At 41.3% G+C, this 72,089-nt stretch overlaps 2 pseudogenes; both read right to left on the bottom strand.

Moving 5' to 3' along the window:
- Positions 1 to 63,280: 63,280 nt before the first annotated feature.
- LOC112436743 (U6 spliceosomal RNA) lies at positions 63,281 to 63,381 on the bottom strand (annotated as a pseudogene).
- An 821-nt stretch (positions 63,382 to 64,202) lies between these two features.
- Positions 64,203 to 67,825, bottom strand: LOC100969046 (reticulon-4-interacting protein 1, mitochondrial-like; annotated as a pseudogene).
- Positions 67,826 to 72,089: the final 4,264 nt, after the last annotated feature.

Genomic DNA, 72,089 nt, shown 5'->3' with positions numbered 1-72,089 from the left:
TAGCCAGTTTGAAGACCCCCACAGAGGAATGGGATCAGCATGAGAATATAGCTTCTTCATCTCCCTGTCCCATGACTTCACCCTGCACTCGTTGACCAAATAATGATTTTGGCTCACTCCAAAACCCTAAAAAACCCTAGTTCCAAACTCCTCTGGGAGATGAATTTGAGGTTCTTTCTCACCTCCTTGTTCTGTGGCCCTGAGATTAAACCTCTTTCTCTGCTGGTGTCACAGTATATTGACTTGCCATGTGCATCAGGCAATGAACCTATTATGGTTACAATGGTATACAGAGGACTCTAGGAGGACTGCTAAGAGATGAGCCACCAAGATCTCAGGCTAAAACATTACAATTCAGGGCTGTAACATAGTTTTAGTGCACAGAGCTCCTAAAACCCTTGCATTTCCTGAGTGATAGAGGTGCTAGGAGCATTTTGTGTTCTAATATTTGGTCTCTGCCCCTGGTTCCTGACATAGAGTTCCTAAATCCATTTACATATCTTAGGTAATGGTAATATCTGTTGTTCTAATGAAGCAACTCTTGGTTGGCTCCTGAATAGCTTCAAGATGAGGGCTGGCCACCAGAAAAACCAAGCCATTATTAGAAGCTTGGAATTTTCAGTCCTACCCCTCATCCTCCAGGAAGGAGAGAGGGGCTAGACACTGAGTTAATAATTGATTGGGCCTATGTGATGAAGCTGTCAGAGGCATTTGAACCAGAGTGACTCCATCTTGAATAGGGAGTGGGTAAAATGAGACTGAGACTTACTGGGCTGCATTCCTAGGAGGTTAGACATTCTAAGTCACAGGATGAAATAGGAGGTCAAGATACAGGTTACAAAGACCTTGCTGATAAAATAGCATGTGGTAAAGACACCAGCCAAATCCCACCAAAACCAAGATGGTGACGAAGGTGACCTCTGATGGTCCTCACTGCTCACTATGTGCTAATTATAATGTATTAGCATGCTAAAAGGCACTCCTACCAGTGCCATGACAGTTTACAGATGCCATGGCAACACCAGGAATTTACCCTATATAGTTTAAAAATGGGAGGAACCCTCAGCTCCAGGAATTGTCCACCCCTTTCCCAGAAAACTCATTAATAATCCACCGCTTGTTTAGCATATAATCAAGAAATAACTGCAAGTATAATCAGTTGAGCAGCCCATGCTACTGTTCTGCCTATTCTTTTTTGTAGCGATTTTTTAATTCCTTTACTTTCTTAATAAACTTGCTTTCCCTTCACTCTATAGACTCACCCTGAATTCTTTCTTGCACAAGGTCCAAGAACCCTCTCTTTGGGTCTGAATGGAGGTCTCTTTCCGGTAACAAAGCCATCAAAAAAATTCCTAAAAGATGGGATACAGAGCGTTTCTGGGTTGGTGAGGGTGGTACACCCTAGATCCGCAGGGATAGAGCTCCTGTACTTGGGACCCTTTGGAACCTCCCACTTTGTGCTATTCATCTGGCTGTTCATCTGTATCCTTTATTGTATTCTCTGTAACAAACTAGTAAACATAAGTAAGTGTGTCCCTGAGTTCTGTGAAAAATTATACTAAATTATCAAACCAGAAGGAGGAGGTGTGGGAACTCCTGATCTATAGCCAATTGGTCAAAAGTATGAGTGACAACCTGGGACTTGTGACTGGCATCTGAAGTGGGGGGCAGTTTTGTGGGACTGAGCTCTTAACCTGTGAGGTTTGCATTAACTCCAGGTAGTACTGTCATAATTTACTTGTAGGACACCTAGTTGGTGTCAAGAGAGTTGGAGAATTGGTTGGCATGGGGGAAACCCTCACATACATGGTGTCAGAAGTGTTGAGACTGTAGAAGAAAGAGTTTTTCCTTTAAGGGATCAGTAAACTATGGCCTACCACCTGCTTTTGTAAATAAAGTTTTATTGGGAAACAGCCACACCCATTCATTTATATATTGTCCGTGGCTACTTTTGCACTACAACTGCAGAGCTGGGAAATTGTGACAGAGACATGGCACACAAAGCCTAAATATTCACTATTTGGCCCTTTACAAAAAAAGCATGCCAACCCCTATTATAATGAAACTGCAGCAGTAATAACTGGTGTACAGAGTGGGCTCTAACAATAGAAAAACAGCAAAGATGACCAAGTGTACTTGTTTCCTGTGTACCCAAGTTCGAAGCTCGTGCTACTCACTATATGACAGCCAATAAATCAAGAGACCAGGTGTTGGGGCAAGGAAAGTGACCATTTGGAGAGCTAGCAAACCAAGAAGATGGTGGACTAGAGTCCTAAAGAGCCATCTTAAGTTAATAGAATTTTAAGCTCTTTTTATGTTAGGGAAAGGGAAAAGAGGGAGAGGCTTGAGGTCAAGAGGTGACTGATGACCACAGACATCTGGGCAGCACTGGAAGTCCAAGGGGAGTTTGTGAAGCTTTTTTGTCCTTGGTCAGGTTACAATGCTCCTATAAATCTTTAACACAACATTGTGACTTGTGTATATACTCTTCTTATCTCCTTGGGGATTAATTTTGGAATGGGACTACTGTTGTACTTCTTTCAAGTTAAATAAGGAACTAAATTCTTCCCATAGTTAGCTTGGTCTATGTGCAGAGATAAGCAAAAGCAGTTAACCTAAAAGATATCACTGCAGGTGGGGAAGTGGAAGTGGTTAGGAGCAAAATGGAGACAGTCATGCTAGGTTTCCTTTCCACTGCTACACTAGGGCTTCCTTAACAAATTATCACAAACTAGATGGCTTAAAACAACAGAACTTGGGCCGGGCATGGTGGCTCATGCCTGTAATCCTAGCACTTCAGGAGGCCGAGGCAGGTGGATTGCCTGAGCTCAGGAGTTTGAGACTAGCCTGGGCAACACGGTGAAACCCTGTCTCTACAAAAATACAAAAAAAAATTAGCCCAGCATAGTGGCATGCACCTGTAATCCCAGCTACTTGGGAGGCTGAGGCAGGGGAATCACTTGAACCCGGGAAGCGGAGGTTGCAGTGAGCCAAGATCACACCTTTGCACTCCAGCCTCGGTGACAGAGTGAGACTCTGTCTCAAAAAAAAAAAAAAAAAAGAAAAGAAAAAGAAAAAAAAAAACCAGAACTTTATTCTCTCAAACTCTAAGAAGCCAGGAGTCCAAATTTAAGGTGTCAGCAGGGTTGGTTCTCTCCGGAGATTCTCAGGAAGAATCAATTCCATGCCTCTCTCCCAGCTTCTGGGGGCTGCCAGCGATGCTTGCAATTCCTTGGTTTGTAGATGCCCCAGTCCAACCTCCACCTTTTCTTCACGTGGTCTTCTTCCGTGTGTCTCTATGTGTCTTCTTCATTGCTCTCTCTTATAAGGACCCGCCATTGAATTATCTCTTATAAGGGCCCACCCTAAATCCAGGATGATCTCGTCTTGAGATTTATAACTTAATATATCTATGAGGACTCTTTCTTCAGATAAGAGTACATTCATAGGTATCGGGGTTAGGACTTAGACATATCTTTTGGGGAGAAGCAAATCAACTTATTGCAGCAAGAAAAAAATATATTAGCCATCTTGAGGACAAAGGAGGCAGCTTGAGGGGCTTGGAGATTGTGATGAAGGTTACCCGCTCAGTCTTCAATATAGCCCTTGGAGACAGTGATTATACAAATATTTCATTAACTTTGATGTACAGCTTTTATATTTTATGGAGTATACTAAATCCACAGAGAACACAAAATTTTATTTTATTTTTATGTATGTATGTATTTTTTTTTCGAGACAGAGTTTCACTCTTTTCACCCAGGCTGGAGTGCAATAGCACGATCTTGGCTCACTGCAACCTCTACCTCCCAGGTTCAAGTAATTCTCCTGCCTTGGCCTCCTGAGTAGCTGGGATTACAGGCGTGCACCACCACGCCTGGCTAATTTTTGTATTTTTTTAGAGACAGGGTTTCGCCATGTTGGCCAGGCTGATCTCAAACTCCTGATCTCAGGTGATCCACCCTCCTCGGCCTCCCAAAGTGCTGGGATTATAGGCATGAGCCACCACACCCAGCAGAGAACACTAAATTTTAATGTTATACTTCTGTTTTTCACTTTTTTCCTTATTAAATTTTGTGTCATTTACAGTTTTATATTTGACATGTAGAAAATTTAGGGGACTTACGCTGTTGTGGACCTAAAAGTAGCAAAACGAACAAAAGGCTGGAGGTAAAAAGAGGAAGAGAAGCTCAGGGCCAGGCAAATTGGTTCCTGCAAGCTCCATTGGTGACTAAGATGAGAGAAGCATCATACAGTGGGGCTGTGTGATAGCAGCACGAAGTGAATCTAGTGAAGACCTTTCAAGTCTACGCGAATCTCTTGTCAGAACAGTTTTTTTTTTTCATCTGTGACTTGAGAACAAGAAGGTGTTGCTGCACTCTGCATGGGTCATCTTGTCCTTTCTTTCATTCTCATTACCAGATTCTGGACTAATGCTGAACAGATGAAACCCAGGGGGAAGAGAATATAGCTCATATTTCTGCTAGGATTTCTGCTTTTCCCCTTCCCTTAAAATATATACCATTGTGCCTAGAATTCACAAGCAAGAGGGGGAAAGAAGCCACAGCCAAGTTGTCACTCTCTGGGAGAAATGTCTGAGTGGAAGTGACAGCTCCCTTGTAGGGGTTGTTCTTGATTGTCACTAAAGCCAAGCTGGGGAGAGAGAGTTGGGGAAATCAGAGCTCTTCTTCCAAGAATGGGAAATGACATTACCTTGAGGATGTGCCAATGGAGCCCCAGAGCATGAGAGAGGTCAGGCAGCCACAGTGGGTGCCAAATTAGGAATCCCTTGTGTTGATTTCTTTCTGCTTGAAATACCTATAGTAGGTTGCATTGTTCTGTGTGAACCTTGTCTGTTACCTCCAGGATCTGGGACAAATACTGTCTCCCTGATCTCTTGTAATTTTTAGATATTTTCTTTTTTTCTTTTCTTTTTTTCTTCCTTTTTTTTTGGAGATGGAATCTCACTCTTGTCACCCAGGCTGGAGTGCAATGGTGTGATCTCGGCTCACTGTAACCTCCACCTCCCAGGTTCAAGTGATTCTCCTGCCTTGGCCTCCCAAGTAGCTGGGATTACAGACACCCACCACCACGCCTGGCTAAATTTTTTGTATTTTTAGTACAGACGGGGGTTTCACCATGTTGGCCAGGCTGGTCTCAAACTCCTGACCTCAGGTGATCCACCTTTCTTGGCCTCCCAAAGTGCTGGGATTACAGGCATAAGCCACTGCACCCGGCCAATTTTTAGATATTTTCTAAGGATTCATACCCATAGCACACTGGTTTCTTTTTTTTTTTTTTAATTATACTTTAAGTTTTAGGGTACATATGCACATTGTGCAGGTTAGTTACATATGTATACATGTGCCATGCTGGTGCGCTGCACCCACTAACTCGTCATCTAGCATTAGGTATATCTCCCGATGCTATCTCTCCCCCCTCCCCCCACCCCACAACAGTCCCCAGAGTGTGATATTCCCCTTCCTGTGTCCATGTGATCTCATTGTTCAATTCCCACCTATGAGTGAGAATATGCGGTGTTTGGTTTTTTGTTCTTGCGATAGTTTACTGAGAATGATGATTTCCAATTTCATCCATGTCCCTACAAAGGACATGAACTCATCCTTTTTTATGGCTGCATAGTATTCGATGGTGTATATGTGCCACATTTTCTTAATCCAGTCTATCATTGTTGGACATTTGGGTTGGTTCCAAGTCTTTGCTATTGTGAATAATGCCGCAATAAACATACATGTGCATGTGTCTTTATAGCAGCATGATTTATAGTCCTTTGGGTATATACCCAGTAATGGGATGGCTGGGTCAAATGGTATTTCCAGTTCTAGATCCCTGAGGAATCGCCACACTGACTTCCACAAGGTTGAACTAGTTTACAGTCCCACCAACAGTGTAAAAGTGTTCCTATTTCTCCACATCCTCTCCAGCACCAGTTGTTTCCTGACTTTTTAATGATTGCCATTCTAACTGGTGTGAGATGGTATCTCATTGTGGTTTTGATTTGCATTTCTCTGATGGCCAGTGATGATGAGCATTTTTTCATGTGTTTTTTGGCTGCATAAATGTCTTCTTTTGAGAAGTGTCAGTTCATGTCCTTTGCCCACTTTTTGATGGAGTTGTTTGTTTTTTTCTTGTAAATTTGTTTGAGTTCATTGTAGATTCTGGATATTAGCCCTTTGTCAGATGAGTAGGTTTTGAAAATTTTCTCCCATTTTGTAGGTTGCCTGTTCACTCTGATGGTAGTTTCTTTTGCCGTGCAGAAGCTCTTTAGTTTAATTAGATCCCATCTCTCAATTTTGGCTTTTGTTGCCATTGCTTTTGGTGTTTTAGACATGAAGTCCTTGCCCATGCCTATGTCCTGAATGGTAATGCCTAGGTTTTCTTCTAGGGTTTTTATGGTTTTAGGTCTAATGTTTAAGTCTTTAATCCATCTTGAATTGATTTTTGTATAAGGTGTAAGGAAGGGATCCAGTTTCAGCTTTCTACATATGGCTAGCCAGTTTTCCCAGCACCATTTATTAAATAGGGAATCCTTTCCCCATTGCTTGTTTTTCTCAGGTTTGTCAAAGATCAGATAGTTGTAGATATGCAGCGTTATTTCTGAGGGCTCTGTTCTGTTCCATTGATCTATATCTCTGTTTTGGTACCAATACCATGCTGTTTTGGTTACTGTAGCCTTGTAGTATAGTTTGAAGTCAGGTAGCGTGATGCCTCCAGCTTTGTTCTTTTGGCTTAGGATTGACTTGGTGATGCGGGCTCTTTTTTGGTTCCATATGAACTTTAAAGTAGTTTTTTCCAATTCTGTGAAGAAAGTCATTGGTAGCTTGATGGGGATGGCATTGAATCTATAAATTACCTTGGGCAGTATGGCCATTTTCACGATATTGATTCTTCCTACCCATGAGCATGGAATGTTCTTCCATTTCTTTGTATCCTCTTTTATTTCCTTGAGCAGTGGTTTATAGTTCTCCTTGAAGAGGTCCTTCACATCCCTTGTAAGTTGGATTCCTAGGTATTTTATTCTCTTTGGAGCAATTATGAATGGGAGTTCACTCATGATTTGGCTCTCTGTTTGTCTGTTGTTGGTGTATAAGAATGCTTGTGATTTTTGTACATTGATTTTGTATCCTGAGACTTTGCTGAAGTTGCTTATCAGCTTAAGGAGATTTTGGGCTGAGACAGTGGGGTTTTCTAGATATACAATCATGTCATCTGCAAAAGGGACAATTTGACTTCCTCTTTTCCTAATTGAATACCCTTTATTTCCTTCTCCTGCCTAATTGCCCTGGCCAGAACTTCCAACACTATGTTGAATAGGAGTGGTGAGAGAGGGCATCCCTGTCTTGTGCTAGTTTTCAAAGGGAATGCTTCCAGTTTTTGCCCATCCAGTATGATATTGGCTGTGGGTTTGTCATAGATAGCTCTTATTATTTTGAAATACGACCCATCAATACCTAATTTATTGAGAGTTTTTAGCATGAAGCATTGTTGAATTTTGTCAAAGGCTTTTTCTGCATCTATTGAGATAATCATGTGGTTTTTGTCTTTGGTTCTGTTTATATGCTCGATTACATTTATTGATTTGCGTATATTGAACCAGCCTTGCATCCCAGGGATGAAGCCCACTTGATCATGGTGGATAAGCTTTTTGATGTGCTGCTGGATTCATTTTGCCAGTATTTTATTGAGGATTTTTGCATCAATGTTCATCAAGGATATTGGTCTAAAATTCTCTTTTTTTGTTGTGTCTCTGCCTGGCTTTGGTATCAGAATGATGCTGGCCTCATAAAATGAGTTAGGGAGGATTCCCTCTTCTTCTATTGATTGGAATAGTTTCAGAAATAGTGGTACCAGTTCCTCCTTGTACCTCTGGTAGGATTCGGCTGTGAATCCATCTGGTCCTGGACTCTTTTTGGTTGGTAAGCTATTGATTATTGCCACAATTTCAGCTCCTGTTATTGGTCTATTCAGAGATTCAACTTCTTCCTGGTTTAGTCTTGGGAGAGTGTATGTGTCCAGGAATTTATCCATTTCTTCTAGATTTTCTAGTTTATTTGCGTAGAGGTTTTTGTAGTATTCCCTGATGGTAGTTTGTATTTCTGTGGGATCGGTGGTGATATCCCCTTTATCATTTTTTTATTGCATCTATTTGATTCTTCTCTCTTTTTTTCTTTATTAGTCTTGCTAGTGGTCTATCAATTTTGTTGATCCTTTCAAAAAACCAGCTCCTGGATTCATTAATTTTTTGAAGGGTTTTTTGTGTCTCTATTTCCTTCAGTTCTGCTCTGATTTTAGTTATTTCTTGCCTTCTGCTAGCTTTTGAATGTGTTTGCTCTTGCTTTTCTAGTTCTTTTAATTGTGATGTTAGGGTGTCAATTTTGGATCTTTCCTGCTTTCTCTTGTGGGCATTTAGTGCTATAAATTTCCCTCTACACACTGCTTTGAATGCGTCCCAGAGATTCTGGTATGTTGTGCCTTTGTTCTCGTTGGTTTCAAAGAACATCTTTATTTCTGCCTTCATTTCGTTATGTACCCAGTAGTCATTCAGGAGCAGGTTGTTCAGTTTCCATGTAGTTGAGCGGTTTTGAGTGAGATTCTTAATGCTGAGTTCTAGTTTGATTGCACTGTGGTCTGAGAGATAGTTTGTTATAATTTCTGTTCTTTTACATTTGCTGAGGAGAGCTTTACTACCCAGTATGTGGTCAATTTTGGAATAGGTGTGGTGTGGTGCTGAAAAAAATGTATATTCTGTTGATTTGGGGTGGAGAGTTCTGTAGATGTCTATTAGGTCCGCTTGGTGCAGAGCTGAGTTCAATTCCTGGGTATCCTTGTTGACTTTCTGTCTCGTTGATCTGTCTAATGTTGACAGTGGGGTGTTAAAGTCTCCCATTATTAACGTGTGGGAGTCTAAGTCTCTTTGTAGGTTACTCAGGACTTGCTTTATGAATCTTGGTGCTCCTGTATTGGGTGCATATATATTTAGGATAGTTAGCTCTTCTTGTTGAATTGATCCCTTTACCATTATGTAATGGCCTTCTTTGTCTCTTTTGATCTTTGTTGGTTTAAAGTCTGTTTTATCAGAGACTAGGATTGCAACCCCTGCCTTTTTTTGTTTTCCATTTGCTTGGTAGATCTTCCTCCATCCTTTTATTTTGAGCCTATGTGTGTCTCTGCACGTGAGATGGGTTTCCTGAATACAGCACACTGATGGGTCTTGACTTTTTATCCAATTTGCCAGTCTGTGTCTTTTAATTGGAGCATTTAGTCCATTTACATTTAAAGTTAATATTGTTATGTGTGAATTTGATCCTGTCATTATGATGTTAGCTGGTTATTTTGCTCGTTAGTTGATGCAGTTTCTTCCTAGTCTCGATGGTCTTTACATTTTGGCATGATTTTGCAGTGGCTGGTACCGGTTGTTCCTTTCCATGTTTAGCACTTCCTTCAGGAGCTCTTGTAAGGCAGGCCTGGTGGTGACAAAATCTCTCAGCATTTGCTTGTCTGTAAAGGATTTTATTTCTCCTTCACTTATGAAGCTTAGTTTGGCTGGATATGAAATTCTGGGTTGAAAATTCTTTTCTTTAAGAATGTTGAATATTGGCCCCCACTCTCTTCTGGCTTGTAAGGTTTCTGCCAAGAGATCTGCTGTTAGTCTGATGGGCTTCCCTTTGAGGGTAACCCGACCTTTCTCTCTGGCTGCCCTTAACATTTTTTCCTTCATTTCAACTTTGGTGAATCTGACAATTATGTGTCTTGGAGTTGCTCTTCTCGAGGAGTATCTTTGTGGCGTTCTCTGTATTTCCTGAATCTGAATGTTGGCCTGCCTTGCTAGATTGGGGAAGTTCTCCTGGATAATATCCTGCAGAGTGTTTTCCAACTTGGTTGCATTCTCCCCATCACTTTCAGGTACACCAATCAGACGTCGATTTGGTCTTTTCACATAGTCCCATATTTCTTGGAGGCTTTGCTCGTTTCTTTTTATTCTTTTTTCTCTAAACTTCCCTTCTCGCTTCATTTCATTCATTTCATCTTCCATCGCTGATACCCTTTCTTCCAGTTGATCGCATCGGCTCCTGAGGCTTCTGCATTCTTCACGTAGTTCTCGAGCCTTGGTTTTCAGCTCCATCAGCTCCTTTAAGCACTTCTCTGTATTGGTTATTCTAGTTATACATTCTTCTAAATTTTTTTCCAAGTTTTCAACTTCTTTGCCTTTGGTTTGAATGTCCTCCCATAGCTCAGAGTAATTTGATCGTCTGAAGCCTTCTTCTCTCAGCTCGTCAAAGTCATTCTCCATCCAGCTTTGTTCTGTTGCTGGTGAGGAACTGCGTTCCTTTGGAGGAGGAGAGGCGCTCTGCTTTTTAGAGTTTTCAGTTTTTCTTTTCTGTTTTTTCCCCATCTTTATGGTTTTATCTACTTTTGGTCTTTGATGATGGTGATGTACAGATGGGTTTTTGGTGTGGATGTCCTTTCTGTTTGTTAGTTTTCCTTCTAACAGAGGGGACCCTCAGCTGCAGGTCTGTTGGAGTACCCTGCTGTGTGAGGTGTCAGTGTGCCCCTGCTGGGGTGTGCCTCCCAGTTAGGCTGCTCGGGGGTCAGGGGTCAGGGACCCACTTGAGGAGGCAGTCTGCCTGTTCTCAGATCTCCAGCTGCATGCTGGGAGAACCACTGCTCTCTTCAAAGCTGTCAGACAGGGACATTTAAGTCTGCAGAGGTTACTGCTGTCTTTTTGTTTGTCTGTGCCCTGCCCCCAGAGGTGGAGCCTACAGAGGCAGGCAGGCAGGCCTCCTTGAGCTGTGGTGGGCTCCACCCAGTTTGAGTTTCCTGGCTTTGTTTACCTAATCAAGCCTGGGCAATGGCGGGCGCCCCTCACCCAGCCTGGCTGCCGCCTTGCAGTTTGATCTCAGACTGCTGTGCTAGCGATCAGCGAGACTCCGTGGGCGTAGGACCGTCCGAGCCAGGTGCGGGATATAATCTCGTGGTGCGCCATTTTTTAAGCCCGTCGGAAAAGCACAGTATTCGGGTGGGAGTGACCCGATTTTCCAGGTGCCGTCCGTCACCCCTTTCTTTGACTCAGAAAGGGAACTCCCTGACCCCTTGTGCTTCCCAAGTGAGGCAATGCCTCGCCCTGCTTCGGCTCACGCACGGTGCGCGCACCCACTGACCTGAGCCCACTGTCTGGCTCTCCCTAGTGAGATGAACCCGGTACCTCAGATGGAAATGCAGAAATCACCCGTCTTCTGCGTCGCTCACGCTGGGAGCTGTAGACCGGAGCTGTTCCTATTCGGCCATCTTGGCTCCTCCGCACACTGGTTTCTTTATTCTTTCCTCATTCATGACAAAGTTTCCTGCATTCATTAAATATGATTTGCATTTCCTAGGCTTACCAAGCTTAAGTTAAAAAGAAGTTCAAACAATGATTTAAAGAAAAAAAGCCGGGGGCGTTGGCTCACTCCTGTAATCCCAGCACTTTGGGAGGCTGAGGCGGGCAGATCATGAGGTCAGGAGTTCGAGACCAGCCTGGCCAATATGGTGAAACCCTGTCTCTACTAAAAATACAAAAATTAGTTGGGCATGGTGGTGTGTGCCTGTAGTCCCAGCTACTCAGGAGGCTGAGGCAGGAAAATAGCTTGAATCCCAGAGGTGGAGGTTGCAGTGAGCTGCGATTGTGCCACTGCACTCCAGCCTGGGTGACAGAGTGAGATTCTGTCTCAACAACAACAAAAAAAAAAAAAAAAAAAGAGAAGAGAAAAGAAAAAGCACTTCACTTCTCTGAATATACCTACTTATTTGACTGAAATGTAGTAACTCTCAACTTTTTAAAATAAAATTTCAGTGTATTATAATTCACAGGTTATTGCACAGGCTTGGGATTCAGATAAACCTGTGTTTACATCTCAGTGCCACCATTTGCCAGCTAAGTAACTAGTTGACTACTCTAAGCCTCCTTTGTCTTCATCTACAAAGTGGGGATAACAGCGTACCTACTGTGCAGAAGTTTACATAGCAGGCCCAAGACTACTATTCTCAGAAAGGTCTGATGGCAGGGTTGACCCTTGCCTGGTGTCTGGTAACTTAGATTTGATGAGGGTTCCTACTATTCCCTAAATGATAAGAGAGGCTTATCGTGCCTAGAGTGTTTGTAAAACTGCGATTTATGCTGAACACCTGTTTTTTGGTACATGTCTAGCATTTTGGTACATGCTAGACAGAGAGTGCCCACATGACCAGCCCCTGGTGAAAACTCTGTGCACTGAGGCCCTAATGAGCTTCCCTGATAGACAACGTTTCACACGTGTTGTCACAATAAGTTGCTGGAGGAATTAAGCACATCCTACCTGACTCAGGACTTTTGAAGCTTGCACCTGGTTTCCTCCAGACTTTACCCCATGTGCTTTTTCTCTTTGCTGATTTTACTTTGTACTCTTTACTGTAATAAATCTTAGCCTTGAGTAAGACTATATCCTGAGTCTTGCGTGTACTTCTAGTGAATCATTGAAATTGGTTTGGTTTGAGGACTCCTGACACTCCAGGCACTCTGTTCATTTATACATTATTTTATTTAATCGTTACCACAACTCATTTAGTTTCTGCTAGGATTTCTGCTTTCTCCCTCCCTTAAAATATGTACCATTGTGCCTAGAATTCACAAGCAAGAGGGGAAAGAACCCAAGTTAAGTTGTCACTCTTTGGGATAAATGTCTGAGTAGAAGTGACAGCTCCCTTTTAGGGATTGTTCTTGATTGTCACTAAAACCAAGCTGGAGAGGGAGAGTCAGGGAAATCAGAGCTCTTCTTCCAAGAATGGGAAATGACATTACCTTGAGGATGTGTCAGTGGAGCTCCAGAGCGTGAAGGAGGTCAGGCAGCCACAGTGGGTGCCAAATTAGGAATCCCTTGTGTTAATTTATTTCTGCTTGAAATATCTACAGTAAGTTGCATTGTTCTGTGTGAACCTTGTCTATTACCCCTGTCTAGCAATAGAGAAGACACAGAGAGACATGGGGAAGAAGACCACATGAAGACAAGGCAAAGGTTGGACTGATGTGTCCAACCCATTTAGTAAGGTTGTTGTAAGGATTAAATAAAATAATGTATAAGTGAGCAGAGTGCCTGGCATAGAATAAGAACCCAATGTGCATTATTATTATTGTTCACTCAATTACATATTATAGGCTTTTCTGGGACAAGGGCTATAACAATAAGCAGAAAAGAAAATTCTTGCCAGCTTTCATTTCAGTGGGAGAGAAGAAGGAAAAAACAAAGCAAACAGCTAAAATATATAGAATGCAGCCGGGCACAGTGCCTCTCACCTGTAATCCAAGCACTTTGGGAGTCCAAGGTGGGTGGATCACCTGAGGTCAGGAGTTTGAGACCAGCCTGGCCAACATGGCAAAAACTCCATCTCTACTAAAAATACAAAAATTAGCTGGGCGTGCTGGTGCACGCTTGTAATCCCAGCTAGTTGAGAAGCTGAGGCATGAGGATTTCTTGAACCCAGGAGGCAGAGGTTGCAGTGAGCTGAGATGGCGCCACTACACTCCAGCCTGGGCGACAGAGTGAGACTGTCTCAAATACAAAAAATTATATATATATATACACACACACACACACACACACACACACACACACACACGCTATATATAAGATTACATGGTGATGAATACTATGGATAAAAATAAAGCCAGGAAGGGGGATACAGGAAGTGTGAATTTTGGGGGCTTTGCAGTTTTAAATAGGACAGCCAGTAAAAATCTCATAGAGAAGGTGATTCTTAGGCAAATACAGAAAGGAAATAATGGAGCAACTAAGCCATGTGAATATCTAATAGGAAATTGATCTAGAAAATGGAACAGTAAATGCAAAGGCCCTGGGGCTGTAACACACATGGCCTGTTTAAAGAACGTTAAGGAGGTCAGTGTAGCTGGAGAAAAGTAGGTAAGAGGATAGAGGTTAGAGTTCAGAAGGGTAGGCAGGGGAGAGGGGATAAGAATATTCTGTAGGCCCTTGAAGAGCACTGTAGTGACTTGAAGGTCATTCGTGAATTTGCCTTTCCTTGAGAGTGAGATGGAAATCCATTGGAGTGTTTTGAGTAGATGAGTGACTTGGACTGACTTCTGTTTCAATAGAATCACTCTGACTACTGTGCGAGAATAAACTAGAGTGGGGTGAGGGTGGGAGCAGGGAGACCAGTTAGGAGGTTGCTACAACAGTTCAGTGAGATGATGGTGCCTTCATCAAGGGTGGTCCAGTACAGCAGGGTATTGAGAAGTGGTCAGATTCTGAGTATGTTTTAAAGGAAATCTATCAGGGTGTACTGGTGAGTTGGGTATGGGGTGCAAGAGAAGGAGGGTCCAGGGTGACTCCAAGGTTTTTGAAGTGTCTGTCTGAGGGGAATTGTTCCTTCTGCTTCTCAACTCATCCATCATTTCCTCCAGGGTTTTTGTTTGTTTGTTTGTTTTTTGAGATGGAGTCTCGCTCTGTCTGGAGTGCAGTGGCACGATCTTGGCTTACTGCAACCTCCACCTCCCAGGTTCAGCAATTCTTCCTGCCTCAGCCTCCCGACTAGCTGGGATTATAGGAGCCTGCCACCACGCCCAGCTAATTTTTGCATTTTTTAGTAGAGATGGGGTTTTGCCATGTTGGCCAGGCTGGTCTTGAACTCCTGACCTCAGGTGATCTGCCTACCTCGGCCTCCCAAAGTGCTGGGATTACAGGTGTGAAACACTGCACCCGGCCATTTCCTCCTTCTTTTCCAGGGGCTTGCTGTGTGATGTGTCCTCTCTTTGCTGCCTCCACCAAAAAGACAAAGGTATTAGCAGTGCTCCCGGTCTCCAACAAAGCCTACAGCAGTGCCAGATGTCAAGGACCCTGTTGTGTGAGCTAAAGGTGCTGCCTCCTGCTGTGGCCAAAACAACAGAAACTGCATGAGGATGCTACATCTGCTCAAAAGCTCTTTTAATGGATTACTCACTTTTTTTTTTCAATCTTCTCTTACTCTAGGGCTCAGATAGGAATCTAAAGTAAAATCTAAATGACAGATCCTGTGTGAGACTCAGAATCACCTCTCCCCTCTGACTTGCTGTTGTCCTTAAATCCAACTTGTCTGCTTCTTTGGTGCCTTAGGATGAGTTCTTTCTACCTTGGGAGTTCCTTGGTCACTTATAAAACTAGACCCCACTAGGCCTCCAGACTCGCCTGAAAACTGGGGAGACAGAGGTGAGGAGGGGGAGGACACTCGTTAGGGACAATCTGGAATCTACTTTACCAGTATTAGATATCTTACCAACTCACTCCCATGGTAGAGAACACTTGCATTATTTTATTGCCACACTATGGTAAATATTTTGGCAACTGCCTTTCTTTTCTTTTTTCTTTTTTTGAGACAGGGACAGGGTCTTGCTGTGTTGCCCAGGCTTGTGTGTCACCCAGTCACAATCACAGGCACAATCATAGCTAACTGCGCCTCAATTTGCTGGGCTCAAGTGATCCTCGAACCTCAGCCTCCCAAGCCTGCCTAGTTTTTATATTTTTTGCAGAGATAGGGTCTTGCTGTGTTGCCCAGGCTGGCAACTGCCTTTCAGTGACAAAGCACTGGATTGAAGAACATGATATACAATGTTGATTTTCATAACAGTGCTTTTTTAATGACAAAAGAGGTTTGTGACAGTCATGGTTTAAAACTTTCTTTCTTTTATTTTTTAGCATACATAATGGTGATAGATGAGTGAAATTGTATCAGTATTACTCTTCCTTTATGGGATTGTGAGAATTTTCTGGAATAATTATTAAGAAACCATTTCCACTTGTGGCAAGTAAGAAATAGCAAGGAGCACCCCATGTCCTGAAGTCTTCAAGGACAAGAATCAACCAAAGACCTGTAAATGTCTGTCCTTGGTCTGATGAGCTGTGGCTTGTGTCACCCATGTTATATACAAGGTGTAATGATAATGAAACAAGACTGGATTTCATCAACCAGACTAGAAATCAGGGTTATTTAGTTGGTTTAGCAAAGATCTATTCAATTTATGGAGCCATCACTCTGCTCAGCCTCAGGGCAGTGTCACAGTCAAAGAAATTTTTTAATAATTTACATTCTTTACTTGCATTTCCTGAATACTTTGAAGGAGATACCAAGACCACAAAGGGAGATATGAACATCGCCCATCGTCATCCGCCTCCCCTCTCCTGTACTTCCTCCCTCATTGCAGCAGCTACTGCTTCACATCTTATCAATTTCTAGGAAAACTCTTCTCTGAAGTAGTGTTTCTCTTCTCTTTCCCCTTATCTCCCTGTTCTCCATCAAAAAGATCTAAGATCTACCTCGGGGATGGGGCAGAAAGCCAAATAGAACAACTCAGAATTCTCTTTGGCACAAGAAGAAAGGGAATGACAGGGAACCTCCACACATTAATTCTTTTCCTTCTGACACACATGCAAATTAGTACTGTTTATTTCAAAATAGTGGCCTTGAGGGGCTCCAGCTTTTATACCAATACCTCAAACATTCTGGGATATTCACTTTTGAAACGGTCTCAGAAACGACTGTGATGAAAATCCATTGCATCCTTTTGTGGTCACATTTCACAGAGCATAGCTTCCCCCTGGCACCCCTGTGACTTTCAGGACTTACATCTTTAAGTGTCTCAGCCCTCCATTAATCTGTGCTGAAAGAACTGACAGGTGAGGGACTTCTCAGAAGGCATTGGGGCTACTGGTGACGGTCAATAATGCCCGAAGATCTCTGGCTGTGACATAGGTTGGTACAGGAGATGGATGAAAGAGGAAGGAAGAAAACAAACAAAAAAAACATACATAGAAGAATAAGACAATGGGAGTAAAGAGGGGAAGGCAAAAAAGAATGGAGGAAAGAATTTTGAAAAGAAATACCTGCTGAAAACAGAACAGTTTATGATGCAGATTCTTCAACCTCCTAATGTAGTTAAGCATTTTACTCTGGTTTATCACAGGTTCCCAGCCACCTGGTGAAAGGGACTAGTGAGAAGTGGGGGTGAAGAGAAGGTGGCAGGTAAGAGAGACTGCCCAGGGACACTAGCGTCGGGTTTTGTTATATACCAAGAAGTTGCCCTGTTGATTAAACTCTGCTCAAAGAGAGTTGGAATATGAAGCAAGATACTCAATCTATCAGTAAAGAAATCAACAAGTCTTTTCTTTCCAAAATTTTGATGTCACAAGCCATTATCTGCAGCAGGACATTTGATTATAATAGAATTAATTGTCATATCACAAATAGTGGATTAATGAATGAAAGATTGGACTAAGTGAGTGGAGGGGCCACTATTATCACTGAGAATACAGTTTGATTAATAGAAAGAAAGACTGGGAGCTAGGTACAGTGGCTCACACCTGTAATCCCAGCCCTTTGGGAGGCCGAGGTGGGCAGATCACCTGAGGTCAGGAGTTCAACACCAGCATGGCCAACATGGTGAAACCCCATCTCTACTAAAAATACAAAAATTAGCCAGGTGTGGTGGTGCACGCCTGTGGTCCCAGCTACTTGGGAGGCTGAGGCATGAGAATCGCTTGAACCCAGGAGGCAGAGGTTGCAGTGAGCTGAGATGGTGCTACTGCACTCCAGCCTGGGTGACAGAGTGAGATTCTCATCTCAAAAGAAAGAAAGAAAGAAGAGAGAGAGAGAGAGAGAGAGAAAAGGAAGGGGGCAGAGGGGAGGGGAGGAGAGGGAAGGGAGACTGGGAAACGAAAAATCAGAAAGAAAAGACCACTTTAAAGAGAGAGATGGGTAGAAAAAATTGATGTAGAGAACTTAAAAAATACTTTGAAGACAATATACGTAATGATATAAAAAGGAAAAAAATCAATTTTCTACCCCTTCTAAATGTTACTGATGGAATAGGCAAAAATCACTCCCACATGTGGCTACCACATGGACATTGGTGCACGTGGGTATGGGTGTTTTTAAACAATTGAAGTTACCTGAGGTAAGTACCTGGTATTATTTCACACTGGACATTTGCCTTCAGAGTATAAAACAAATTACATGGCTAGTGATGGACCCGGAAGTTACAACTGACTAATTTTCACCTTTAGTTCTAATATGATTTTTAAAACAAAAACATATAGTAAATTTGTATAAAATCTTGGAATTTTTTTCATCTTTTCTTTCTATAACTGACACCCAGGAGCAAGCTGGCGAATTAATTTGAAGTTTTGGCATCTTGTATATTATTATTTGATTTTCTTTTTTCTTTTTTTATTTTATATTTTACTCAAAGATCCAGCAGAAATGAATATTATTTTAGTTTTTAAGGCAGCCTCTACTATTGCATCAGAGATACTGAAACCTCCAAGAAAAATTAAAAGATTGTTTCTTATGAACTAATAGATATGTCTTATTACTATTCTACTCAACATTTTAATGTATGAACTTTGTTTTTATAGACTAGTTCAAGACCAGAGTCTATTAGTAAAAACAGATTTTACAGAAAAGTGAAAAATGATAATCTATAAAGATCATTGGAAAAAATGTGCTCTTTGATAGGTGGTAACATATGCTAGTGTTTCTTTTATTAATAAATTAGGTATCTGAAGAGGAATACAAAAGATTGTCAAAGGCTCATGCACACATTAAAATATTTATCCCTGGCTTTCATTTCATAAGCTGAAAATGTCTAATTCATATAAAAATAAAACGTTAATACACCTATTATCATCTTGGCACCTTGGTACTTAGATTTGTTATGTTTATGTAGGCAAGGGTTCACAATCTTGACTGCACATTAGAATTATCTGGGGAATTTTTTAAATAAATTTTGTTGCCCAAGCAGAAGCCCAAACCAATGAATCAGAATCTCTCCAGGGTAAAAGATGGTATTTTCAAGGAACCTCAGGTGATTCCAAACACACCAGTGAGGTTGAGATCTACCAATTTTAGCAGTTCCTGATCAAGACTCATTTTAATCACCATCTCTGTTAGAGTCATTTCCTCCTCTGCACTAAAAGAAGAGCACAAAGCAGATTGTATCATTGCAGCTTATGACTGTGTTTCATTGTTTTTTTAATCTTCAGTACCTGATAGCTGCTCAAACATGAATGAATAAATGAACGTACTTATTTCCAACCAGGACCATGGAGAAAGGCTGCCACCATTTTAAAGACAGCAGATTCATTTAGAGCACATTGAGAGATGATCTGACTCATTTCGTTACATTACGCAGCTCTGAGTCACCTGGCACTTACCCAGACAAAAAGTTTCAGAACCTGATGTTTCAGATCCTCATCCAATAGACATTTTTATCCCAGGAGCCAAGGCTGAGAATGCAGCTGACAGAATCAGTACAGGGCTTCTCTTAGGGAAGCGGTGGGAAGTCGCTGCTGCTCTGTGCTTATGTAACCATATGTTGTACAAGCATGACCCATAGAATGTGATCCAAACACTATATTTGTCTTGCTCCATCATTTTAAACTCTTATCAGTGGAGGCAAACTTTTCTTGTTCATGGAGAGTCTTGGGCCACTCTCAGTGTTAGTCACTTTTAGTTGTAAAACAATTCTATTTTAGAAAGTTAATATAGTTGGTCTCACATAGTAATAAAAAATCCAAACGTGAGATCAGGGTTAAACCATCACCTCTTCTCCAGCCTGGGCTTGTGTCGAAAGCCTGCATGTGGAAGGAGTTTGTGATCCTTCCGTTCTCTCTTTTCTCCCAGCTCAGCTGTGCCACCTGTGATTTCTCTCTGGCTGGGGTCAAAATAGGGAGAGGGAGGAAAAGGAAGAAAATATGATACTGTTACTTGGCTGAACTTGGTAATGGTTGAAGTGGGAATCCTTGGATGAGAACAAGAGAGGGTAGCAATTGATTCTTTTCTCACGGGAGATTTCATGGGTTCTTCAGAGTTTCTTGCTCTTCCCTTGACCTGGGCTGATCATGCTCTCCTTTGGGTGGTGCAAGGAAGGAAAAATGCTTTCTTCTACCTTTCTGGAATCTGTGACTGGTCCAAGAATTTAACTGAAATAAGACAGAATAACAGGCGAAAAAAAATTGAATTGTGTCTGCACACACAGGAGACCCACAAAAATATAAGACTCAAGGAAGGGGTCAGATGATTGAAACTCATATATTATCAGGAGCTACAGAGAGGAATAAGGGTTAGAATTTCTGGGTGGGAAGATGGGTGGAGACAAATTATGGGAAGAGGAGAGGAAATGTATGGTGAATAAAGGTTGTCGTGTGGTGCAGATAAGCGTCTCTCAGGTGAGAAAAGTTGTCTAGGAGTAGCTCTCTTTCTGGTACTGATATCTTTAGTAATAAAAGATATCTTTAGTAATAAAAATCTCTTTAGAAAATTCCTTTAGGCTGGGCGCGGTGGCTCACGCCTGTAATCCCAGCACTTTGGGAGGCTGAGGCGGGCAGGTCACTTGAGGTCAGGAGTTCAAGAACAGCCTGGCCAACATGATGAAACCCTGTCTCCACTAAAAATACAAAAATTAGCCAGGTGTGGTGGCACGCACCTGTAATCCCAGCTACTCGGGAGGCTGAGGCAGTAGAATTGCTTGAACCTGGGAGGCAGAGGTTGCAGTGAGCTGAGATCACGCCTGGGCAACAGAGTGAGACTGTCTCAAAAAATAAAATAAAATTCCTTTAAATGAGAAAAACTATGCTTTAGTTTAGGCAGCTGAGGGGAAAGTAAAGGGCTTTTCCTTTTTTGGCTGGTTCTCAGTTGCCTTTAGTTCAAAATAATTAATATGCCAAAGTAGCATATTTTGGGGTAGCACTTTCTGAACTCTTTCAATGGCCATTTGTGACACTTTCTTCACCTCAGGATACACAGGCGCCTCCAGGCAGCCTAGTTGACCAAAAAGAGCTCCTGACAAAGGCTCTCTTCTTTGGCCAAGCTTGAATCAGGCTCCCTTGGGTCTTTTCTGACTAGGCAAGACCTTGGGTTTCCTTCTCTGTCTTTGTAGAATCCAGTTAGAGCAAGAATCCTGCTAAGTCAGGTTAGTGAAAATTCTCCACACTGGGTATCTGACCACCTTCAATATCTTACCCTGGCCTGCCTTAAGCAAGAATACTTTTTTTTCTTTTTCTTTTTTAAGACAGGGTCTCTCTATGTTGCCCAGGCTGGGATGCAGTGGCTATGCATAGGTGTAATCATGGCACAATACAGTCTTGAACTCCTGGCCTCAAGTGATCCTCAATCCTTAGCCTCCCAAATAGGTGGGACTATAGGTGGGAGCCACTGCACCCAGTACACCTTCAGCAAGAATTCTGTTGAGTCCATCTAGCAAGAATCTCCCTTAAACCTGATATCTCCTCTTAGTCACTTTCCATCCACTGACTCCTATCCTGCTCCGTGGCTATAAATCCCCACTTGTCCTTGTTGGAATTAAAGTCAAGCCGAAGTCTGGGCTCAGTGGATCATGCTTGTAATCCCAGCACTTTAGGAGGCTAAGGCAGGTGAATTGCTTGAGCCCAGGAGTTTGGAACCAGCCTGGGCAATATAGCCAAACCCCATCTCCACAAAAGTTAGCCAGGAGTGGTGGCATGCACCTGTAGTCCCAGCTACTCGGGAGGCTGAGGTGGGAGGATCACCTGAGCCCGGGGAGTTCGAGGCTGCAGTGAGTCATGATCTCGCTACTGTCCTCCAGCCTGGGCAACAGAACAAGACTGTTGAAAAGAAAGGAAAGGAAAAGAAAAGAAAAGAAAATAGAAAAGAAAAAAGAAAAGAGAGGATAAGAAGGGAGAAAGGAAGGAAGGGAGAAAGAAAGAGAAAGGGAGAAAGAGAGAGAAAGAAAGAAAAAGAGAGAAAGAGAGGAAGGAAGGAAAGAAGGAAGGAAGAGAAGAAGGAAGGAAGGAAAGGAAGAAGGAAGGAAGGAAAGGAAGAAGGAAGGAAGGGAAGTCAAGTCCATTCTCTCTCCCCCACTGCAAGACCCCATTTCTGTGGTCCCAATCCATGTCGCTATGGCCTCCCTTAAATACAGTCTTCCTTACCATCTTACCAAGCATCATGAATAATGTTTTAACACCCCACACTGCTCTTCTTGGCCCACACTGGCCCATGAGACACTCCTGGATCCCTTATCTCCCTACCATATGGAGTCAGGCACATCTCTAGGCAGCAGCACGCTGCTGGTTCCACCATTGAGGCAGTTGCCTCTAGAGCTTCAAGACACCATTCACAGTTCACTTTTCCTTCCTCAAGCCTGAGTGAGGGACTAGCCGTTTTTCTCTCTTGGTTGCAGGGAGCACTTAAAGCTCTGCCTGTAGTTGCCATGAAGTCCCTGTCTTCAAGGTATACCGCCACTCTCCAGCAGGTGCACCTCCTCTGTCTTAGGTCAGTCTCCCTAGAAGCAGAGCTTGAAGTGAGGATTCTTGTTTAAGTGACTTACTGAGGAAGTGTTCTCATTAGAAGTGGAATGAAGAAAAGGATAAAGTGGGGGGAAAGGTGGCGGGGATCAGGGGGTCCAGCACTTGCAGACCAAGGAAGACCCCAGCTAGAGACTAGCTTCAGTCTCATCCCACAGGGAAAATTCTGCAGCCCAAAGCACATCACAAACACAGTCCTACTTTGGGGCAAGGAATTCAGTTTATTTCCTCCTGCTAGTAGGGTTAAGGTTTGCGGGCCAAGGTTGTCTGACAATGGGCAATTCGCCAGAGAAGGGGGTGGCTGAGAATTGTAGGAGACAAACTCTCAGGAGCTGGTGGGTGGGAGAGGGTAGGGCCACTGGTCAAAGTGCTCTGAAGGGGTATCAGCAATATCCACTACACCCACCCCACCCCAGCCTTTCTGTCTATCTTGATCTTTTGGAGCAATTCAAGGACGGTGGAACAGATTCTTGAAGACATTTCCTCTTAAATGTTCTAATTGGGAGAGGGAGTGCCTGTCTCACTCACTTTGGTATCTGACATCTATCATAGCGTCCCCTCCATTTAAACAGAGGCAGGAGGAGTTCCATTCTAACATCCTCTCATTCTGAAGTGTGCTCAGGTTTTTCTTTTACACTAGTGACCATAAAGCTCAATGCCTTAATCCCACAGGCCAGAACCCAGAAAAGTGAGTAATCTCAATTCTCAAAACTACGTTTAGTGGTTTCCCTGGTCACTATGATAGATTTTTGCTGTTCAGACTCTTCCTCTCAACAGACAGCATTAGAGATGTAGCTGGGGAGAGAAGGATGCATTCTGTGTCCATGAAATAGAATAGAGTCACCCGGAACAAACCCATGAGTTTATCATAAAAAAGCAAGCGCATTAAGTAAACTGGACTACCAAGCCATGGAGAACAACTTTTAGAGTATCCATTACCAAGCTGCGGCTAGAGCAGCTTTTTAGAAATCTTCCTGAGGCATTCAGGAGCTTCAGGGAGAATGGACAGAGAGAGGAGAAGGGAGACAGTGACCTAGTATGGCAGTATATTACCAATTTCCAAAAGAACACCCATGCCAGGGAAGTCCCCAAAGGGCTAGAGATAAGTCAAGGAGAGGAGTCACTGAATCACAAAGTTGTCAGAGCTGGAGGGAATCCTACATTTGATGCAGAAAAGCATCCCCTTTTTCACAGAGGAGGATCTGTGGCACAGAGAGGTCATGATGAAGCACTTGCAGACTGGCAACTCACAGGCCAAACTTGGCCTGCACAGTCTCAGTTAGAGTATGAATTCATTGTGAAGACTGAAAAACCAGAAGATGGTATGCATGCACACATGCACACATGCACACACACATGTGCACCTGGTTTTCTAACTTCTTTTGAAAATCTGGAGACCTGGCAACAAGAGGTCCATAGTCTGGCATCACAATAACCATCCAGGGCTTAATGAAGATGACAGTCTAGTTTATTGTGTCCCATACCCAGCCAGTTTGGTTTTTATTTTTTATTTTATTCATTTGTTTTTTATTTTAGAGACAGGGTCTTGCTCTATGGCCCAGGCTGGAGTGCAGTGATGTGATCATAGCTCACTGCAGCCTTGAACTCTTGTGCTCAAGTGATCCTCCCACCTCTGCCTCCAGAGTATGTGGGACTACCGGTGTGAGCCATTGCACCCAGATCCCCAGCCAGTTGGACTGATCTATCTTATCACCTGGTCCCTATAGGTAACATGGGGTGTGGCTTCTCGGTTATGATATTTATCCAGAGTCGTATAACTAGTGACAGACTTGGGTAGGGGCCCATGTCAAAATTGACACTTGATACGCACTGGCAAAAAAACTTCTAGGGGGTCCAGGACCTATAACTACTCCTGGTCCATGGTGCTGAACCAAATTGGAATGGGCTTTCAGGCAGGCTGGCTAAACACAGCTCTAGTGAGTGTAAGGAAGAGACAGGTGATGGGCGGTTACCTAAACCAGTCATCAAGAGGTGTAGGTTCAGGAAATTAGGAAGAATACAATAACACAGAATTGTGTGGCAAACCACTGGTGGCATCAGAAAATTCTGGCATGAATTAGCAAGGTCCCAGCCACAGAACTGACAGTCAAGAGTAGGATCCCAGTCCCTGTTTGAAGGGATAGGGCCCTGGCCAGCACTCAATCTTGGAAGAAGAGCTGGAATATCAGGAGAGATCTAAGGTCAGGGGAGTAATATTAGGACTCAGTTACATTGCTAGAACCAGTACCTAAAGTCAGAGCAGAACTAGGAGATGGTTGACTTCTTGCAGAGCCAACTGGGCTCTGTAAGTTCCTCCTTGCTGAGGTCCTAGAGGTTAGGGTTATTTCCTGAGGGTGTCAGATACCCAAGAGCTTACTTATGGACAGAGGTGTTTCACAGGACCAGGCAACCAAACCAGTGGTGACACCTCCCTGCCTGGCCTCCTTTGCCAGGCATCCTGCCCACAATTTCTCATTCGCGTGCAAAGTCAGCCTTCACATCATTTAAAAAACTGACTTCGCCCTGAATCTACACTACGCCTCTTTTCATATTTATAAACACCAAGGCTGGAACAAAACAAAAAGCAAATTCTGATCATTCTTTAGCTTGGCAGCAGGTGAAAAAATGAGCTCACAATGCTGTCCAGAACCATGTGAAGCAACAATAGCACTTGGCAGCTGTTACTTTCAGTGGGCATTAAGTCTAATGAAATAGCCCAGTTATACAAAAGGGGGAAAAAATAAATGACAGCTATGGAGACAGATGGCAAAAGACCAGTCTCTGTACCTACAGATACCAAGTTTTATTCAAATACCTTTAAAGGTGACCTTCTTAGATAATTGTGCCTCACCATGAACTGACCTGTTTCTAGGGCATGTTCCTTTTTTGTAAATTGTGGGAAAGATAAATCGGTTAATCTGGGCAAAAAATAAACGCCATGAAGGTCAGCCCAACTGGATGCATAATAATTACCAATATTTTCTGGGTCCCTGCTATGGGCCAGGTGCCATGCTAAGCTGCTATGTGTCTCATTTAATTCTCACAACAATGCTACAAAGAACCAAGCATTATTATTATCTCTATTTGCATGTGAGAAAACCCAGGCTCAGAAAGTAAAATAAGGTACCACCTGGGTACATACCATGGGTGAGAAGTCCCATTCCCAGCAGCTCTGCCTATCCCAGAGGCAAAGCACCTAAGTCCTCACTAGTGGTGCAAGCCCTGGTGTGGGATTTGCACCACATGTGGCAATGTCACTAGCTGACAGCTCCAGTGTCCATTCTCCCTGTCCTCCTTAGCAAGAGAATCCCATGTTTATTCCAGATAGCAGTCCTAAAGAATTCCAAACTACTAGGGTCATTGATGATACATTGCATGGATGGCCCCAGTAAATGATCTCCCTGTGCCCATGACCTTTGCAATGAGACTTGTAATCATAACTGTGATGATAGCCAAGCATAAAAATAGCTGGCATTTCTTCAGCCCTTACTATGCTAGGTACTGTTCTAAGCCCTTTTTATGGATTCTGGCATTTATTTGGTTTTTCAGTTGTTTTGGTTATTTATTGAAAACTTGGTTATGTAGAACTTATGTTTCTCCATGTAAACCATACTATTTGCATGCATACATATAAATATAAAGCTGAAATTCACAGCTTCATATATATATAAGCTGAAATTTATATATTTTATATAGTATTATATATAATATATAACCTGAAATTCACATTAAGGCACTATTTAATCCATAATATCATGAAACCAATGTATTAGTTTGAGTTTGAGGTCCTGTTAATAGAGAGTACTTTTTTTTTCTTTTTGAGATGGAGTCTCACTCTGTCACCCTGGCTGAAGTGCAGTGGCGCCATCTCGGCTCACTGCAACATCCGCCTCACAGGTTCTAGCAATTCTCCTGCCTCAGCCTCATGAGTAGCTGGGACTACAGGTGTGCACCACCACGCCTGGCTAATTTTTGTATTTTTAGTAGAGACAGGGTTTCACCATGTTGTCCAGGGTGGTCTTGAACTCCTGACCTTAGGTGATCCAACCGCCTCAGCCTCCCAAAGTGCTGGGATTACAGGTGTGAGCCATCACACCAGGCTAAAAAATGTGTGTACTTTGACCCAGCAATTCCACATTTAAGAGTTTGTCTTTAAGAAATAAGAGAATAAGCACATAAAGATGTTTGTCAAAGTGCTTTTTAAAATAGAGGACTGGGCCAGGTGAAGTGGCTTATGCCTGTAATCCTAGCACTTTGGGAGGCCAAGACGGGAAGATTACTTGAGGTCAGGAGTTCAAGACCAGCCTGGGCAACATGGTGAAACCCCGTGTCTACTAAAAATACAAAAATTAGCTGAGTGTGGTGGTACACGCCTGTGGTCCCAGCTACCAGGAAGGCGGAGGTTGCAGTGAGTCAAGATTGCACCACTGCACTCCAGCCTGGGCTACAGAGACTCTATCTCTAAATAAATAAATAGATAGATAGATAGATAGATAGATAGATAGATAGATAGATAGATGATTATTGGAGATTTTCCATTATTTCCCAAAGTACATTATTTAGAAAAGTAATTTATAAAAAGTATTTTCTTTTTTTGTTTGTTTGTTTGGTCTTTGATTTATTAGTTTTATTCAGGAAATACATAGAATGTTAGGTTATTTTGGGTGAAGCTGAGCAGTTTCTACAGAGGGCAGGCTTCATTTTAGAAATTGTTAAAAGCCAGAGTGGACGTTGGGAAAGCTCTTTACTTTTCAAATAACATGTAACATTTTTGATGGAGCTTTGTTGTTGTGTTAACTGGTTTTGGGTTTTTTGTTTTATTGTGTTTTTGTGTTCCAGACAAGGTCTTACTTTGTCACCCAGGCTGGAGGCCTGATAATGGCTCATTGCAGCCTCAACCTCATGGACTCAAGTGATCCTTCTGCCTCAGCCTTTCAAGTAGCTGGGACTACAGGCACACGCCATGACACCTGGTTAATTTTTTAAAATTTTTAGAGACAGGGTCCCGCTATGTTGCCCAGGCTGGTCTTGAACTCCTGGCCTCAAGCGATCCTCCTGCCTCGGCCTCCAAAAGTGCTGGGATTATAGGTGTGAGCCACCAAACCTGGCATATGTTTTAACTGTTTATAGTCTTTGGGGGTAGTGGCATACCAACGGCCTCACAGTAGGGCAGTCTTCCTGAGGCAGTAAAAGAGTACATTTTCTGTACAGAGGATTTAATGAGAATAATAATTTGAATAATAAATTCAAAAAGTTGGTCTGTTTTTTATGATCACCTATCAGCAATTCTAAACAGTGTCAGTGATAAAATACTTTTTCCCCCAAAAATATTTTGTTTGTTTAAGTTTTAAACAATTGCTGTGGGTACTGTGAAGTTTAAATGTATATCAGTTTCAAATTAGCATACTTATTCTTATCCTTTCATAGCATTGTATTTTATATGAAAGTTAATCCAGAGCAACTCACAGCTGCTGCCCATCTCCACATGCCCCACCCCAACCCTGCACCTACAGCCCCCGACCCACCCAACACTCCCTACCCCACATAGAATCAGCTACAAAGAGCCTTGTGAGAGTACTTTCCTAACAGCTCAGAATCATTTGAGCTTATTTCAGAGGCAATTAAGAATCCTCAACCCCTGTGTTACTACATATTCCTCATTTAAAAAAGTAGATTTGAAACAAACAATCATAGTATAAAGAATTTAAAAATAATGAAACCAGACCTGACTGACTTCAATTCTGACATTCTCTGTGACCACTCTGAATTTTTTACTTCTATCTAAAATTCAAACCGGGTGCAGTGGCTCATGCCTGTAGTCCCAGAACTTTGGGAGTCTGAGGCGAGCAGATCACTTGAAGTCAGGAATTCGAAACCAGACTGGCCAATACAGTGAAACCCCGTCTCTACTAAAAAAAATAAAATAAAATAATTAGCCAGGTGTGGTGGTGGGCACCTGTAATCCCAGCTACTCAGGAGGCTGAGGCAGGAGAATCGCTTGAACCCGGGAGGCGGAGGTTGCAGTGAGCTGAGATCACAGTACTGCACTCCAGCCTGGGCGACAGAGCAAGACTCCGTTACAAAAAAAAAAAAAAAAATTCAAAATAGTGATAAAGAGTGCAAAATGCAAAGTGTGATATTTTTGTTTGGTAAGTGCAAATTTTAGTTCAATGCATGACATAGTCTATTTAATTTAAAATAATGTTTCCAAAACTGAAATTTATTCCTCTTTTAATATTGTTATTTATTTCAAAACTAAAGAAAAACTCAAGAAAAAAGTAACATTCCTGATTATTACATGACTATTACTAAAAATAACCTTGCTTTATACAACGTGAAGGTGTTAGAAACTGATCTGCTCCAGGTGTCAAATCCACTAGGTGCGCCACTGCCTGAGGGAAAATTTAATAAGACTCGAAGTGTTACTAAGATTTCTCTGAGACTTGTTGAAAATTGTTGGTGGGAAAGCAGTTCATCACTGCATGTGTTAGTTCTTCAGGAACAGAATGTCAGGGCACATGAACAGACAACAATCATCTCCTTCCTCCACTTGCACAATCTGTCACCAATAACCAGCAATGACGGCTGTCTACTATCATGGAAGGCTGTCACTAATTGTTAGTAATTCTCAAAACTTGGAAAAGTAACCAATACTTCAGAGGCTAACCTGCAATGTTTTTTGGTTTTGTTTTTGTTTTTGAGGCGCAGTTTTGCTCTTGTTGCCCAGGCTGGAGTGCAATGGTGCAATCTCGGCTCACTGCAACCTCCACCTCCCGGGTTCAAGCGATTCTCCTGCCTCAGCCTCCCAAGTAGCTAGAATTACAGGCACGTGCCATCATGCCTGGATAATTTTTTTTGTATTTTTATTAGAGACGGGGTTTCCCCGTGTTGGTCAGGCTGGTCTCAAACTCCTGACCTCAGGTGACCTGCCCGCCTCTGCCTCTCAAAGCGCTGGGATTACAGGCATGAGCCACCGCGTCCAGCCACCTGCAATGTTAAGAATAGCAAAAGTGTTGAGAGAGACATCCAGCATGTACCATTTTTATAAGCAGATAGACCCAAAGCAAACTGTTAAGGTAGTAATAAGCATCCTGAAAGAAGCATAGGTTTTGGAGGAGAATTGGACTTTGGTCATGGCCCTTCCAAAGTTACTTGCTATTAATTTATTCAAAATATTTACACTTCTCCACTGTGTAGGTGCTGGGAATACAATGATGCTCAAGACAGATATGGTCTCTGCCCCTAAGGAAGGGGACTCCCCACCCTTCCCCCCAAAAAAGTAAACAGACAAATAAATGAAACACTTTTTAGTTGTTTTAGTGCCATGAAGGAAACAAACAAATGGTTTCCCATTATCCTAGGATAAAACCCAAATTCTGAATATGGCCCTTACCATCCATTTCAACCACATCTTATACTTCTTCCTTGCTAGGTCTATCTGTTCCAGCCACAGCCTTTTTTTTTTTTTTTTTTTTTTTTTTTTAAACAGAGTCTCTCTCTGTTGCCAGGCTGGAGTGCAGTGGCGCATATCGGCTCACTGTAACCTCTGCCTCCCAGGTTCAAGCAATTCTGCCTCAGGCTCCCGAGTGGCTGGGATTACAGGCACGCGCCACCATGCCCAGCTAATTTTTGTATTTTTAGTAGAGACAGGGTTTCACCATGTTGGCCAGTATGGTCTCGATCTCCTGACCTCGTGATCCGCCCACGTAGGCCTCCCAAAGTGCTGGGATTACAGGCATGAGCCACCGCACCCGGCCCACAGCCTTCTTTTAGTTCCTCAAATGCACGAAAGCCTTCCTGTTTCAGTCCCTTGACATATGTTGGCCAGCTCCACCCCTACTTTGCCTCAGTTAATTCCTTATGTATCTTACAGATCTCAGGACAAATATGTTTGCAGAGAGACTTTCTTGGTGTCCGCCTACCTACACATTCCCTGAGCATCCCCAACCTACATACAATCAATAGCCAGGCCAGTTACTCCCTAGAGCCCCCTGGGTTGTTTCTTCATAACTCTCACTACAGGTTGTAATTAATAATTTGCCTGTGTAATCATTTGTGTAATGTCTGTCTTCTCTCCCATCACAATATGTTGCTACTGGACCATAGGTTTCATGGGGGGCAAAGTTTACTGCTTTACTTACATTGAATTCCCAGGTCTTGGCACAATAAATATTTATGGAATGAATGAATGGAGGTATGCATAAATGAAGACATAACCAGCCAAAAAAAACCTACCACCAGGGATATGCCTCAGGAAAATTTGTTATGAGGAAAGTCTGGCTGTCCAAAGAATTTCCTCTTTCCTAGCTTCTCTTGTCTGACCTCGCTGGGCAGGTTGTTGTTGTTTTGAGTTTTTGTTTTTATAAGTTCCCTTTTTTTTTTTTTTTAACTTTCTTTCACTTCTAAAATTAAATTTAGCCAAATTTTTTTCTTTTTTAAAAAAATTTGGGTTTTAGCTCCATCTTAATGGTATAGCTTTCCATTTCAAAGTTTTCATCTTATTTCTCTAGCCCTCAGCCTTTTAAAAAATTATAAATATTTATTTTATTTTGCTTTCATCAAATTCAAATCTTAATTTGGAATATTTAGGTCTAGTCTTTACTCTTTTTTGACTTGCTGCTTTCAGTTGTTCAATATCCCTTTTCAAATCTAATTTTAAAATAAGCATAATTTATCTCATAATTTCTTTTTAATTTGTTAATGGCTTATTTTTAACTTAACTGACAGATTTAAGCATTATTTAACCATGAAATTTCTCTTTTATTTGGAATTTTACCCTGTTTGCTCTCATCTCCTGCTCCCTCTCTCTCTCTCTCCTGTTCGTCCCATTGTTTCCCTCTCACCCATCCTCCACTCCCACTTCTCCACCTGTATTTGCGATGTTCAGAAAGAGGGGAGTCAGGAATGTAAACACTGGAAGAGTTTGCTTTATGAACCTGGAAGAATGAAAGCCATCCTTCCCTACCAGTTTTCCTAGCATCAGCCTGTTGGACCACTTCATCAGTATTCCTGATTTATTAAGGATGGTTCTCCACAGAACCTTATTATAGAAGATTGGGTGAACTCAATTCATTGTCTCCAGAGAAACAAGTCCCATTTTGCAGTTGGAATATTTGATATGCTGAAACAACGCTGCTTGTTAATGTCCCTTACCATCTGGTTCTTAAATGAGAAATTTGGGGGAAAACTATTCCAGCTGCCTGCCCAGGAGAAGTTGAACCTTGGAAGGGATTCTCCAGGTAGAGGCTCTCCGAGCCTGATCTGGTGAGATGCTGACAAATCTCTCAATAAATATTTACAGGAAGTTTCAAAGCACAGAATCTGCAGCCAGTGTCTTGGCTCCACATTAAGCCAGCTTGGATTCATCATTCTCCCAAAGATGTTTTCCTTCCCTTCTTGGCAGGTAGACACCATGGGTCTCCTGTGCAGTGGCTGCTCTCAACTCTCTTCTTTGTCTGTCTGTCTGCTCATAGGACATGGGGCTCTCCAGTATGCTAAGGAAAGTCTTTATGCCAGGGACATTGGCTAAGTTACTGAGATATTTTGTTCATCCCTTCAGAAGAGGGTTGGATGCCACTCTGGGGGATGAGAATCCCTACAAGATCACAACACCATTTCCATCCTCAAATCTAGCACTGGGGTCCTATATAGGCTTCTACCAACATGGACTCTTTTCCTTGAGGAGATCTGCTCCACTCCACATTACTTGGTTGAATTAAATCCATTCCTACCTATCCATTAGTTTCAGAGAAGTAATCACTCTTGTCGAGTAGACCCTCAGATTCTCTGATCTCACTGTCTTGTTATTCTTAAGAACTCTCCTTTGAGAATCCTTCTTTGACCAACTCACCAACTAGTTCCATTCCTGTATGGGTGATGTGGATCTGTGGAGTCACCTTAGTTTCTTCAACTGTAATACGGGGACAATAGGATCTACCTTTTAGGGTATGCCTGAGGACTGCATGATACATTTATATAAAGCAGTTGATGTGTACACACCAGTGTCTGGCATATATGAGAGGTGGGTAATAAAAGTTAGCTGTTTTTACTGAATTTGTCTTCATCTTTCCTTTTAGAAATAGATCTACTTCATGAAATCCATGGGTCTATAGTTTCTGGCACAGGAAAATGTATTCAACACACCCAGATCTAGAATTTTTCCAGGAGGCTGAGCCCTCTCTCATACTTAAAATAATTTGGCTGGATCTGGGCTGGCAAGATGGCCGAATAGGAACAGCTCTAGTCTATGGCTCCCAGCAAGATTGACCCAGAAGGCAGGTGATTTCTGCATTTCCAACTGAGGTACATGGCTCATCTCATTGGGACTGGTTAGACAGTGGGTGCAGCCCACTGAGGATGAGCCAAAGTAGAGTGGGGCATCACCTCATGCCGGAAGCACAATGGGTCAGGCAACTCCCTCCCCTAGCCAAGGGAAGCCATGAGGGACTGTGCTGTAAGGAACAGTGCATTCTGGCCCAGATACTACGCTTTTCCCACAGTCTTTGCAACTAGCAGACCAGGAGATTCCCTTGGGTGCCTACACCACCAGGTCCCTGGGTTTCATGCACAAAACTGGGCAGCCATTTGGGCAGACACTGAGCTAGCTGCAGGGTTTTGTTTTTTTTTTCCATATTCCAGTGGCACCTGTAATGCCAGTGAGACAGAACTGTTCACTTTCCTGGAAACAGGGCTGAAGCCAGGGAGCCAAGTGGTCTAGCTCAGTGGCTCTCACCCCCCAAGCCCAGCAAGCTAAGATCCACTGGCTTGAAATTCTCACTGCCAGTACAGCAGTCTGAAGTCGACCTGGGATGCTTGAGCTTGGTGGGGGGAGGGGCATCCACCATTATTGAGGCTTGAGTAGGCAGTTTTCCCCTCACAGTGTAAACAAAGTTTGAACTGGGTGGAGCCCACCGCAGCTCAGCAAAGCCACTGTAGCCAGACTGCCTCTCTAGATTCCTACTCTCAGGGCAGGCCACCTCTGAAAGAAAGGCAGCAGCCCCAGTCAGGGGCTTATAGATAAAACTCCCATCTCCCTGGGGAAAGGGGCGGCTGAAGGCACAGCTTCAGCAGACTTAAACGTTCCTGCCTGCTTGCTCTGAAGAGGGCAGAAGATCTCCCAGCACAGTGCTCGAGCTCTGCTAAGGGACAGACTGCCTCCTCAAGTGGGTCCCTGACCCCTGTTCCTCCAGACTGGGAGACACCTCCCAACAGGGGTCGACAGACACCTCATACAGGAGAGCTCTGGCTGGCATCTGGCAGGTGCCCCTCTGGAATGAAGCTTCCAGAGAAAGGAACAGGCAGCAATCTGTGCTGTTCTGCAGCCTCCACTGGTGATACCCAGGCAAACAGTGTCTGGAATGGACCTCCAGCAAACTCCAGCAGACCTGCAGCAGAGAGGCCTGACTGATAGAAAGAAAACTAACAAACAGAAAGGAATAGCATCAACATCAACAAAAAGGACGTCCACACAGAAACCCCATCCAAAGGTCACCAACATCAAAGACCAAAGATAGATAAACCCACGAAGATAAGGAAAAACCAGTGCGAAAAGCCTGAAATTTCCAAAAACCAGAATGTCTCTTCTCCTCCAAAGGATCACAACTCCTCTCCAGCAAGGGAACAAAAGTAGACGGATAATGAGTTTGATGAATGAACAGAAGTAGGCTTCAGAAGCCTCCTCTGAGCTAAAGAAGCATGTTCTAACCCAATGCAAGGAAGCGAAGAACCTTGACAAAAGGTTAGAGGCACTGCTAACTAGAATAACGAGTTTAGAGAAGAACATAAATGACCTGATGGAGCTGAAAAACACAGCATGAGAACTTTGTGAAGCATACACAAGTATCAATAGCCAAATCGATCAAGTGGAAGAAAGGTTATCAGAGATTGAAGATCAACTTAATGAAACAAAACATGAAGACAAGATTAGAGAAAAAGGAATGAACAAAGCCTCCAAAATATATGGGACTATGTGAAAAGACCAAATCTATGTTTGATTGGTGTACCTGAAAGTGACGGGGAGAATGGAACCAAGTTGGAAAACACTCTTCAGGATATTATCCAGGAGAACTTCATCAACCTAGCAAGACAGGCCAACATTTAAATTCAGGAAATACAGAGAACACCACAAAGATACTCGTTGAGAAGAGCAACCCCAAGACACATAATCATCAGATTCACCAAGGTTGAAATGAAGGAAAAAATATTAAGGGCAGCCAGAGAGAAAGGTTGGGTTACCCACAAAGGGAAGCTCATCAGACTAACAGTGGATGTCTCTGCAGAAACCCTACAAACCAGAAGAGAGTGGGGGCCAATATTCAACATTCTTAAAGAAAAGAATTTTCAACCTGAAATTTCATATCCAGCCAAACTAAGCTTCATAAGTGAAGGAGAAATAAATCCTTTACAGACAAGCAAATGCTGAGAGATTTTGTCACCACCAGGCCTGCCCTAAAAGAGCTCCTGAAGGAAGCACTAAATATGGAAGGAAAAACCGGTACCAGCCACTGCAAAAACATACCAAATTGTAAAGAACATCTACACTATGAAGAAACTGCATCAACTAATGGGCAAAATAACCAGCTAGCATCATAATGACAGGATCAAATTCACACATAACAATATTAACTTTAAATGTAAAGGGGCTAAATGCCCCAATTAAAAGAAACAGACTGGCAAATTGGATAAAAAGTCAAGACCCATCGGTGTGCTGTATTCAGGAGACCCATCTCACATGTAAAGACACACATAGGCTAAAATAAAGGGATGGAGGAATATTTACCAAGCAAATGGAAAGCAAAAAAAAAAAAAAAAAAGCAGGGGTTGCAATCCTAGTATCTGATAAAATAGACTTTAAGCCAGCACAGATCAAAAAACACAAAGAAGGGCATTACATAATGGTAAAGGGATCAATGCAACAGGAAGACCTAACTATCCTAAATATATATGCATCCAATACAGGAGCACTCAGATTCATAAAGCAAGTTCTTAGAGACCTACAAAGAGACTTGGACACCCACAAAATAATAGTGGGAGAATTTAACACCCCACTGATCAATGAGACAGAAAATTAACAAGAATATTCAGGACTTGAACTCAGCTCTGGACCAAGCAGACCTAATAGACATCTATAGAACTCTCTACCCCAAATCAACAGAATATACATTCTTCTTAGCACCATATCACACTTATTCTAAAACTGACCACATAATTGGAAGTAAAACACTCCTCAGCAAATGCAAAAGAATGGAAATCATAATAAACGGTCTCTCAGACCATAATGCAATCAAATTAGAACTCAGGATTAAGAAACTCACTCAAAACCACACAACTACATGGAAACTGAACAACCTGCTCCTGAATGACTACTGGGTAAATAATGAAATTAAGGCAGAAATAAATAAGCTCTTTGAAATCCATGACAAAGACACAACGTACCAGAATCTCTGGGACACAGCTAATCTCTGGCACACAGAATCTCTGGGACACAGTGTTTAGAGGGAAATTTATAGCATTAAATGCCCACAGAAGAAAGCAGGAAGGATCTAAATTTGACATCCTAATATAACAATAAAAAGAACTAGAGAAGCAAGAGCAAACAAATTCAAAAGCTAGCAGAAGACAAGAAATAACTAAGATCAGAGCAGAACTGAAGGAGATAGAGACATGAAAAACGCTTCAAAAAATCAATGAATCCAGGAGCTGGTTTTTTGAAAAGATCAACAAGATAGATAGACCGCTAACCAGACTAACAAAGAAGAAAAGAGAGAAGAATCAAATAGACACAATAAAAAATGATAAAGGGGAGATAACCACCGATCCTGCAGAAATACAAACTACCATCAGAGAACATTATAAACACCTCTATGCAAATAAACTAGAAAATCTAGAAGAAATGGATAAATTCCTGGACACATCCACCCTCCCAAGACTAAACCAGGAAGAAGTCGAATCCCCAAACAGACCAATAACAAGTTCTGAAATTGAAGCAGTAATTAATAGCCTACCAACCAAAAAAAAAAAGCCCAGGACCAGACGGATTCACAGCCAAATTCTACCAGAGGTACAAAGAGGAGCTGGTACCATTCCTTCTGAAACTATTCCAAACAATAGAAAAAGAGAGACTCCTCCCTAACTCATTTTATGAGGCCAGCATCATCCTGATACCAAAACCTGGCAGAGACACAACAAAAAAAGAAAATTTCAGGCCAGTATCCCTGATGAACATCAATGTGAACATCCTCAATAAAGTACTGGCAAACTGAATCCAGCAGCACATCGAAAAGCTTATCCACCACAATCAAGTCAGCTTCATCCCTGGAATGCAAGGCTGTTTCAACATACACAAATCAATAAACATAATCCATCACATAAACAGAACCAATGAAAGAAACCACATCATTATCTCAATAGATGCACAAAAGCCTTCAATAAAATTTAACACCCCTTCATGCTAAAAACTCTCAATAAACTAGGTATTAATGGAACATATCCTCAAAATAATAAGAGCTGTTTATGAAAAACCCACAGCCAATATCATACTGAATGGGCAAAAACTGGAAGCATTCCCTTTGAAAACTGGCACAAGACAAGGATGCCCTCTCTCACCACTCCTATTCAGCATAGTATTGGAAGTTGTGGCCAGGGCAATCAGGCAAGAGAAAGGAATAAAGGGTATTCAAATAGGAAAAGAGGAAGTCAAATTGTCTCTGTTTGCAGATGACATGATTTTATATTTAGAAAACCCCATTGTCTCAGCCCAAAATCTCCTTAAGCTGATAAGCAACTTCAGCAAAGTCTCAGGATACAAAATCAATGTGCAAAAATCACAAGCATTCCTATACACCAATAATAGACAAACAGAGAGCCAAATCGTGAGTGAACTTTTGTTCACAATAGCTACAAAGAGAATAAAATACCTAGGAATACAACTTACAAGGGATGTGAAGGACCTCTTCAAGGAGAACTACAAACCACTGCTCAAGGAAATAAGAGAGGACACAAACAAATGGAAAAACATTCCATGCTCATGGATAGGAAGAACCAATATCATAAAAATGGCCATACTGCCCAAAGTAATTTATACATTCAGTGCTATCCCCATCAAGCTACCATTGACTTTCTTCACAGAATTAGAAAAAACTTGGGGGGAGGGGGGAGGGATAGCATTAGGAGGTACACCTAATGCTAAATGACGAGTTAATGGGTGCAGCACACCAGCATGGCACATGTATACGTATGTAACTAACCTGCACATTGTGCACATGTACCCTAAAACTTAAAGTATAATAATAATAATAATAAAAGAAAAAACTACTTTAAATTTCATATGGAACCAAAAAAGAGCCTGTATAGCCAAGACAATTCTAAACAAAAAGATCAAAGCTGGAGGCATTGTGCTACCTGACTTCAAACTATACTGCAAGGCTACAGTAACCAAAACAGCATGGTACTGGTACCAAAACAGATATATAGACCAATGGAACAGAACAGGGGCCTCAGAAATAACACCACACATCTACAACAATCTTATGTTTGAAAAACCTGACAAAAACAAGTAATGGGGAAAGGATTCCATATTTAATAAATAGTGTTAGGAAAACAGGCTAGCCATATGCAGAAAACTGAAACTGGACTCCTTCCTTACACCTTATACAAAAACTAACTCAAGATGGATTAAAGATTTAAATGTAAGACCTAAAATCATAAAAACCCTAGAAGAAAACCTACGAAATACCATTCAGGACATAGGCATGGGCAAAGACTTCATGACTAAAACACAAAAAGCAATGGCAACAAAAGCCAAAATTGGCAAATGGGATCTAATTAAACTAAAGAGCTTCTGCACCACAAAAGATTCTATTCATTAGAGTGAACAAGCAACCTACAGAATGGGAGAAAATTTTTGCAATCTATCCATCTGACAAAGAGCTAATATCCAGAAACTACAAGGAACTTAAACAAATTTACAAGAAAAAAACAACCCCATCAAAAAGTGGGTGAACGATATGAACAGACACTTCTCAAAAGAAGACATTTATGCAGCCAACAAACATATGAAAAAAAACTCATCATCACTGGTAATTAGAGAAATGCAAATCAAAACTATGATGAGATACCATCTCATGCCAGTTAGAATGGCAATTATTAAAAAGTCAGGAAACAACAGATGCTGGAGACGATGTGGAGAAATAGGAATGCTTTTACACTGTTGGTGGGAGTGTAAATTAGTTCAACCATTTTGGAAGACAGCGTGGTGATTCCTCAAGGATCTAGAGCCAGAAATACCATTTGACTCAGCAATCCCATTACTGGGTATATACCCAAAGGATTATAAATCATTCTACTATAAAGACACATGCAAACATACGTTTACTGCAGCACTGTTCACAATAGCAAAGACTTGGAACCAACCCAAATGCCCATCAATGATAGACTGGATAAAGAAAATGTGGCACATATACACCATGGAATACTATGCAGCCATAAAAAGATGAGTTCATGTCTTTTGCAGGGACATGGATGAAGCTGGAAACCATCATTCTCAGCAAACTAACACAGCAACAGAAAATCAAACACTGCATGTTCTCACTCATAAATGGGAGTCGAACAGTGAGAACACATGGACACAGGGAGGGGAACATCACACACCGGCCTGTCAGGGGATGGGGGGCTAGGGGAGGGATAGCATTAGGAGAAATACCTAATGTAGATAATGGGTTAATGGGTGCAGCAAACCACCATGGCTTGCGTATACCTGTGTAACAAACCCGCAGATTCTGCACATGTATCCCCAAAACCTACGGTATAATAAAATAATAATAATTTGATTGGGTTAGTCTTGTATTTTATTTTAAAAAGAATTACATTTTAATCTAAATTTGAGCCAAAGAGAATTGTCCGTTATTTCTCACTGCTTGATCCTGTGGGAAGCCACCGTCCCTGAGGCAATCCCAAATGTTATAGTGGGACTTACATTGTGATCACAGACCCTAGCACACTTTACATGAAAGAAATGAGTGATCTCCTATACCTTGGGCATATTTAGGTGTGAATAATAACCTGCCATCTGCCTTACTCCAATAGATACCTGTATTTCCTTCCTCAATCTGAAATCAGATTGGTCATGACAAACATCCTTAATTTGATGGTTCTATTTTATCAGGGACTGTGAAATTTTAGTATTTTATGGATATGGATTAGATGTATAATTTTAGGGAACAAATCATAGGGAAGTGAATAGCTACTTATCTAGTATTAATTAAAAATCAGTCTAGGTGAATTTGAGTAGAGTAGGCCTGGGACAAAGAATCACTTGCAGGAGACTGAGATGGTTTTGGGATTATGGAGAAACCAAGTTGGTTATTACAGTGATAATAATAGCTACATATGTCAAGACTTTACTAAGTGCCACTTCGATTTCTTCGTGGTAGGCTAAGCTGACAGTTTTAGTGTCTTAAGTTCAGGATATTTAAAAAATGATTCTATATTATCAACTATTACCTGAGCACAGGGAAGGAAACAGATTTAGGGACCCAATTCCTTGCTCTGAGCTGGCCAAACATTTGAGAAGTCTCAGGCAGATGCATATTTGCGAAGGGGTTGCTTAAAAGACATTGTCTTGGTCCACACATATAGGATCACTCATTTATAGTATGACATTGAGTGTAGTGGGGAAAGGAAAAATATTTTAGTAAATGGTCTGGTCAACTAAATATTCATGTGGAAGTAATAAATATTGACTCCTACATCATACCATATATAAAAATCATTTGAATTGGATTGCAGATCTAAATGTGAAAGGGCTGGGCATGGTGCCCATGCCTGTAATCCCAGCATTTTGGGAGGCTGAGGCAGGTGGGTCACTTGAGGTCAGGAGTTCAAGGCCAGCCTGAGCAACATGGTGAAACCCCATCTGTACTAAAAATACAAAAATTAGCCAGGTGTGGTGGTATATGCCTATAATCCCAGCTACTTGGGAGGCTGAGGCCGGAGGATTGCTTGAACCCAGGAGGCAGAGGTTGCAGTGAGCAGAGATTGTGCCACTGCACAGCAGCCTGGGTGACAGAGTGAGACTCCATCTCAAAAAACAAAAGATAAAAAACAAAAGTAGTGAAAAATAAAACACCAAAGATTTTAGGGAAAAAAACAGAATATGATCATATCCTTGAGGAGAGCTGAGATTTTAAAAATATGACACAAAACTATTAATCATAAAGCAAAAAATTGATAAATTGGGTTTTATTAAAATTATTAAAGTCAGTTCATTAAAAGATACCACTAAGAGAGTGAAGAGGCAGGTCATAGTGTAACAGAAGATATTTGATATACTTTTTTTTTTTTTTTGAGACAGAGTTTCGCTCTTCTTGCCCAGGCTGGAGTGCAATGGCATGATCTCGGCTCACTGCAACCTCTGCCTCCTGGGTTCAATCAATTCTCCTGCCTCAGCCTCCCGAGTAGCTGGGATTACAGGCACGCACCACCATGCCTGGCTAATTTTTGTATTTTTAGTAGAGATGGGGTTTCTGCATGTTGGTCAGGCTGGCGTCGAACACCTGACCTCAGGTGATCCGCCCGCCTCAGCCTCCCAAAGTGCTGGAATTACAGGCATGAGCCACCGCACCCGGCCTTGATATTTGATTTACTTATATCCAGCAAATTACTAGTAAAAAATGGTGAAAAGATAGACAATCCAATAGAAAAATGGGCCACAAATTTGGATAGTAACTTCACAAAAGAAAATAACCAAGTGTTCAATAGACATAAGAAAAGGCATCAGAGAAATGCATTATACTGGGATGAAATACATCCCACCTGAATTGTTAACATCAAAAAGATAGGCAATATGAGGTGTTGGAGAGAATGTGGAGCAATTGATTTTCTAATGGGAGCATAAATGGATACAATGGAAAACTATTTGGCAGAATCTACTAAAAGGTGAACATAAACATATTCTATGACCCTGCAGTTCTACTCCTAGGTATTAATAGAAATGTGTGTGTATATATATATATATGCATTAAAAGACATGTTCAAGAATTTTTAGAGCAGTACTAACTGTCATGTTACCACCACCCTGGATTCTTGCAATCTCCCAGAAGAGAAATCAAGAGAAATCACCAAACATTACAGCAAAGGAAAGTTTATTTCAGCTTGTGCACAAGGGAGCTAGCACTGATAAGGGAAAAGGAATGGGCTGCTCCCCAGGGTGGTGTGTAGGTTAGTTTTATAGCATCTTTCTATAAGTAGGGCTTCCACGAGGACATGTATAGGAGGGTTTTTTCTAGTACGTGTGCAGTGGCTCAGCATGCTGCTTCATACATTGTATGTAGCATTAACATTTTAAATTTCCACCTCTAGGCATGAATTTTAGCATGAAAATGAGGAAGGAGTAACTTTAGGTTAGAGTTTTAAGCCTAACTGAGCATGCAGGGCTCTGAGGAAGTCCCTAGCCCCCTGAAATAGGAGCTTGACATTAATAGCTTCTTGGGTCTTTTGTTACTGACTGGCTGAGAATTAGATAAGCTAGAGCTTGAGTGAGGGGCTTTTGTCCTTTTCCTCCAGATCATCTTAAAATAGGGAATCAACTAGCCTGCTGTCTCAATAGTAGCCAAAAGTTGAAAACAACCCAAATGTCAACCAACAGTAGAATGAATTGACAAATTGTAGTATATTCATAAAATGTAATACTACCTGAGGATACACTGTCTATTGCTTCCTGCAGCAACATAGATGAATTGCATAAACTTACCATTGAGCAAAAGAAGCCCAACAAACAAAAAACATATACTGGATGATTACATTTGTGCAAAGTTCCAAAACAGGCAAAAATATAATCTAGTGTGAGAAGTATGCATATGCTTACCTTTGGAGGGAAGGTAATAACTGAAAATATGCTCAAGGAAGACTTCTAGGCCATTGGTAAAATACTGTTTTTTTATCCAGGTGCTGGTTGCACAGGTAAGTTATTTTTGTAGAAAGTAATCAATCTGTACACTGGATTTGTGTGTGAATTTTTGTGTATGTATGTTATACTTCAGTAAAAACTTTACTAAAAAAAGGCAAGGCCCAATGAGCTTGATTGAAGTGGGTATTTGTTCTGTGGCCTCAGGAATAGAGAGAACCAAAGTGTCTATAGACACATATATTGAAAACAAAACAAAAAACAAAGAAATTTACTAAACATCAACGAAGGTTATTACTGGATAATTGGATCAAGGGTAATTTTTTTTTCTGTTTTCCAGCACTTTCCAAATCCTCTTCCAGGATTCTGGTATTAGTCCTGCCATCTGGGTATTAGGGGAAAGCAGAATCCTGGAGGATATTGTTTTGTCCTCAAGGCTTTGAATAGAACTGTCTATGCTCATCACATGCTTCCTTCTTGGAAGCACAGATTTCATTCAAGCTCTCTACATGTCTTCTAAGATTGCTTGGTAGACAGTTTAGGGATAACTTTATTTGAATTTATATGCCTTTGGAAAATTATAGGAAATAGATATTAAGCTCCAAGGAAGTAGTGTAGGAAATCATAAGAGGCTTCCTGCGGGAGGTGACATTTAATCTGAGTGTCAAAGGGTGAGCAGCAATTTGTGAAGTGTAGTAGGAGGAGGGGGATGAAGGATGGAAGGATCGTTGTAGACCAAGGAGACAGCACATGCAAGACATGAAAGAGAATGACGTGTTTGTGGACCAGAAAAGAATTTGGTATCATTTAGGAAGAATGGAGGGACAGGAGACGGGAAAGGAGTTAAAGCTCCAATGTTTGTAACTTTGTCCCATGCTATACACTGTGTTTGTAGATACAATATAACAGATGCCAAACATTGTTCATTGCATCAGACCATAAAAATGTATAATACAGTCTTAAAGTTTTAAATAGCCTTTTTAAAATATGCTTTACAGCAACAGCTTAATTAAAAAGATAATGGTGCCTATGTTACATACTGGAAGTCGGGAAGTAATCAACTTGAAATAAACCAGTCTTTGTAGAATTATCTCAAATTTTAAATTATTTCAGTATATCAAAATCCAAGCATGGATATAACATGTGTTATGCCAACTGCAGAGGACTCTCAAAACCTCTTCCCTTAAAATTATAGAATAGCTTGGTGCCAACATTAGCCTCCCCACTGCGATGCATTTACAAGGAGATGAAGTTACATTTGGGGATATCGATATTATAAGGACACTTATCAATCTGATGAATAGCTACAGACAATGTCTGTAGCCTGTCATAGAACAGCCCTCTGGTTTGCCAAAGAACCACTTAAAATGCATAAATGCATTCTTTGTGCTAATGGAACAGATCTCTTTCGTGGTTTCAAAGGAGAAGAGAGAAGAAACAGAGAGTGGATGGTTCTTGTTTCACTTACGGCTTCCAAACCAAGACTACCAAATGAGAAAGACAGCTTGCTCTCTGAGCAGCACCAAGCCAGAAAGGAAGGTTCAGACCACTACCCACTCTCCCTTCTCACTTCTAAATTACACCATGAAAGTGGAGACAATGAGGTGTGCATTCCAACGCACAGGCCTGTGGTTGGCTCTGGGTATGAATTCAGCAGTGTAGACTGCGGCTGTGTTCAATGGGTCACCACACTCCCATAACTGACCACTAGTAGGCGTGAAAACTGAGGCAACCCAAGATCCTGTGGTGGAACAGTTAGTTGCTGCTTTCAGATTCAGTTTCTGGCTAGAATGTCACAGCATGAATCACCTTGGAGCAGATTCCTGATGGCACGAGAGCTATAAATTGAATGGTACGACACTTCGTGGCTTTCACTGGCTCTGACATTAGCAGAAACAGCTGAGTAATCAGACAAAAGGCAGTGGAAGAGGAAAACGGAAGAGAATTAATATTGAGCAGCTTCCCTCTTCTGGGCATAAACTAAAAGTCTTCACATGCGTTATGGAGACAGCGTGGTTCTTACAATTTTGCATCTACCTCTTGCTAGCTATGTACACTTGGACAAGCTCCTTAACCTCTGTGAACCACAGTTTCCTCATATCTACCTCCTGAGGTTGTATTGGGAGAAAAAGAGAATCCATGTTTACATGACACACATATATGGTATATATTACATAGAGTATGTATACACAACATAGTATATATAATATATACACATTATATATATATACACATACTATATATGATATATATAGTACACAACCTAAAACCTATATATAAATATACACACACACACACACATCATGTTGGTTTCTCCATAATTGTGTGAGCCAATTCATTAAAATAAATCTCTCTCTAGTATATAATACATGTATTTAATGAACAAGTTCCTTAACTATATATATAATATATTTTTATTAGGTTCCTCATATTTTATATATAGAGAGAGAGAGAAAGAGAGAGAGAGAGAGAAAGAGATGGAGAGAGATCTATTTTAAGAAATTGGCTCACACAATTGTGGAGGCTGGAAAATCCAAAATCTGCAGGGTAGGCTGACAGGCTGGAGACCTAGGGAAGAGTTGTTGCAGTTGCGAGTCCGAATGCAGTCTAGCAGCAGATTCCCTTCTTCCTCGAGAGACCGCAGTGTTTTTCTACCAAGGCCTTTCCACTGATTGGATGAGGCCCACTGACATAATAGAGGGAATGGAAGGGGAATCTGCTTTACTCAAAGTTTGCTGATTTTGTGTGTGTGTGTATGTGTGTGTGTGTGTGTGTGTGTGGTGGAGTCTCGCTCTGTCACCCAGGCTCGAGTGCAGTGATGTGATCTTGGCTCACTGCAGCCTCCCCCTCTCAGGTTCAAGCAATCTCCCACCTCAGCCTCCCAAGTAGCTGAGGCTAAGGGAGCCCACCAGTCTGGCTAATTTTTTAATTTTTTGTAGAGATGGGATCTCACTTTGTTGCCCAGACTTGTCTCGAATTCCTGGCCTCAACCAATCCTCCCACTTCGGCCTCCCTAAGTGCTGGGATTACAAACATGAGCCACTGTGCCTGGCCTAGATTCAGTATAATTTTAAAACCCACTGGGATTTGATGCATAGAGCACTTTAATCCAAAGAATGAAAGTTGTTGGTTCTTACTACCTTTAGCTATAAAATAAGAAGCTGTTGGAACTGGAAACATACTTTAGAAATCCTTAATTTATCTTTGTCTCCCACCATTTATTTCACAGACAAGGAAACAGGAGCCCAAAGTTTAATCCAGAAAAGAGAATCAATAACTGGGCCAGAACCTGAACACAAATCTCCCAACACTAGTCCTTTGCCCCATGGTTATTTTTTCTTCTTGATCTACAAATAGAAACATAAACCGGATGTTGTACATCATCACAAAATAAACTAGAAACCATTGCATACACTAGAGTACTGTTCATCTGAGTAACATTCGGGCTACCTTGTAACATAGAATTGCCCAACATGCAGTTGCCGAGTTTATGGACAGAATATTCTGGGCTCACACTACAGTGCTCATTCCACACTTGAGCATCATAGAACAGTCCTTACCCAGTGTCCAAAGGCCTTCATTATCCCACTTTTGGTGTTTAGTGCCAATTCTTGTTAGCTGGAGGCAAATTACCTACAGATCCAGCAAAGAAAGAAGCCCATTTGGCAACTATTCACCCTTGTCAGATTTGAAGCTGTTCTGGGAAGGCATTTTAATTAGGCAGTGGGAGAGCTGCCACATTTAGAAGCAGCTCTTAAATGGAAGCAGAGAATTTCAGGACCAACTGAAGTTCTTGGTGCTTGTGTTGCTTTACCACTTAAAAGACAACCAGTGGATTCTTCTCTAGTACTCCTTTAGTACTGCAGGCTTTGTAAGATTCGGAACGGTTGAATGACTTCTTAAGGCTCATTCCTTAATTCTCATTGCACCTCTGAGTGCGTGGTTTGCAGGCAGAACATGAATCCTTTGATCATTGTCTAATTAACTCAAGCTATGTACCAGATAAATGGTGACTGTTTTGATGATTATATTCAGTTTTTCCAGAAGTGCTCATTTCAGTGAAGGCCTTTACAATTCATGAATATTAAGTGGGGTTTTTGTGTACAATTAAAGCAATAAATCAATCATCACTGCAATGTTCTGTATTTATTATCTTCTTGCTTACAAAAAAACTGAGCAGTAACTCACTTGAACTTCAGTGTCTCTATTTTACAGGGAGGAAAGAGCAACAGAGAAATATTATGTCACCCAGCTTGTGAAAGGCAAAGTAAGAACTCTAAGCCAGAACCCAGATCATATTGTAGCAATCATTCAAAAAAGAAATGACAGTTTTCATCTTCTGATTTGTGCTATACATTTTGGCAATATCCTTAATATCTTGTGAGTGAGAATCTACTAAAAGGAAGTTGCCCAGCTTAGATATGAAGAAGTGGAACATGGCATGCTCTAGAACAAAGTACATTGGACTAGAGATTGGGTTCCGCCCTCAGCTCAACAAATGACAACTGCTGTGACCTTGAGCAAGTCACCACATTTTGCTGGGCCTCCAGTTCCTCATCTACAAAATGATGTCTTAGCATTAGGAAACTTTCAGCACAAGAAACAGTTTGCAAAATCCCAATGTGTAAAACAGATAACAGATAAGAGAGCTCTGGTGGAGGAGGGGCCGAGGGGCCCAAGACCTAACTTTTTTTTTTTTTTTTTTTTTGAGACAGAGTCTTCCTCTGTTGCCCAGGCTGGATTGCAGTGGCATGATCTCTAGTCACTGAAACCTCCACATCCCGGGTTCATGTGATTCTCCTGCCTCAGCCTCCCAAGAGCTGGGATTACAAGCATGTGCCACCACGCCCAGCTAATTTTTGTATTTTTAGTAGAGATGGGGTTTTGCCATGTTGACCAGGCAGGTCTCAAACTCCCGACCTCAGGTAATCCACCCACCTTGGTCTCCCAAAGTGCTGGGATTACAGGAGTGAGCCACCATGCCTGTCCTGGGCCTAACTTTTTGGTCTTGCTTTTCCACTTGGAATCAATAGTGGCCAAGGCCCCTTTATAAGCTTAGGGCACTGAACCACATTACTGTAAATTCCCTCTCAATGTTTATGTTTTAACAGTTATTTCCTTTCTCCTAGGCTTTTCCAAAATGTGAGGCATATGGAAAATTCAGGCAACACCCTGTTACTTATTCATCACTTAAGCCATGTTTTGGCTCAGAAGATACCAAGCAAAGCTGAATATTACTGTATTTCAGAAAGGGGAGTATTTCTTCAGTGCTCATCTTGGGGGTCTTCATAAAAAATGATTGACAGCTGACAGCTAATGTCTATTTTCACTTCATTGCCTTATGGGAAGAGATAACCATGAGCAGGCCATTTGGGAAAGTGAGGAATATTATCTAAGAATCATGATCCACAGAACCTGTTCACGGGTGAGGAGAAAGGGACGAGGTAGGGAGAAAACATCCCTAGCACAACCAGATTCTCCCCCATTATAAACGAGGAAAGTAAAAAACAGGGTCATGCTGCATTAATGTCTAGGTTTATTAGACTTACTACTTTTCTGGGCACAGTAGTAGACTTACTACCTTTCTGTAGTCCCAGTGATTCAGGAGGCTGAGGCAGGAGGATTCCTTGAGGCCAGGAGTTTGAGATTAGCCTGGCCAACATAGACCCTGTCTCAGAAAAATCAAAAAGAATTACTACCTTCCTCACACTGAAGGATTCTCAAACATTATTACATGGAGAATGAGCTCTCTTTGTGACCGTTCTCTAGAGGTTTTGACTCACTACTCTCTGTCTCTCACCCAGGGATTGAGTCTCAGCTAAATCCCTTTTCCATCAGTCACCAAAGATGCCCATTCACTAAATTATGCATACATGTTTTTTTGCCCAGCGAGGCCAGATCTATTTGCTCTCATAGAAAAATAAAGCATTTTTGCTGTTTTCCTTTTGTTTCTGCAACCTTTTAGTCCATGGTGACATCATGGAAGCTTAAAACTTGAGAAGCCTACTCTCACAGCCCATGGACAGCCTTTCCTCACCCCAACCCCATCTATAATCACCACACTTTGGTCCAACTGCAACTGCTCTGTGTGGCATCAAGTTCTACAGGTAATCTGAAACTAAAATCATGAAAGAAAAGTAGGATTTGTGTTGTCGAATGGGATTTTTTTTTTTCGACTTGCCTGATTTGCAACTCAATCAGCAGGTAAGGCTAAAATAAAATATACAATCCAGGCCAGGCGTGGTGGTGCATGCCTGCAATCCCAGCACTTTGGGAGGCTGAGGCGGGTGAATCACTTGAGGTCAGGAGTTTGAGACCAGCCTGGCCAATATGGTGAAGACCCGTCTCTACTAAAAATACAAAAATTAACTGGGCGCGGTGGTGAGTGCCTGTAATCCCAGTTACTTAGAAGGCTGAGGCAGGAGAATTGGTGGAACCTGGGAAGTGGAGGTTGCAGTGAGCCAAAATCACGCCACTGCCCTCCAGCCTTGGTGACAGAGTGAGACTCGGTCTCAAAAAAAAAAGTGCATATATATATATATAATATATATATATATATATATATATTATATATATACACACACACAATCCAGCCATTAAACAATGGCAGATGCTTTGTCTATATTTCTAAAATGTTAAGCTTCATACAAACTATGTACTGGTGGTGAATTGCAAAAATGACTACAATTTTTTCCCATCTCTGTAAGCATACCTCTTTACAATGTGAATTTGAAGGTCCTCCCACCAAGAGGTAGATTCTATTTCACCATACCTTGCATCCGGGCTTGGCTGTGTGACTTGATTTAGAAAATGAGACTAGCAAATAAGAAGCAAGCAGAGACTTGCACATTATGCCTTGTTCTCTTTTGCTGTGGTTAGAACCCTGAGATCTCCATGTGGAGGAGCCCAAACTGGCATGCTGAAAGATGAAAGGAGAAAGTATGAAGTGTCCCTGCCAGCCAGCTCCTAACCAACAACCTGCCAATGGCCGGACATGTGAGCAAGGCCATCCTAGACCATCCAGCTTCCAGTCAAATCTCCAGCTGAACACAGACAATATAACCAAGCCCAGCAAAGAACAGGAAAGCAAACCTAGAGAAAAGCTACACAACCAGCCTGCGGAATTATGAGTGAAATAACTACTTGCTGTTTTAACCAGCTAAATTTGTTATGCAGCAATAGCTAGCTGATATTGCACTCAGTAAATAATTATTAATTCAGATTTCTCAGAATGAATATGAAAATGAAAAAGTAGTTATGTATATTTAGAACAAAGCAAAGAGAAATCTGCTAAATAGAATAGAAACTGGCAGACATAAGGCTGATTTTTCTTCTTGAATTAAAATAAATAAATAAATAAATAAATAAAGCAATAGAGGCCAGGTGCAGTGGCTCATGCCTGTAATCCCAGCACTTTGGGAGGCCAAGGCGGACACATCACCTGAGGTCGGGAGTTGGAGACCAGCCTGACCAACATGGAAAAACCCCATCTCTAATGAAAATATACAATTAGCCGGGCATGGTGGTGCATGCCTGTAATCCTAGCTACTCGGGAGGCTGAGGCAGGAGAATTGCTTGAACCCGGGAGGCGGAGTTTGAGGTGAGCCGAGACCATGCCATTGCACTCCAGCCTGGGCAACAAGAGGGAAACTCCATCTAAAAAAAAAAAAAAAAAAAACCAATAGAAACAAATTTGTAACTCAACTTTTATTTATTTATTTTTTGAGACAGGATCTCACTCTGCAGTGGTGTGAGCATGGCTCACTGCAGCTTCAACCTCCTGGGCTCAAGCAATCCTCCCACCTCAGCCTCCTGAGTAGCTAAGACTACAGGTAAGTGCCACCATGCTCAGCTGATTTTTTTATTTTTGTTGTTGTTGTTTAAGAGACAAGTTTTCACTATGTTGCCCAGGCTGGTCTCTAACTCCTGGTCTCAAGCAATCCTCCCACCTCAGCCTCCCAAAGGGCTGGGATTACAGGCATGAGCCACCACACCTGGCCTGTAACTCAACTTTTGATTCACCTGCCACTCTGACCAGCTCTATGAATCTGCTGAGTTCATTCTGGGCCTCATTCAAAATAATACTGACTCCTTGCCGCATTGAAGTGTGGGGAGGACTAATAAACCTTTCTTTCTTGTTCAAAAAGAATCCTGGGATCCTTGAATGAGGCAGGAAAGACAGAGCATTATTGCTGACACAGAAGCACGTCAATGGTTTCTGCATTGATATGTAGCAACAGAGAAGCCTCTTTAGGAAAGGGATGGGCTGGTTCCGCAGCCAGGGATAGAAACTAGAGAAAGCAGTAGGTGGGTACAGGAAGTGCAGGGAGGCATATGAGTATGTGAATTTCAGACATGTTCCTATTTTTAGTGTTGGCTAGGCAGTATCTGTATTTTTGTCTGTTCAAACAGTATACCTTCTCAGGAAGGAGGATAAAAACATCGGTATATATAGGGAAGATAAAAACATAGGTTTAGCATTTGCAGCACAAATTGCAAACTTTTTAAAGATTTAACTTTTCCAGCAGCTTGTCTGCTAATACTTAATAGCCAAAGTATAGAATATAATAGTTTTGCTGAGATTAAAATATTTTACTCATTTGAAAAGACTTTCAAAGTCAGAAAAGCTTATAAAATAAAATCTGTTTGTACATTTTAATAACCCAAGACTATGGTTTTTAGGGAAAAAAAATTACTTTTTTCACACAAAATCAAATTTCAGTGTTAAATGTCCCTCTACACAGTCTGCACCAATAAGTCCCAAACTCTGATTACCAGCATTCCTAAGGCACTTTTCAAAAATTTCTCTAGCGACCTCAGCCTCACTTATGGATATTCTGACCAAGTGGAACATAGGACTCTATTTTCTTTCTTCCTTTTTTTCTTTTCTTTTTTTTTTTTGAGACAGAGTTTCACTCTTGTTGCCCAAGCTGGAGTGCAGTGGTGCAATCTCGGCTCACTGCAACCTCCAACCTCCCTCTGCCTCCCAGGTTCAAGCGATTCTCCTGCCTCAGCCTCCTGAGTAGCTGGGATTACAGGTGCCCGCCACCATGCCTGGCTAATTTTTTTTTTTTAATTTTAATAGAGACAGGGTTTCACCATATTGGTCAGGCTGGTTTCGAACACCTGCCTCGGCCTCCCAAAGTGCTAGGATTACAGGCGTGTGCCACCGCACCCATCCAGGGCTCTGTTTTCAAAAAGGTGACTCTGTTGATGAGCCAATTTTGGAAATCATTATCAGTAAAACGCCGTCCATGAACATAATTAATCTGATTGTCTTATCTGTAGTCATAATAGAGATTCATTTCAAAACATTTCTTTTTTACAACCTTACACAAACGCCTACTCACTGTTAGCAACTGGACTATTTCTGAAACAAATATAGCAGTCTTTGATGAAAAATAAAAATGAGTACCTGTTGCAGAAGGAGTTATTTGGAGCAAGTACCTTTCTGGTGAATACTTGTACCAGACACATTCATTTGAGTGCACACATATAGGTCAATTCCTAAGTGTAAATCTAACTACTAGGGGTGTCCAATCACCATTAGCATTGAGCTCCCAGCCTCTGACCCCCATCCAGCTCCTCTCCTTAGGAAAGGGGAGGGACTCTAACAGATTGATGAGCTTTGAAGAGGACACTGGCCATGTGGAGCCCCACTCCTTCCTTGCTGCTGCTTCTAGAAAGTTTCTGGCTGAAGCACATGCTCATTGTTCCTCTGTGCTCCCTGTTATTGTCTGGCCAGTGTGCCTCATCGTGCCAATATGTTTCTTGTTGGAATTCGGTATTATAAAACCACTTCCCTGCAGATAGCCACATTTTTCTTTATCAGATTTAGGAATCCTAATGGAGTTACTTCAGCCTCTACGGGAGGTAGGCAAGGGAAGAGTGTGGGTATGGGGCTCTCCTCAAATATGCCAACATATCCCTGTGAAATTATTATTATTATTATTTGAGGTGGAGTCTCACTCTGTCACCCAGGCTGGAGTGCAGCAGCACAGTTTCGGCTGATTGCAACCTTGGCCTCCTCGGTTCAAGCAATTCTCCTCCCCAGTAGCTGGGATTACAGGTGCATGCCACCACATCCAGCTAATTTTTTGTATTTCTGGTAGAGACAGGGTTTACCATGTTGGACAGGCAGGCCTCGAACTCCTGACCCCAAAAGATCCGCCCGCCTTGGCCTCCCAAAGTGCTGGGATTACAGGTGTGAGCCACCACACCTGGCCAAAATCTTTATTATTATTACTTATATTTTAGAGATGAGTAAATTAAGATTCAACAGCTTATGTTTCTTTTCCAAGACCACTCAAGCCATAAGAGATAACCCTGAGTCTTGCATACAGTTCTGCTGACTCTAAATAATATTGATTCATTAATGGTAACAAATATACTAATGTTAGATGTTAACAATGGGGAAACTGGGTGCAGTATGTATGGGACCTAGCTATCTGTACAATTTTTTTCATTTTTCTGAAAATCTAAAACTGCTCTAAAAATAAAGTTTATTTCTAAAAAGGTTACATGTGCAATAAATGGCATCAGAAAAAGAATACATGTTTCTGGGCACTAAATAATAATATTTATTATTTTAAAAATAACACAACTATAAGTTTGAGTATGTCTCCATTACCTCATTTCCAGTTCTGGCAGAGTGCAAGTGTTACAAAGGCGCTAGAAGCAGACTTTGATTGGAGTCACAGCTCTGTGACTCGATGCCAGTTACTCAACCTCTCTGAGCCTCAGCTTCTTCACCTGTAAAAAGGGGCCAATACCTGACAAATGCAATGGTTGAATTAATAAAATAATAGGGACTATGATAATAATAGTGTCCAGAATAAAAAAGTGCCTAGAACAGTGCTTGGCACAGACTTATTGCCTCATCCCCATTTGGATTCAATGCATCTGGAGTAGAACCAGGAGTCCACCTTTTAAATGCTCCTCCAGGTGATTTTGATGGTTTAGGTGTTATTAGTGAAGCCCAACCTCACCTGTAGGCATTGCAGTTGACCTGGCTGCCTGGACTATCAGAAGTTGGCTCACTGACTCTGCATTTCAAATCTCACCCTCCGCTGGAGATTTTCTTTCAAATTCCTCTGTAGGATTGTCATCTGGCACTGTTCTTTGTACCAAATAAAGATGTTGGCCAGTCCTGAGCTGAAGGAAATATCATATCAGCTCAGTTTGCTTCCTTATTCACCTTTCTCTGTTCTTGAACTGTGATTCCTGTAAATTCCAAAAGAGGAATTCTTTCCACAGTACTGGAATTGCATTCTTGCAGCATATATTACAATTTTCAACATTATGACCATATAACAAGAAGCTCTTCTTGCCACTGGGCTTAAAAAAAGAAATTGTTAACAAATGCACAGAGAGCTATGCCATCGCAGAATAAAATAATATACATTCCAAACACACCAATACTCTCCTGTCTTGAATTCTACCAACATTCTGTGGCTTTCCTCAACTGTAATGTGCTTAACAGTCTATAATTACATAGATCCGTCAGCCATAATAACTAGATGCAGTTTATCTTTTCTTAGTGGTATCCTTCTTACCACACGTTGAATATATGAGTCTTGAGAGAATACATGGAGATATGAAAAGTGAAGGCAAAAAGAGGTTAAAAAGGAAAGAAATCTGTGCTTGAAGGGGAGAAAATTCTTTTAGCTGCCTCTAAAAATATTTATCCTTCATGTGGAGAGACACAAAAAAATTTTCCTACTAGAATAGCATAAGTAAAAATAAATACAAAGGTAAGATGCTGCTAGCTTTGAATGTGTCCCCCAAAGTTCATATGCTAGAAACTTAACCCCCAATACATCAGCGTTGAAAGATGGAACCTTTAAGAGATTATTAGGTCATGAGGACGCTGCCCTCATGAATAAATTAATGCCATTATCGCAGGAATGGGTTTGTTATTTTAAGAGTGGGTTTGTTATAAACGTGGACTATAAAAAGTGGGTTGTTATAAAAGTTTGGCCCTCTCTTGCTTGCTCTCACGTGCTCTCTCACCACGTGATACCTGTTACCGTGTTATGACGCAGCAAGAAGGCCCTCACCAGATGCAGCCTCTCATTCTTGGACTTCCAAGCCTCCAGAACTATAAGCCAAATAAACTTCCATTGTTTATAAATTAACCAGTCTGTGGTATTCTGTTATAGCACCATAAAATGGACTAAGACAAAAAGCAAAACAAAACAAAAAATAGGACATACTAAGAAACCTAGAAAAAGTATTTATTATACAGTGGATATAATAGGCTATATATTGAGGGTATATTGAGGCATCTTCTCTTTAAAAGATTAATTACAATAACATGGATGGCTAAAAATGCCATTTTTTGTTTTTTTTTTTGAGACAGAGTCTTACTCTGTTGCCCAGGCTGCAGTGGCAGATTGGCAACACTGCAGATTGCAGTGGTGCAATCTCGGCTCACTGCAAGCTCCGCCTCCCGGGTTCACACCATTCTCCAGCCTCAGCCTCTCAAGTAGCTGGGACTACAGGCACCCACCACCACGCCCAGCTAATTTTTTGTATTTTTAGTAGAAATGGGGTTTCACTATGTTAGCCAGGATGGTCTCGATCTCCTGACCTCGTGATCCGCCCACCTCGGCCTCCCAAAGTGCTGGGATTACAGGTGTGAGCCACCACGCCCGGCCTAAAAATGCCATTATTAAGTGCCTTCCACAACACAGATTTGGTCCATTGTCCAGTCCTATTCATTATGTGCTTGTGGTACATAATGTTGTCCTTCTCCTCTAAGACCAGTGCCATTCAAGGTTTTTGTGAATGTCTGTGTTTTTGTCTGCACAGCATCCATTTCTCATTTTTCTTGTGACAATACTCGAATTTTTTTAGGGTAAAAAAATTTTGCCTTCATTCCCACTCCCTTCCCACTCTCCATCCATGTGTTATGAGTAAGTCACCTCCCCTTATCTCCAAGGGTGGGCATGTGTCCCAGGCCTATTCAGTCAGGGTATCCCACTATTCTAGCCCATGGGTTGGTTCAGTGATGGGTTCATGACTCATTCAATGTCAATGAGACTCAATTATGAAACTTTTGTGAGAACAAATAGAAGAAGGTCTCTTTCTCCTAGATATCAAGTTTGGGCAATCTAAGCCTGACAGTGACAGTGACCACGACATGGGTAGGGTCAGTCTGATGCCAAATTCCAACAGAAAATGGTAGAACTGAGAGAGAGTGGGAGAGAGAGAAACAGAGAGAGAGAGAGAGAGAGAGAGGGAGGGATTCTTGACACTTTTGAACTCATTTATCTAATGAGATTGAAGGCCCCTGCTGTTTTTGTTGTTAAAATCAATAAATTCCCTTTTCCCTTAAGCTTGTTTAAGTTGAGGTTTCTGTTACTTGCAATCAGAAAAGCCCTGACAATAGTTATATGTTTTTAATATAAAACAATATTTTTAAGAAAAAATAATTATCTTTCTGATGGTATAAACATCTTGACAAAGGAATTCTTCCAATGCCTCAGAATTGGATCAAAGGAAATTTCTCCTGAACCCATTAAAGGTCACAATAATGATTCCCATTATTGAATGCTTACCATGCACCAGCTGTGCTCAGTGCTGAAACTTAGAACCTCTCATTCCATCCTCACAATAGTGAATGGATGAGAAAATGAAGGCCAAGAGCCAGAATTTCAACCCAGGTCTGCTTCAGTTTAGTCCGTGGCCTCAATTACCTCTCCTCCTGGATATATTATGCTTTATTCTAGAATCTGATATTATAAAAAATTCATATTAGAAACATGCATAGTTAGGTGTCAGTTTAATGGTAACCTTTTTAAAAATTCAGGTGATTTGCTCTAAAACATAAGCAGAAATATTTAAAAGGATTCATGGTCCTAGTGAATATTAATATTAACATCAAATAAGTTCAATCCTTAGCCCTTCCTCTCCTGTTCCTGATCCCGCTGCTGTCTTCTCAACATTGCTGACACAGTCCCCACTCCATCGGGTACTAAGCACTACTCACACAGGCCTGTTGTAGAGCAGGATGTCACAGCACACGGATTTTAGCTACCACAGTTTTTGAATTTCTTCAGCCATTCTTGCCCCTGAAATTCTCTTTGGTTATTTTGCTTTAGGGACATACATACCAGCATCCTGGAAACTTTTTCTCAACTCTTCTTTAAATCCCAGGATTCCTAAGCCTCTCAGCCTGTAGGCGATCCTGAGAAAACCAAAGCTTCCCAACATTTGAATATGCAGTGTAGTTTAGACCGCCTGTCGCAGTCTTTCCCATGAAGAGTAACTCATGGGTTTATCAAAAATTCCATTATATTTTCCTTTTCTTTTTCTTTTCTTTTCTTTTTTTTTTTTTTGAGACAAAGTCCCACTCTGTCATCCAGGCTCGAGTGCAGTGGTGCTATCTTGGCTCACTGCAACCTCTGCCTCCCAGGTTCAAGTGATTCTCCTGCCTCAGCCTCCTGAGTAGCTGTGACTACAGGCGCTCACCACCACACCCAGCTAACTTTTGTATGTTTAGGTAGAGACAGGGTTTCATCGTGTTGGTCAGGCTGGTCTCAAACTCCTGACCTCAAGTGATCCACCCGCCTTGCCCTCCCAAAGTGCTAGGATTACAGGCACAAGCTACTGTGCTCCACAAGCCACTGGCCTCTATGATGTTTTCTTGATAAAGTAATCCTTCTGGTGGGTTTCTAACCTTAGCAATATAGAAATCAAGAAGAAGCTTGAGATGATTTTTTAATATCTTATTTTCTAATTGTACTTGTTTAAGTAATGGTCTGAGATTTTTCTTCCATTTTTCCCAGTTCCTATTACAATCTAGAACATATAGTAAGAAGTTAATAACGGTCGTTAATGGAGTGTTCACCAAATGACCAACTTCCTTTTTTCTCTGATGCTGTTATATAGACTTAATATCTTCATAAATTTCCCTCTGGGGTATGCAACTTGGAGGACAGCTACACTGAGTTCAACCTTATAACCTCTGCAATCTTCCAAGAGATTTTTAGGTTAGTGCCCCAAGAATGCTGAAAACTTGAGCAAATCTAGACATGATACATCCACAAAGAGTGAAGAATAAGCCTAACCCCATCTTCATAGGCTGTGGGTTTTCATTCCCACCATGTCTGAACACATAGCTGGGAGATGGGTGATGCCTGGGCACCCATATTTTGTAAGGTTTCCCTTGAAAAGATTCTGATCATCACTAAATTTTCAAACAGCATTTTAGTGGTTCAAATGGTGACAAAAAGGTGATACGTACAAGTGCCTTTATTTCTCTGTGTGGGAAGTGGACGCTCCGTAGTATCTTCTGTCTATTAAAACAAAGCAGTCTGAGGAGAAACCGGAATTCAACTGCTCAGTGCTTTGGGCACTGGAGATAAAAACATTTTAGATATGATTATTAATAATTCATAAATGAGAGAACTTTACCTGACCAAAGGAATTGATTTTTTTTATAACTTATCTTTAATTTTGTTCAGCATCTTTATTTTTATGTGTTAATTTTTTTTGAGACAGAGTCTTGCTCTGTCACCCAGGCTGGAGTGCAGTGGCACAATCTCAGCTCACTGCAACCTCCGCCTCCTGGGTTTACGCAATTCTCCTGCCTCAGCTTCTGGAGTAGCTGGGATTACAGGTGCGTGCCACCATGCCCAGGTAACTTTTCTATTTTTTGTTAATAGAGACGGGGTTTCACTATGTTGCCAGGCTGGTGTCTAACTCCTAATGCAGGTGTACCATACATTCACTTGGAATGATTATTTTACATGGTTAATGGCATCCCAGTTCTCCGTGATATGAAAACCATTGCTTGTACCCCAGCCCCAAGTCCATGCCCTCCTCACAGGCCTCACCTAAAGGCTTATGATCAATATAGAATAGCTCTTTTCACAAATCATATTACATTGTTAGCTTGGGAGTATGTACATTTACATTTAACATCTTTGTGTTTAATTTAGATTATTTTATCTGATGATAGGGGAATGAAAGAACAAGTTTGGCCTACAGCTTCTCTGTGATGGTGATGGAAATTCAAGATGAACAAAGTGGCTTTCTCTCAGCAGATGTAGCAAGGTCCCTTGCCTCAGAATCTGAACGAATGACAGATGAAAGTCTTCTCTCCCTTCCTGTGAGCTTTGCAAATCAGAAATGACATTCCTTTCCTGGGGTGTGATGCTTCTGTAAATGTGATTTTACACTTTTTAAAAGCTATGGCTTCTTGGTCCTATAGTATATTGCAGGGAGGTCAGAATCATCTGGGGAAACTTCTTCAAATGCATGTATACACCCACACACACACACACACACACACACACACATACATCCCTCACTCCCTGGGCAGAATGCCAAGTCACACTGCCTAGACATCCTTCAGAAAAATACATCCATCAGAACTCTGATAGAATGCCAGGGGGATCTCTGCTTTGTGTTATAACGGGGTGCTATGCGTGTGGGGAGGGGATTGGTCCCACTACATCTGTAGGAAGATGCTGTATAATGAGGTTTCACTGTGTTTTCCTCATTTCTTCACTCTTCTGGGAGACGATGGCAGAAAAAACTTTATTACTTTCTGTCCAGTTTATTTGACTAGTATCCAAAATCTGTGCTTTATCATTGGTCATTGGAAAGCTGAAGAAAGGAAGAAGAATGTAAAGAGATAGTATGCATGGAGAGGATACTGATAATCTCAGAACCAAGGATTTCTATCATGGCTTTGTTGTTGTTTGTTTGTTTTTTTTTTTTGCCAGCATGCCAAAAAGAACCTTCATTTACTTCTATAATCACCTCTTATGCTTTTTTGCCACCTGACTTTGGAGCAGGTGCTTTCTGGGCTGCAGCTTTTTGACCCTTCTTGAACTTTCGGAGGAGGTGCTGCCTTCTGGCCTGTGGCTTTCTGGCAGGAAGCTTCTGGGCTGGAGCCTTCTTGTCTGCTTTTGAACCCCGAGAAAGCAAATGCTTTGGGCAAGTAGCTTAACCTCTTTGTGTCCTACTTTTCTTTTCTCTCAATGGGGATAATAATATACAGGTGGTATTACAATGATGCTATTGTACAAAAAAAAATAGTGCATTAAAAACAAGGTAAAAACCCCAGCTGAGATTTTCTAAGTGCTTACTATGGACCAGGCACAGTTGTAAGCATTTGACACTTTCGAGTTCATTAACTCTCATAACATAAAATGACTGAATATACATAAGGTTCTCACATCAGGGCAGGGCACATGGCAAGCCCTTTTTAATTGTTAGTTGTGATTCTGAAAAACTGCTAAATAATAATCCATATGATTAAACTTTTTTTTCCATTCTGATGGGCAGTTATCTCCTCATTTTCACTATTATGAATAGCGCTTTAGTGAACATCATTGTATGTATCTCCTTTGTGCATGTTTAAGAATTTCTGGGAGAAGGGAGCAGGGACATTGGAGAGTCTAGAAATAGAATGCTGTCATGCATTTAGCCTGTTTCCTTCATTCTGAAAAAAAAAATTAAGTAGTATATGTTTCCTCACCTCTCAAGAGAGCTTTAAAACATAAACAGATATTAGCCAGGTGTGGCGGCGTGCACTTTAATCCCTGTTACTTGGGAAGCTGAAGTAGGAGAATTGCTTCAATCTGGGAGGCGGAGGTTGCAGTGAGCTGAGATCACACCGCTGCACTCCAGCCTGGGTGACAGAGCGAAACTCTGTCTCAAGAAAAAATTAAAATTAAAATAAATAAATAAAAGATCACTTTTTTCTTTAAACATTGATTTGTAGATAGTATTTGAATTACAATGTGCTACACTAAACAGAGTGTACCAGTAGGATGGCTAATGGTGATTTACCTTTTAATTGTCAATTTGAATTAGAGGATAAATTTAATTGAAAAAAATTAGCATGTAGACAACATTAATTTGGGAAGGTGTGATTATCAGTTTCTCTGCCTCTGTTTTTTGTTGTTTTTTGTTTGTTGTTATATTGTTGTTTTTGTTTTTGGCTGTTTGTTTCTGCAGATTGACATTAATTGCTGGCCTTGTGACCAGATACCGTTTTCCAGTTTTCAAGAGAAAGGGTGATACTTCAGGTGTTGTGACACATCTTAACGAGCTTTGCCAACTACTCTCCTACCACTCTTGTTCTGTATTTGAAGAACAAAGAGTGCAGATTTGAACAGGGCAGGTCCCAGCTCACCTGAATACCAGTGAGAACTAAATCTCAGCCCGTGTCTCTGATTGCCCAGTGCCTCTCAATTTGCTGTGATTGTGTGAAACAGATTGCCCAAGGAGCTGGCCCTGGTCACAACATGCCTCACAAACTGAAACAGTGACAGCAGGGGTGATTGATAGAAGTCCTTCTATGAGTAGCAGGTGCTACCCAGGTGAACCAAACTGTGGCCATTATTGTTTTGGGTCAGAATGCACTTAGTGTCAGAAACAAGAGCAGCCTTCTGAACTGTTCTGTGCTTCCTCTAAAGTAAGCATGCAGTAGTTTATAATATTTTTGTTTGCATTTCCCTGCCACTGGTGAAGTGAAGAATCTCTTCATACTGTTCTTTTGTATTTCTTCTTTATTGTGTGTTCTTGCTCTTTGCCCATATATATGTTTTTATAAATTAATGGTTTTTTATAATAATTACTCAAATCAAATGTCATTTTCTTACTTTCCTATTTTAATTTCTTACTTTATTTCATTTTTTCATGGACACCTCTAATATATGACTTTATTTCTTTAATTGCACTTACTATTATTTTATTTTATTTTTAATTTTTAATACAAAGTTGAGATGGGGTCTCATTATATTGCCCAGGCTGACCTCGAACTCCTGGGCTCAAGTGACCTCCCACCATGGCCTCCCAAAGTGCTGGCATTGTAGGCATGCCCCACTGCACCCAGCCTATGATTTTAAATTATCTCGTTATTTATTTCTTACCGTATTTGTTGCTACTAATTTGTTTATTCACTTCTTTATTAGCAAGGATCTTGCCAGTTTTGTTTGCCATTGTATTTGTAACAGCCTGGTTTATAGAAGACACAAAGTATTTGACAAATTAATAAATAAATTGCATTATTGCTTTGATACCTATAAAATACAGTAGATACAGTAGATACCTGTGATACATGATACACAACCAAGTATCTAGGAGATTGTGTAGGCACCAATCCCCTACACAATCAAAAGTTCAAATATAACTTTTAAGCCAGGTGCAGTGGCTCACACCTCTAATCCCAGCACTTTGGGAGGCCAAGATGATGGGCAGATCACTTGAGGCCAGGAGTTCCAGACCAGCTTGGCCAACGTGGTGAAACCCCATCTCAACTAAAAAAATAAAAACAAAAATAAAAAATTAGCCAGGCATGGTGGCACACACCTGTAACCAGCTACTTGGGAGGCTGAGGTGGGAGAATCGCTTGAACCCAAGAGGCAGAAGTTGCAGTGAGCCAAGATCAAGCCACTGCACTACAGCCTGAGCAACAGAGCGAGACTCTGTCTCAAAAAAAAAAAAAAAAAAAAAAAAAAGGGAAAAAGGCAAACATACCTTTAAACTCCCCCAAAACTTAACTACTGATAGCCTACTGTTGACCAGAAGCCTTACCGATAACACACACAGTTAACATATATTTTGTAGGTTATATGGATTATGTACTGTTATCTTACAATAAAGTAAGCTAGAGAAAATGTTATTGAGAAAATCATAAGGAAGAGAAAATACATTTACTATTCATTAAATGGAAGTGAATCATCATAAAGGTCTTCTTCATCTTTGTTGTCTTCACCTTGAGTAGGCTGAGGAGGAAGAAAAAGGGTTGGTCTAGCTGTCTCAGGGATGGCAGTGGGGAAGAAAATCTGCATCTAAGTGGAACTGTGCAACTCAAACCAGTGTTGTTCAAGGGTCAACTGTATACCAGTATCTTGACACTAACAGATGGTGGATTATTGTGTGTTCTCCTCTAAATTAAACTTGAATGAAATCTGTTGCAAGCCCAGGTTTCAGTAGTTGAAGGAACCAAGGGAATTCTCTGGTGACAGTTAGCAAAAATGTTTAGCTGAGTTGTAGGAGTTTCAAGGCAGTAAGGTAGGAAGGTTTCCTGTTTCAACCAGATCAGCTCCTCGCTCATCAGCATTCCTTTTTTTCTTTTTTTGAGATGGAGTCTCTCTGTTGCCCAGGCTGGAGTGCAATGTCATGATCTTGGCTCACTGCAAACTCTACCTCATGGGTTCAAGCAATTCTCCTGCCTCAGCCTCCCCGGTAGCTAGGATTACAGGCGCACTAGCTAGGATTACAGGTGCACGCCACCACATCCAGCTATTTTTTGCATTTTTGGTAGAGACGGGGTTTTGCCATGTTGGCCAGGCTGGTCTCAAACTCCTGACCTCAGGTGATTCACCTGCCTCGACCTCCCAAAGTGCTGGGATTACAGGTGTGAGCCACCAAGCCCGGCCACTCATCAGCATTTCACAGAGACATCCTGCACAAGCTTTTGTTTGAAGAAAGTTTCCATTGCTCAAAACAGGAAGTTGGGGTCATGTGGGAGAAATCACTGTTTTAGGGAATCTGGAGAAAAAGGTAATGGAAATGACTTTACATTTTAAGTTATATTTATTTTTCCCTTTAAACATCAGTGTGCTGTTATTATTAATGTTCTTATAATATAAAACTATAGGCCGGGCACGGTGGCTCACATCTGTGTTCCCAGCACTTTGGGAGGCTGAGGTGGGTGGATCACTTGAGGTCAGGAGTTCAAGACCAACCTGATCAACAGGGTGAAACACTGTCTCTACTAAAAATACAAAAATTAGCTGGGTATGGTGGCGAGTGCCTGTAATCCCAGCTATTTGGGAGGCTGAAGCAGGAGAATTGCTTGAATCAGGGAGGCGAAGTTTGCAGTGAGCCAAGATTGCGCCATTGCACTGTAGCCCGGGCAACAGAGCGTGATTCCATCTCAAATATATATATGTATAATATAATATAATATATAATAACATGATATATAATTACCTCTGGCTCAATTTTAAAGATTTAAGCAATTTATACTCTTTAGCTTTTTAGAAATAAATGAAAAAATATGGAACACTTCATGCATTTGTAGTCATTTTTGTGCAGGGCCATGTTAATCTTCTCTGTATCATTCCAATTTTAGTATGTATATTATCAAAATGAGCACCCTTTTGTCCATATTTTAAACTAGGATGGTAAATATTTCTTTTTGATTTATAGAAACTTTTTGTATAATAGGAATATTAATATTTGTCTGTAAAATATGTTGCAAATTCTTTTCTTCCTAGCATGTCATTTGTCTATTAATTTTATTTATGGGCTGGGCATGGTGGCTCATGCCTATAATCCTAGCACTTTGGGAGGCTATGTGTGAAGGATCACTTGAGCTCAAGAGTTTGAGACCAGCCTGGGCAAAAAAGTGAGACCCTGTCTGTACAAAAAGTACACTAATAAGCTGGGCATGTTGGTGCATGCCTGTAGTTCCAGTTACTTGGGAGGCTGAGGTGGAAGGATTGCTTGAGCCTGGGAGGTCCAGGCTGCAGTGAGCCACGATTGTGCTACTCCAGCCTGGGTGACAGAGCAAGACCCTATCTCAAAAAAAAAAAAAAAAAAAAATCATTTATGATCTCTTTCTTAGTATCAAATTTTTAAATTTTTATGTGGTCAAGTGCATATCTTTTTCTTGGTCTTCCTCACCCAAGATTATGAATATACAGTATTCCCTATATTTTCTTCACAGTTCTTCTGTTTTTAACATTTATAGCATACTTTGAGGCAAGGATGTTAGTATAGTTTTCTTTCTGGATGAATCTCCAGTGATTTCAACACCATTTATTTAATAGTTCAGTTTTTGCTTATTTGAAATGTTTCCTGTATTATAAACAGGATTATGATTCAAACATACGTCTATTCTGAACTTACTGTTACATTGATACTATTTGTTGATACTGTTCTTCTGCACTGATACCACACTGTTTTAATTACTATAGCTTTATAGCGTGTTTTATTATCTGGTAGGACAAGGTTCCCTTCTCTACTTTTTTTAATTTCCAAAAATAGGCAGCTTTTACCAACCAATTTCTCTTTCATATAAACTTTCTTTTTTTTTTAATCACTAAACTGCATTTTCATTTAAACAACATTAATTACAGTCTTTCCTCATGTGTGTCCTCTTTCCACCTTAAGGAAGGCTTCTGGAACTTTAGAAAAAGGAAAGGTTTGTTCAATAACTGGCCCAATTTTTCCCACATCCACCAGTTCTGCAATGTCACCTAAACGTGGACATTGGGCCACGGGCCCAGTGGGCCATGAAAAACGCCCGGCGATAATGGACTCCTTTCCAGAAATGCTTTAATGCCTTCGAACCTATGGTGACTCCTGCCTGCAACATGCCATCTGCTATGCCCAATCAGTCCATGTTCAGGAGGAAAGGACTCACCAAAGTCACATAGGTGGCTCCTGACCATTTCTTGAGAAAATCTGGAGCCCATGTTTTAGTGGAACCGCCAACATTACCAAGGATGAAATCAAACGGTTTTAAGGATTTCAACTGCTCTTCCACACTTCCAAATTTGTGATCAATTACATCATCTGCCCCAAGCTTCTTTATAAGCTCACTGGCATCTTGAGCGCAAACTGCTGTCACATGAGCATCCCATGCTTTCATTACCTGTATAGCAAAACACCAACTCCGCCTGAAGCGCCTAAGATTAGAACATGTCTTCCTGTGCAATTCTTGTCATTCAGGTCACCAACTTTGTTTATGGCAGATGAGGCTGTGAGAGCCACATATGGCGAACAGGCAGCTTGATATATGAGTGAGTGATTTGGGTTTGTGAGAGACCTCATTTCCACTGACTACAACAAACTCTGAAAGAGTGCCTTGTTTCCAAGGAGGAACTGCAGCCCAGACCTTATCTCAAGGCTTGAAGTACTTCACATCCAGCCCACATTCCATCACCATGCCAGAGACATCCCGAATCAGAGTCAGAGGAAATTCTTCTCCTTTGATTTTCATGTGTAAAGGATTACGCTCCATATTTAAAGCTGTAGCTCCATAACCACTTCTCATATTGACGTCTATAGGATTTACACTGGCAGGGTGAACTTTTACAATGACTTCATTTGGATATCGTATGATAGGTATCATCACGTTCTGAGTCAATCGAAGCACTTCATTCTTCCCATACTTATCTATCACCCAAGCAGGCATGACAGTGCTCCTTGGAGAGGTAGTACTAATCCTTCTAACGGAAGGCCTTTGGACAACTTTGCTTCTCCAGAAGCAAACCACAGTACACGCATTTCTTCTAAGTACACAAGTCTTCAGAAATTCCATTGTAAACACTGGTCGAACTGCATGCTCAAATTCAAATACACTGGACTGGATCAAACTCTCACCCCTGAATTCAGTCAAATTCTGCCAAACACACGGGCTAGTTTCAAGATTGAGCATGCAAAATGGAGCATTCGAAAATGAAGTTAAACTAATGGACAAATCTGTCCTGGGAGCCCTCTGCGGAACAAGCAGACACCGCTCGCGATCCAATGCCAGAGAATCAAACGCTTGCCGACTACTGCTGGGACCCTGGCCCGGAATCTCCTTGCCTTCATGTAAACTTTCAAGTTGGCTTGTCATTTCAAAAAATTGGTAAGATTTTGTTTGGAATTATATTGAATTTACACCGTAATTTGAAAGACTTAAAGTCTTTGCATAGTTTATTTGTCCATTCCAGAAACTTTTGTCTCTTAATTTATTCATGTCTTTTATATCTTTGGAAACAGTTTCCTAGTTTTCCTTTTTTAAAATTTATTTTTATTTTTTCTAGAGACAGGGTCTTGCTTTGTTGCCCAAGCTGGTCTTAAACTTCTAACCTTAAGCAGTCCTCCTGTCTTGGCCTCCCAAAGTATTGAGATTACAGGCGTTAGCCACTGCACCCAGCCACTCTAGTTTTCTTAGTACAAGTGTACCCACTTATTGTTATCTCTATTCCTAAGTGTTTTATACTTTTCTGCTGTTGTAAATGAGACTTTTTGTATGTTATTTCCAAATTTATTATTTCTTTAATTTTTGTACATTGACCTTTTATTGAGACACCATATTAAACTCCCTTAACCTCTCTCTCTTTTCCTTTTTTTGATTAATTTTACCTGTAGACTTAGTTCTATAGTTTCAACTCTATACTCTCAAAGTCAGTTTTGTTTCTTCCTTCTTAATATTTCCCTTTTTCTGAGTTAATTAAATTGGGTAAAATTTCAAGTACAATTTTTCAATAATAGTGTTGTTAGAGGAAATATTTGATTTTCTTCTAATTTAAATAGGAATTCTTTGAATGATTTACATTATGCGTTGGACTTATTGAGTTTCAGCTTTCACCCTTTTCCAGGTTTATTTCTAATCTTAGTTTACTAAGATGTGGTCAATGTAATTGCTGCTGAATTTTATCAAGTGATTTTTTTTACTGTCTATTGATATTATTATAAACTTTATTGATATGCTAATGTAGTGAATTACAATGATACCTTTTTTGAGTGATGAACTAATTCAATCAAACTCTAATTATAATGTTTTGTTATCTTAATACACTGCTGGATCAACTTTACAAATATTTTAATTAAGATACCTGTACATATGGTCATAGCTGAGATAGCTTAAATGTTTGATTGCTTATCTCTCTAGGTTTCTGGCTATCTCTCTATTTGGTTATTTGTCTGGATACTATACCAGGTCTGGTTTTGATATCAGAGTTATGTTTATTTCACAGAATGCATTAGAAATACTTTTTTTTTTTTTTTTGGCCCAAGAAGGGTTTAAGTAGCATAAATATGGTCAATTTCTTGAAGGCCCAAAAGAAGTTTATTAAAGCTATATTGGTTTAGTGCCTTTTTTAGAGGTAGAGTTCTGTACTGTTTATCTATTGCTGTGTTAGAAATTATCCCAAAACTCAATGGCCTAAAACAACAATAACCATTCATTATCTCATTGATTCTGTGAGTCAGGAATTTGGGAGCAGCTCAGTTATGTGGTTCTGGCTTAAAGTTTCTCATGAGGTTGCACTTAGATGTTGGCTGGGTCCACAGTGATCACAAAGCTTTATTGGGGCTGGTGGATCAAAATGTCTCACTAACATGACTGCCAAGTCAGTGCTGGCTATTGGCCAGGAACCTCTGTTCCTTTTCTCATGGGTCTCTCCACAGGACTGCTTGAGTGTCCTCACAGCATGGTGCCTGGCTTCCCCTAGACTGCAGGGAAGCCATCTTTTGACTTCCCTGGGCCACACTGGAAGAAGGAGAATTGTCTTAGGCAACACATAAAATACACTAGCACTAATGATAACTGATGAGCTAAAAAAAAAAAAAAACTCTTAATTTTTTAAGAAAGTTTATGAATTTGTGTTGGCCATATTCAAAGCCATTCTGGGCCACATGCACCCACAGGCTGCAGGTTGAACAAGCTTGCCCTAGAGTAAGCAGTTAAAAAGAGCATGATAAAAGACACAATGTCTTTTAATGACCTATTCTTGGAAGTCACACACTGTCACTTTTTTTCTTATTCCATTGGTCACTGGGCCATCTCTGATTTAGCCCTGATTCAGAGAGGGCCTGATAGTAGGAGGCAAAAGTTTATTTGAGAGCGTCTTGTAGGCTGGCCCCCGTAAGTGCTGAGTGCCTTTTCAATTATTTAATGATTATTGCTCTAGTCAAATTCTAGCTCTTCTTAAATCAATTTGGTATTTTATAGTCTTCAGGAAATTTACTCTATCATATAGTTAAATGTTCTATAAGTTTTTAGTGGAAAGTTTTTGTTTCTCCAAGGTTACAAAAGAATTCTGTCCTCAGATCTTCTAGAATTTTTGTGGTTGTATAGTAATAAAATTTTTTGTCAAATAATTTAGATATTTGTCTGGGCAGGGTGGCTCACACCTGTAGTCCCAACACTTTGGGAGGCCAAAGTGGGAGGATAGCTTGAGGCCAGGAGTTTGAGACCAGCCTGGACTACGGAGCAAGACTCCATCTCTACAAAAAATTTAAAAAATTAGCTGGGTGTGGTGGCACATGCCTGTAGTCCCAGCTACTCCAGAGGCTGAGGCTGGAGGATCACTAGAGCCCAGGAGTTCAAGGCTGAAGTGAGCCATGATCACCACTGCACTCCAGCCTGGGTGACAGAGTGAGACCTTGTCTCAGAACAACAACCACAAACTAAACTAAATTTCAGGCTATGAAGGGGAAGAGAGGTTGGACATGCCTCATTATGCCCCCTTTTCTTTTGGAGTTCGGGCTTAACTGACCAGCATTACTGTTAAAATACAGAGCATAAGACTGATAAAACAGATGCTTTGGCAATAAAATAGCAAATTCCAACCCAACTCTGATATACCATCACATAACAGACAGCAGATCCTGAAGGCAATAAAAATATTTTACCCCAAAATATATTTTCTTAACATATTTTGCAATGGCCCTGAAAACCTGTCTTTCGTGAGGAAGTTTGCGTCTGTAAAGAATCTCCTTCTGTTTCTAGGTCTTTCCCAGATCTAGGAGAGATTAAATGAGAATCTGACACCGTTATGTTCTGAAAAGAGATATGTACCATCTATTCTCTCTAAGGCAGCTACCTGGAGGCTCCATCTACAAAACAAGAACCTTGGCTTCCACAACCCACCTTGTCTTCACTCAAGCATTCCCCACTCCCCAGTGTCTAAAACCAAACTGTAACCTGAGCCATGGTCATTCATATTGGCTCAGAATAAACTTCTTTAAATATTTTATGAAGTTTGGCTTTATGGTCAACATTTCTTTTATTGAAAGTTTCTTTGTTTTATTATCTAGGATCATTGTTGAATTTTGTCACATTCCTTTTCAGCATCCATGGAGATGATCATTTGATAGACAATAAATATTATTAGATTTTTCTAGAGTTGAGCCATCCATATATTCATAGAAGAAAAAAAAACCTTCATAGTCATAAATTGCCGTTGGATTCTGCTTATTAATAATTTATTTAGTATTGATATTAATTGAAAGACTAGTCTATGGCTTTGTATCTTTTTTGTTTTTTTAAGACAGAGTCTCACACTGTTGTCCAGGATGGAGTGGAGTGGCATGATCATAGCTCATGGCAACCTCCAACTCCTGGACTCATGTAAGCATCCTGCCTCAGCCTTCCAAGTAGCTGGGATTACAGGCACACATAACTGTGCCTAGCTAATTAAAAAAATTTTTTTGTAAAGACAAGGTCTGCCTAGATTGCCCAGGCTGGTTTTTAACTCCTGGGCTGAAGTGATCCTCCCACCTCGGCCTCTCAAAGTGCTGGTATTACAGGCATGAACCACCACACCTGGCCTTAGCTTTTGTAAATTTTGTAGTCTTTGTCCATTATGTATTTTATATTCCCTTCATAAAAATAATTAGGAAGGTTTTCTTCTCTTTTTAGGCTCCAGAAGAGTTTAAATATAACTAGAATTATCTGCATTTTAAAGATTTGGTAGAATTCCCCTGTGCAATAATGTGGTTTTGATACTTTTCTTGGGAAGAAGAGAGGAGCAACTGTTAACTATTTCCATATTGGACTTTCTTATGTAATCTAATGAGTATGGCATGGTGTAAAAGAAAAAGAAAAAGGTGGGGCGTGGGGGTTCATGCCTATAATTTTAGCACTTTGGGAGGCCAAAGCAGGTGGATTGCTTGAGCCCAGGAGTTTGAGACCAGCCTGGGTAACATAATGAGACTCCATCTCTATTTTTTAAAAAAAAATAAGAAGAAATATATATTTGGTCACTTTCCTTTCACTCCCTTGGCACACAGCTTGATATGCTCTGGATCTGTGTCCCTACCAAATATCATGTTGAATTGTAATTCTCAATGTTGGAGGTGAGCCTGGTGGGAGGTGATTGGATCATGGGGTGGATTTCTCATGAATGAATGGTTTAGTACCATTTCCTTGGTGCTGTTCTCATGATAGTGAGTGAGTTCTTACAAGATTTGGTTGTTTAAAAGTGTACGGTACCTCCCCTTTCTCTTTTGCTCCTGCTCCTGTCATGTAATACATGCCTGCTCCTGCTTTACTTTCCACCATGATTGTAAGTTTTCTGAGGTCTCCCCAGACGCTGAGCAGATGCCAGTATCATCCTTCCTGTACAGCCTGTGGAACTGTGAAGCAATAAAAACTCTTTTCTTTTCTTTTCTTCTTCTTCTTCTTTTTTTTTTTTTTTTTTTTTTTTGGAGACAGGGTCTCACTCTGTCACCCAGGTGGGAATGCAGGAGTGTGATCACAGCTCACTGCAGCCTCAGCCTCCCAGGCTTACGCAATCCTCCCACCTCAGCCTCCTAAGTAGCTGGGACTACAGATGTGAGCCACCAAGCTTATCTAATTTTTGTATTTTTGGTAGAGATGGGGTTTCACCATGCTGCGCAGGATCTCAAACTCCTGAGCTCAAGCAATCCACCCACCTCGGCCTCCTAAAGTACCAAGATTATAGGCATGAGCCACCGAGCCCAGCCTAAATCTCTTTTCTTTATAAATTGCCAAGACTCAGGTATTTCTTTATAGCAAAGCAAGAACAAACTAATACAGAAATCCATAATCCTAAAATCACTGGGATCACTGAAGTGATAAATGCCTTTGTGTATGCTAATGAATGACTGATAGCTGGGGGCTCCTGGATAGCCTCAGGATGGGGGCTGGTTGCCAGGGTGACTAACCATGTGGTTAGAGGGTTTGAAATTTTAGCCCCCCAAACCCCTATATCCGGTAGGAGAGAGGGATTGAAGATTGACTTAACCACCAATGGTCAATGACTTAATCAATCATGCCTACAGAATGAGGCCTCAGTAAAACCCCAAAAGGACAGGGTTCAGAGACAGCTTCCAGGTTGTGGAACCCAGGGAGGTGTTGGGAGGGTGGTGTGCTTGAAGAGGGAATGGAAACTGCACACCCTTTCCAGCCTACCTGGCCCTATGTGTCTCTTCTACTGGCTGTTCCTGAGTTGTATCGTTTTATGGTAAACGGTAATTCAGTAAGTAAACTTTTTACTGAGTTCTTCGAGCTGTTGTAGCAATTTTTTTTTTTTTTGAGACTAAGTCTCACTCTGTTGCCTAGGCTGGAGTGCAGCGGTGTGATCTCGGCTCACTGCAACCTCTGCCTCCTGGGTTCAAGCAATTCTCATGCCTCAGCCTCCCAAGTAGCTGGGATTACAGGCGAGCACCACACCATACCCAGCTAATTTTTATATTTTTAGTGGAGACGGGGTTCCACCACACTGGCTAGGCTGCTCTCGCACTCCTGACCTCAGGTGATCCACCACTTTGGCTTTTCAAAGTGCTGGGATTACAGGCTTTTCAAAGTGCTGGGATTACACCGTGCCCGGCCAGTTCTAGCAAATTATTAAAACTGAAGTTGGCACAGGGGTGGGGGTTGTGGGAACTTCCAATTAATAGCTGGTCAGTCAGACGCACAGCTGACTTGGAATTGGCATAGGAAGTAAGGGCAGTCTTGCAGGACTGAGCCCTTCTTCTGAGGAGTTTAGGCTAAGCTCAGGGAGTAGTGTCAGAATTTATTTGAATTGTGGGACACCTAGTTGGTGTCCAGACAGTTGGAGAATCAGTTGGTGTGGGAAAACAACAACAACAACAATAGCAGCAACATACATTTGATGTCAGCAGCGAAGTGGGGTGAGTGTTGAGAGTAAAGTACAGAGGAAACGGGAGTTTTCCTTTCAGGTGGGAAGCAATATAGCTGAGCATCAAAAACAAGTAATGCGGCTGGGCACGGTGGCTCATGCCTGTAATTCCAGCACTTTGGGAAGCCAAGGTGGGTGGATCACCTGTGGTCAGGAGTTCAAGACCAGCCTGGCCAACATGGTGAAACCCCG

This window comes from Pan paniscus, chromosome 10 (genome assembly GCF_029289425.2).
Source record: "Pan paniscus chromosome 10, NHGRI_mPanPan1-v2.0_pri, whole genome shotgun sequence".
Classification (NCBI taxonomy): Eukaryota; Metazoa; Chordata; class Mammalia; order Primates; family Hominidae; genus Pan; species Pan paniscus.
This window is presented reverse-complemented; position numbering and strand designations above follow the sequence as displayed.